The sequence below is a fragment of the Anser anser genome, assembly GCF_964211835.1.
Source record: "Anser anser genome assembly, chromosome: Z".
Classification (NCBI taxonomy): Eukaryota; Metazoa; Chordata; class Aves; order Anseriformes; family Anatidae; genus Anser; species Anser anser.
Window position 1 is genome coordinate 18,131,196 of NC_139723.1, and position 72,089 is coordinate 18,203,284.

General features: G+C 38.4%; 3 protein-coding genes across 4 annotated transcripts in view; 1 reads left to right on the forward strand and 2 right to left on the reverse strand.

The window, feature by feature from the left end:
* Window positions 1-1,696, reverse strand: part of CDO1 (cysteine dioxygenase type 1) — a 9,982-nt gene extending 8,286 nt beyond the window's left edge. The window contains exon 1 of the mRNA XM_083817285.1: window positions 1,343-1,696. Within this exon, the coding sequence (XP_083673411.1) occupies window positions 1,343-1,521 (179 nt within the window). The 5' untranslated portion in view covers window positions 1,522-1,696. The remainder of the gene's footprint in view (window positions 1-1,342) is intronic.
* An 8,102-nt stretch (window positions 1,697-9,798) lies between these two features.
* Window positions 9,799-15,210, reverse strand: ATG12 (autophagy related 12). The gene is made up of 4 exons (XM_083818239.1): window positions 14,965-15,210; window positions 14,653-14,789; window positions 13,085-13,147; window positions 9,799-12,733 (listed from the first exon to the last, which is right to left on the reverse strand). The coding sequence occupies exons 1-4, from the start codon at window positions 15,131-15,133 to the stop codon at window positions 12,674-12,676; spliced, it is 429 nt and encodes a 142-aa protein (XP_083674365.1). The 5' UTR covers window positions 15,134-15,210; the 3' UTR covers window positions 9,799-12,673.
* Window positions 15,211-15,223: 13 nt separating this feature from the next.
* Window positions 15,224-49,109, forward strand: AP3S1 (adaptor related protein complex 3 subunit sigma 1). 2 transcript variants are annotated; one of them, XM_083818230.1, is made up of 7 exons: window positions 15,226-15,385; window positions 18,405-18,496; window positions 20,273-20,384; window positions 27,981-28,052; window positions 38,254-38,361; window positions 41,496-41,537; window positions 47,825-49,109. In XM_083818230.1, exons 1-6 carry the CDS (start codon window positions 15,317-15,319, stop codon window positions 41,529-41,531), a joined length of 489 nt encoding a protein of 162 aa, XP_083674356.1. In that variant the 5' UTR covers window positions 15,226-15,316; the 3' UTR covers window positions 41,532-41,537; window positions 47,825-49,109. The 2 variants fall into 2 exon arrangements, with proteins under 2 accessions (XP_083674355.1, XP_083674356.1); XM_083818229.1 differs by lacking the exon at window positions 41,496-41,537 and having other exon boundaries at window positions 15,224-15,385.
* Window positions 49,110-72,089: the final 22,980 nt, after the last annotated feature.

Genomic DNA, 72,089 nt, shown 5'->3' on the forward strand with positions numbered 1-72,089 from the left:
CTATAGCTCTTTTTTGGATATTCTTGGCTTTCTTTGTGTAACACAGCACTCATTTGTACTAGGTCAAAAAAGAAAAGATGTCAGGCTTTCCATACATGGTACTCCTACTCTTTCCCTAAAAGTGCTACACCTTGTACTGTAGCCTTCTTGTGTGGATAAAATACCTGTGGTGAAATTTCTGCCAGCATCTGCTTCTAAACAAAGTGTATCATAGCAGGTTTTCTTAAAAAGATTACGCCTTCTAGAGGCTTTTCAGGCTTTGCTCCTGTGGCTCAAAAACATTTTGTGTTAACAGCCACCTCTTAGGTTTGGTTCCTTGTGCCCCCTGAAAGCCTCTCCTGATCTGTTGCTTGCCTCACTGTTGAGAAGCTCCCTGGAAAAGGGCCTGGGCTTTTGCTCTAAGCGTTGCTCTCCATACTGGGGCTGTAATAACAATGAATCACAGAGTCATTTTGGTTGGAAAAGACCTCTAAGTTCAACCTTTGACCTAGCACTGCCTACCAAACCGGGGCTTGGGCTTCTGGCTGCTATGGTGCAAATAACCCACCAGGACCTCCTGCTTTTGCTTTAGCTTTAGTCATGATTATTAGTGCTTACTTTGCCAAGCAAGTCAAATATTTAAGCCCATGCAGGACACCTCGTTCTTGTCTAAAAGATGCAAGCACAGGCACATAGAAAGTGCACTGATGCCAACTGATTTTTTTTGTTTTTAAATTAGTTTTCTCATAAGACTGTAATCAATAGGATGCTTGCAGCAAAGTAGGTTTGTACCTATACACTGCCTCTTGCTGCATCCACAGTCTGTCTGCAGATGTATTTCTTGCATGCTGTCAGAACATAAGCAATCAATGCTGGCACTTGACCCAACTTCTCAAACGCTGTTATTTCAGCACAGCTGGTCTGGCCGGCCAACACCAAGGCTGCCGTGCATACTTCCAATGTTACCACACATTTCCCCCCCTCCTCCTCTACTTCGTTTCCTACTCCCTGCCACAATTTCGCCATCGGATTCCAACGGAGTAAACCCAGCGAAGGGCGGCCAGGAGAGCCGAAGCAGAAGGATGATGCTCGTAGGATAGCGGGGTCGGAACAGGCTTCTCCTGCCCCGGAGGAGCCTGCCGGCCACCTCGCCTTAACACCGGGGCGCCGGGCTGGGGGCGCAGCGGGAGCGCCCCGGAGCCTCGGCGGGGAAGCGCCGCCAAGCTCCCGCCCGGGCTCCCCCGGCCGCGGCTCCGCTCGGGGCCGCCTCCCCCCGATCGCCACCGCCTCGTGGGGCCGGGGGCCGCCCCCCTCGGCTGCCCTGTGCCCGTGCCCGTGCCCGGGCGGCGGATCGGCTCCGTACCGGTACTGGTCGAACTTGGCGTACTGCAGCCACTCCTCGGGGTTGCTCTCGTACGACTCCATCAGCGCCTGCACCTCCTCCACGCTGACTTTGTCCTCGGCGAAAAGCCGGTGCAGGATGCGCACCAGCTCCTCCAGGCTCCGCGCCTTCCACATCTCCGTCTGCACCGGCTGCTCCATCGCCGGCTGCCACCCCACCACACCCCCGGCCGGCCCCCGCCGCCCGCCTTTATGCGCCGGGAGGCACGGCGGGAGCCACCACCGCCCTGCCGGGCGGGCGGGACCGCGGACGGCCGTGCCCAGCCCTCGGCGGGGACCGCGACCGACCGGACGGCCGCTGGGCCTCGCCGCCGGCCCGCCGGGGGCAGCGTGTGGTGCCGGGCAGCAGGCCGCGGCGGGATCCCCGGCTGGGCGGCGGGGGAGGCTGCCGTGAGGCGGCCTGGTCCTCACGGGCCCGCTGGGGGCGAGGTGGGGCGGGTCGGGAGGACAGCCAGCCCGGCGCCCCTGATCCCAACACCCGCTGTGGAGAGAGTGGCCTTCAGGCCAGGTGCCCTGGTCCCCCCGTCAGGATGTCGTTAGGGTCTCTCGTACTCACGAGTTTGGGCCACCGAATTCGCTGTATGCCGTAGAACTGGCTGTAAAACACCATTCTTTTCACTCAAAAAACACCCCAAACCCAACATTCTTTTTGCTCCCTTCTCCCTCCCAAAAAAAGACTTCAGCTACTCAGGCCTGCCTGATGGTTGTGAAGCCATAAGCAGGCAGATCAGCTTTGTGAACCTGCAGTAGCTTTAAAGGTGTTCACAGTACTTGCACATGTCCTTAGAATCACAGAATCATTAAGGTTGGAAAAGACCTCCAATAGCATCTGGTCCAACCATCCCCCAAACACCAGTATCACCCTGTAAACCATGTCCCTAAGCACCACATCCAACCTTCCCTTGAACACCCCCAGGGATGGTGACTCCACCACCTCCCTGGGCAACCCGTTCCAATGCCTATCTTAGAGGTAGTGCCATCAACGGATTTCCAGCATGCCTAGTTTCTCTCTTTCTGACCTGTGCATTCAGTAGCTGCAAGAAAAATAAGTCCCACTAACGTCATCGCTGCAACTTGAGAGTTTGGATGGATTTCTGCAGTTAGGAAGACATTGCCATAGCTTTAAATGGGGCAGAGATCTAGTGCATTGGAGTGAAATATGGCTGAATGTACTGAATTAGTACACCGTCACAGATCTGTCCCAAAGATCTGGCACACAAAAAGAAGACCTGACCTCATCGCTACTCTTTTAGCAAGTTGTGTTGGTAGGTATGTGGGAGAGAGAGAACAATGATTTCAAGCAGACTTTTAGAGATCTGAAAGAACCTAAGATCATCCTGAATCTATGCAATGCAACCAGGATACCCTGGAAACAATAACAGCAGACATCATACGGTTAAAAAACATCCAGTCTTTATGGGAGAGCAACATATAAAGAACAAAAACATCACTCCCTTGCTAACTTGTTCTACCCTAGTATTAAGAACAAGTGCCTCATTTCTTAATGGGATTTTAGTTATGTGTTGGCGTCAAAAGACTGTAAAGGCAAGTAAGTGGCACTTCTTTAGAGTACTTGCTCAAGTATCTCCACTTGGGCACCATCAGAACTGCTGTAAGTTGTAAAGAATTTGAAATAGTGTGAAACAGCCAGTGCCATTTATCTAAAAGGTAGAATTCATGTTACCTTAGTCAGAAACATTGCCCAGAGGAATAAAATACCTTACACAAATAAGCTGCTGTAGGGATCGCTGAAGCAGTGCTTCATTGGGTTGTGAAATGAACGATGAGATACATTTTCCACGCCCCCCTTCCCCCCTCCTAAAAAAACCACCCACCCACCAAATACGATTTATTCTGATATTCCCAAGATCTGATAAAAATTATTTTCCCGGAGTTACAGTATCTCTTTGCTTAGTTGCACATCTATATGTTTGGTGATGTTCTGTTGTTTAAATCCAGGAAAAAAATGTGCTTCTGTGCCAATGTCACAAACTTCAGAACTTTGATTCCTTTGCCACAATGGTGATGTGATCATTAGTGATGCCTTTAAATACTGCTACCAAAAGCAAAAGGGCACTTCATATATCCTGTGTTACAACTAATGGATCCATCTGGATCTACTTACTGCAGTTTCAAATGTGTACTGCTGTTGACTATAGCTTAGTTATAATACTGTACCTATGAATTTGTCAAAGTTTTTCCTTTAACTCAGTCACAAAGACTTAAACTTCTCTAGTAGTAATAGAAAGCCTTATACTTCTATTTGCTCCTGTTCAAAACTACTCACTCATATTTTCATTTTGTGTGAACAAAACGTTACATTCAACATTACATTTTGATCCTGAAAACTTCTGTAGGAGTTCATTATCTGTTTGCATGAAAATCATTAGGAACAGTATTTATGGCTCTCCAGCTTATGTTTTTACTAACACCCCATGGACAAATGGCACAAGGATCTGAGTGCATGTACAGCAGTTAACACATTCTAGCCTCAGTCACTGAGGGCATCTGTCAGTGAAAAATTAAAAAAAAGAAGAGAGCATTGTAATCCACACAGCACAGGAATTGTCTTCACATTCTCAGTTGTGCTTCTTATTAAGGAGTATACAGCATTTTACATGTTTCTTTTTATTTCTGGAAATCATGTGTTTATACCCTTGAAGAAATTAACTATTAAACATATTTCTCAACTATTCATTAGAATAACACTCAAGTCTGTAGGAGACTTTATTCCAACAAATGTAAGGGATGTTGTAGCTTTCAATTTTACAGCAAAAAGTTTAGGTCCATTTAAAGACTTGAAGCTTATTTGAAAAGTAAGTCCAAAGTTATGGAGGCAAACAGCACAGTGATTCACAGTGTAATGCCTTACTGTGCAGGATGGTAAGCTGCAGCCAGTGCTCAGGAACTGCACTGACATTTCCTCAAGAGCTGGACTTGCATACCAGCAGTGGTGTCAGGGATGGCCACGCATCAGTGAAGGTAAAAAAATTACAGAAACAATCCCTTCTGCTCTATCACTGTTGATCAGGTTTCTACTGTACCAACATGCCTCACAAATCAGATTCATCACCCTGTCTCTGAGTAGTGCCAGTGCTCAGTCTTTGTCATTCAAGATTAACAGGTATTTAGTACCATATTCCCATTAAATAACTCTGCAGAAACATTTGCTCGTTCATGTAACCAGATTCTTATATTTTGCTTCCCTGATAAATGAGCTATTTGCACTTTACTTAATGATGACACTCACTGGCGTTCCTCAGAGGAGACACATACATTTGGTACTGCTGAATCTGTACGATGCTATGGAACTCCTACGGTGACAACACATACATATGAAATGTATTCAAATACCACAGTGCCTGAAGTGGACATACATTCTTTGGGCTAGAGAGAGTGAGAGTAAGAGCAAGCATGTAGCTTGGGGAAGAAGCATAAAGTTTTAAGGATTTTTTTCTGTATTTCACATTAGGTAGCCCTTGTGAAAAGCACAGAAACTTGGAGGGTTCACACAGAAAGTGAATCATTCTTGCCTTCATTATGACATGACTTCACTGGGAGGCAGAGAGGAAACAAATAAACCATTCCTGTTGATATCCTGACAGTTAAAACCCTATCTTGGAAAATAGGAGTTTGAAATATAACCACAGAAATGTTTCTTCATGGACAAATGCCCAACCACTCAAATCCTATCCAAAAGTCAAGTGCAGGCACTTCAAGCAATCACTGGACATGATGCCTAACTGGAAGAGAGATTTACACCAGTTTAAGTTTCAAGCAGGTGCTGGCACCTCGTCTCCCATGGGGGTGCGGCTCACATGTTGTTTTTTTTTTCCTGACTCATTCAGGAAAATCTTCCATTAAGAATGATGGAACTGACTGAAGATTATATGGTGCATCTTGTTATTTCAAATGAAATTTGTGGTCAATCTGAAAAGAAAGGATCCAAGGTGCCTGAATTCTCAGATCATTGTGGCAAGCAACTATATTGTGCTTATTCCCTCTGGTCTGTTAGCCTGAAAAGATAATAGCACTTCAACCCAATAATGTGAGCTTACACACTTCCTCCACATGTTATAACTACAACCATTTATTCATTGCTATTAAGTCTCTGTTCCCCTAAGTGCCTTTGAATCTGAAGAGGGGGCTTCTGTAAGAGAATGTTTGGAGCTACTGCTGTTGTGCATGTGGATTGTGCCTTGCAAGTTTTGGGACTACATGACTCAATGACAGTACCCCTCTAAGAAGGGCTAAGAGAACAGGATATTTTGACACAAGGTGGTCATAGAGATAGGTTTAATAACCTGCTCCATGGAAATTCACCTTGCTGAAATATTTCGCTGCGCAGTCCCAAAGCTTTACAGTCCAGTTACTACCTTTTTCTTCAACCTTTGTATGATTTAAGAAGGACTGCAGCCTGCATCTGAAAACTCAAAGTGGCTCAGTTGGTGATACCTAGAGCTCTGCACCTTCTATTTCACATGAAGATCTTTGAACTTTTGGGTGGATGCCATTTGCACAGGAGAGACCTTCTGGGTTATAATCAGGAGGAAACGTAAGTAAACATTTGTTGCAAACGTCACTCAGATTGCTATTTGGAAATACACAGCAATGCACCACCTGAAGTAGCAGTTCCCAAACTCTGATCTGGAAGATCAAGCTAAACGATTAGGGGGCCCTACATCCAGACAGGCTGACTCATTCTGGGGCTGTGGAAAAGCACTTGCAGCCTCCTCTCCGCCATATAACCTCGTGAGATCCAACCTTCAGCACCCAACAGACCTCGCATGAGAATCTGCTGCTTGAACAACAATACAAAAAAAAAAAAAAAAACATACCAAAAAACAGCGAGAATAAATCGTATCAAACACAGATCATACAGTGAAACATAATCAGACTACAAAATACAGTGATGTGAGTGAAATGAGTGCAGTACATATCAAGTCACACCACACTTTAAAAACATTAACAACTACTAAGCAGTGTATGTACTGCTGAATGAAGCAAAGTGCACAAAGAGCTGGGTGGCATTAAACCACACAGCCTAGAAAAGACTCTTCAAATAATTTGATTCAGTTTTGCTGGAAGTTAGTACGCTGTGCAGAAAGTGCCTACGTTACAAATAAAATGTAAAATATTGACATCCATATGGTCTCTGTGAGAAAAATAAACTTTTTAAAATTATTATTTGCTGTATTTATTTGGGAAAGCTAAATAAAGTCCTGCCTAGACTTCTCTGCACTGACAATATTTGCTGTGTAGTTTTGTTTGGAGCCCTTCTCTTCTTTGAGGTTTCCTGTTTCAGAGTTGGAGAGCTCTTAATGCATTTTAATTCTGAAGAGTTGCCAAGGTTGTTAGTTCTGTTACCAAGCTGGGCTTGAGGGAAAGACATTTTCGTCTACATTAACTTCATATACTGATTTTTGCAACTGGAACATCTAACTATAGCCTCTAATATTTTTAATGCTAAAGCCCTCTAAAGAATGGTGTTTTAACACTTTGCACTCTGGTTGATATATACATATACATGAATAATATTCACGTGGAACAACTCCATGAGAAGATGTAGAGCAAGGACTTAGACTCCTGCAATTTTTCCTAAATTTTACTATTTAATATTCATCATGTACCTCTAAGAAGGAGAAGTATGAGAAAATTATGATTGTGTAAGTAGCATTTTTGCACCACCTATAACCTGCATCTTTAACAAAAAATGTTACAGCATCTAGCTGTCTGCAGACATTTAGCACAAATATCTGTTACATGGGGGAGCTGGAGAACCATTTGAAAAACTTGTGAGACTACTTCTCAAGTTCGAAGAGCAACTTTTTTTTTTTTTTTCCCTGAAGTTTAATTCTTCTCAATGTGGACACAAGGGATCAAATCTCACCTGAAATTGGGACTGTGTATCTACTAGCAAATAACCCAAGGACTGCCCTCCAGCACAGAGGCCAGCTATCAAAATGCAGCCTGCATCCATATTATTAACCTGTTAGCAACCAGAACAAGACAGTAACATACAAAGTACGTACCAGAAAAGGCATGTTGGTAACTCACTAATTGTGTGTATGCCAAAACCTATGCTAGCAACTGCTCTACCAATTAGCTGTACACATGACTGAGCAACAGTGCCCCAGAAAATTTCCTGGCAGTACTGACTCTAATAACATAGATGTAGTGTGACTGGCTTAACGTTAAGCTTCTAACTTATTTTGGCTTCTCATTGGTCAATAATGTGATTCGTTCAACCTTTTTTAACCATCTATTTTAGCATAAAACAACCTCTAAATGTATTCTCACCTCTAGATAGTTAGGCATCAAGTCAAAGTTTTCTTACAACTAAAAACTGGTGAGAAGTACCTGACACCTCATGGGCTTATGGTTATTGAAGCAAGAGCAAAGCAGGAGCAAGAAAAATACCTAGGATCTTATGATGTTTACTCTTGGGAGCCTATGAAGTATGATACTAGCAAAGCTGAAGTGTGATCTCAGAAAATCAGAATGAACATATTTAACTTGCTCTGTTATCAAATGTTTTTGTTCTCTTGATGATCCAATACAAAACAAAGCCAAAACTATTTTTAATGCATATGGCATTTTATGCAAAGTTGTAAGAGTCATAATCATCATGCAAAACCCAGAGTTAAAGGCATTTCCCCCCATTTCTTTGTCTCATCTCTACATATGGAGATGTCATAGTATGGCAATGCCTTGCATAGCCTTTGTACAATATTCCCCAAAGAGTAATGAAGACCTCACGATACTCAAGAACAGTGTAAGATAAAAGCTTGTGCAAGTAAAAACAGAGTTTGATCTGCAAAGTGACCACAAACTGCAGCAATTCATCAACAGAAGCTGTTTGGGAGCTAAGGATGAGTTTGCAGAATTAAAAAGTGAAAAGTCTTCCTTCATTTTACTGTAGATCAGTACATTCAAGATTATGTTGAGGGGATAATTAACACAGACATCTTTTCTGTTAATAAGTTAGCAGTAATTCTTCAAGATTTAAAAGTTGGCATTTGCTCAATATGGCCATAGGCAACATAATTATGTGATTATTTCACTCCTGAGGCAACTTCAGTTACACTTAGCTCCTTTGTTTTCCACATGCTTTTAAGATTAGTTAAAGCTACAGATTAGAATTTTATAATTAATCTCCAAACCATGATCAGAATAATAAATCATAAACAATGCCTCCTGGTTTAGAGGGTTTGAACTCTGTCACTGTTACCTTGGAAACAGGATAACAATTTTGCATAGCACTATTTAGTATAAGAACACTGTGAAGCACTAAACCTTTCATGAAAACAGTGTAATGATCTTCCTTTTAATATTTATCCTTACTTCTCAGTATTTAAAAATAGTTTACTGTTTTTTTTTCCAACTTGCATATTCTGTTCATTCAATTACATAAAATCAAGTAAATAAATTACATTGCAAATACTGTTAGCTCAGTCCTATATGGAATAGTTGTGCAGCATCTTTAGATGGAAGACAATACTCTTCTAAATAAGTCTACACTGTTGCTCAAGGTATACTGTGTACAGGGGAGATGATACATCATGTTCTACTTAAGCTTCTGATGCTTTCAGTTTAGTGGAAGTATTCTTTCTTAAAAAATAACTACAAACATGTTAAAGAATTTCAGGATCATCTATGATTTTAGATGCTACATCTTCACGTTTTAAAATATCAGATTTAACATGTCTTTTACAAGATTTGTCTTTTGCAAATTCTACAAGCCATGGACTGCTAATCTTTTGTCTGCTGTATTATGTATCTGACACATCTGCTTTCTAGTCTGTTACTTAAGAATACACAAAAGGAAACGCTCCTGCCACTTACAACAGGGATGACCATACCCTGACTCCAGAGAGAGGCTGTGGTCCCCAAAGGTACCAGACCGACAATAAATGACTAGCTCCCTGACATGAGACAGTAGAAAACTACAGGGAAAATTACAAAAAGGAGGATTCACATTACATGAAGTACGGAAGCTACGCTGGGGAATTAGCAGAATCAGAACTGGTAGTCATTAAAAAGAAAGGAACATAATAAAGGCAGCCACTCAGAGCACTCATTCACTCATCAGTCAGACAAGGCAATAGCTGGATCAGGTGAGCAGTCACTGTATATCGGTAAATTAGGAGCCAATAAATAATATAGTTATGGTTGGTAAAAAATAAAGAACAAAAACAGTTCTGTATCTTCCTTTCATTCCACAGAACACAGGGACTAATTACAAAAACAGATCTTTTCTAGCTGACACTTCAGCTAGGGTGCTATTACCTGCTTGGGCTATGGTACCTCAAGAAAGGTACGAAGGTCACAGAGGCATGACAAACAGAAATGATCATGTATCAGGAAAAACACTGCATGTAAAACAAAACAAAACAGCAAACAACAACACAATACTGATGTTGCAAGTCATACATATATATTGGCAGCAGCAAGGCAGTAGGAAAAAACCCTCAAAAGTAATATAGTAGTACTAATTAGAAGACAGCGCCCACAGACGTGGTGAGTATTCACTGTTACTGTTTTTCTAATCAAACACATATCAGGAACAATTAAATACTATTAGCCCTTCCTGTAGGTAGGGAGAGAACTCCTTTTAGCTTTCTTTCCTGATTCTGTTTTTGGCTGTTCACCATACACATTAGGCAGTCCTTGCTTTGTCCATCAGGAGTGTATGCATGCACATGTATATGCTTCCGCTGGACACACGCAAAACCCACATCAAGGGTTTTTTTTTATTTTTTATTTTTAAGTGTAACATTATACCTTATGGCTTATTGTAGACAAAATGAATTCTGCAAGTAGTGTACTATTTTGACATACAATCAATGTAGTCCTTCAACTGTTACAAGAAAGGGAGTTTAATGATTTCTGAGTCTTAGAATCTAACAAAAAATCAAAATAAACTGGAATTAAAGTCTCTGATAAAGTTTCTTAAATTAATGAAATGACTAAATACCTGCTAACTAGCATTAGAAATTGCATTAGAAAGAACAGTGTTGGAACAAGTAATGAGTATGGTACAAGGAACATGCTGAATCTTAAATAAATGCATAATTCAAACCTGTATGGTTAAGTTGTCCAAATTCAGAAATGAATGCGGTGAATAAAAGCAATACAAACCACTTCTGTGGGTTTTACTTTACTGGACTGTTACCTCTGAAGGAATCGAGGCAAACATTTTTTTTTTTTTAAAACTCAAACATAAAATTTATCTACAGATCCAACATGAAGGACAACCCTCTAACATTAGGTGGCACGATACAGTGACCTACAGTCCTCCTTCACTTTCAGATCCCAGTGGATTTTTATTTTATTAAAAAAAGAAAAAAAAACTAAACACACACAAAAAGTTCTTGCATCAATCCTACAGAGCACATTTGCACTGCATTGAATAGTTTCATTTGTTAAGATCAAATAAGGTAAAAGGCACCAACAGACCTGCCAGACTATTGGCTTATCTTAGGCAAACATACTGCCACACAGGAGAACAAACTGCTTACACATTTCTAAGGTAGGCAAGTGGACATATTATGAAAAAGATTGGAAAAAAATATCCAGTAAAAAATAAGCAAATATCTTTGTCCTTGTGTACCCTCTGGTGGCTGTACAAGGTTACACTGGCTTTACAGTAACCAGTCAGGCAATTTCTTCAGTAGGATGGAATCAGAGTGCTCACCTCTGCACTAGTTCTGTTAAATCAACAAAGATTCATGAGATCAGGGTTCTGAATGGGAAAAGCTACAAAATTCTGCACTGTTAGCTGAATCCAATGGATTCTTATGTAGGTTTTCCACCAAAAACGTCACTATTCTCATAGCAACTACTACACATCTGGGGCACGTGCCACATGCTTGGCTGCATGGAAATAGCAGTAGCACCCCTAAGTTAAACCAAGCATTAGTTCTCCATAATTCCTCTAAGGGTGGAAACAATTTGGCACAGTGGTTGCAGAGACCACATAAGAACCGCTCATGCTAGACACACAGGTTACATGAGACAGGAACAAATAGCTCAGGCTATTGGACAGGCCTGCTTTAAACATGCAGAGGCTGCTCTGCCCGCATGTGCTGAAGAAGTGGATTGCATCAGGGACCAAAACTGTCAGCGTAAGAACACTCTGCACGCAGACAGCTAACATTTAATTTAGTACAGATAAAATAAACATAGAAGATAGCACAACCAATTTAAAATAAATTCACAGAAATAACCCAAAACAAAAACAGCAAACGTAGAAGAAAAAAAAAAAACACCAAACCCACAATACACCACCACACCTCCCAAACCCTCCAATAAATAAAAGGAGAGGTTGGCACCCTAGTCAAAGTACCAAGTCCCCTCTAAGGTGAAAAAAAAGAAAGAATCCTCATTACATTATGGCTTAGCAGAAGGACATAAAGTGAATTCTATTTTGTTGATGGAATATGCAACTGGTGAAGCATAAAAACAGCAGCAGCCAAAAGGACTAAATATAAAGCAGGTTTTTAGCATCTCATGTCTATTCCTTCATTAACACAAAGACGCAACAAGTTTTGCTACTCATTAAACAGTGCCAGAAATAAAATATCCTGGCAACTGCTGAAGTGTTCAGCCTTGTACAAAGTTCTACGCGGTTTGGCAGAAGGACATATTTCTGAGGCATATTGTATCATTATGCTGTGCCATGTAAATAAGGTACTTAAGACTGCCAACCTGAAAAAGACATAGAGCAAGGTTATTTACCAGTACCTGCATACTAACTAAGAGAAGAAAAAAAAAAACAAAATAATTTCTTGAAGTGAATTGAGATAACGTACGTTCAAGGTGAAGAGTTCATAACATACAGAATGTAAACAACAGATGTACAACATGCGAGAAGCAAACAATATCAGGCTATATGTGCAATTCACATCCTTTTTTAATTAAAAGGAAACCTTATCTTCCATACACCATATACAGCGACAGTGCTGCCAAGTCCTGAAGACAACTTTGAAGAAGCTTCCCTTCATATACAGCAATTGGGAACTCAGAAGCTGGAGAGCTGGCTCCGTTCTACAGACAGCAGATGCAGACTTTTTTTCTGTACCCAAAATGTACATTGGAAAAACGCTACAAGACTGGATAACGTTGGTAGCTCTTCTTTCATGCTATTCAACTGTTGCCATTTTTATAAGTATACAGTCACAAGCATAAATCCAACCCCCTTTTTTTTCTGTGCATTTACAGGTGTGTTTAAGAAAGTTAGCTCCTCTTCCATTTTTGAAGATGACACCTATGCAACTGTATTGCTTGTCTTTCACCCCCATGCCTGGGTTTTGCAATAATGCAGCACCAGCTTGCCATCACTTCCAAAACACTGCAATAAAATAAAAACAAGAGCTGTTAGGTTATTCACAGACTAGCATATGCACAAAGCAAAACAAAAACAAGCCAGATGAATGCGTCATGAAATAGTGTTGTTCACAACAAAGGTCTCCATCACAACTGAAGGCATGACATACACAGGTGAAGGACTGCTCTTCCAGAGATTGTATGAAGTCATGTCTCTTCAAACCTTATTGATACAGATTTGTGAATGGCAACGCTATTACACTAAAGTCAAGGTATTACCAGCGTAGCTAGGAGCAATAACAGATTTAAAGTGCCAGAATCATACAACAGACTCTGGTAAGCACATTTGGAAAGAATATTTTAAAATGAAAGTCACCTCATAGAGGGTTCCAACTTCCTGGTCTGGAGATGGAGCAAAAGACTGGTTTACGTATATAAACTGCAAGAAAAGAAAACGGAAGATGGAGACTTGACAAGTAAGGTACCCAGAAGAAATGTTCTTCAGGCCGGGATAGGTAAATCTGTCCTCTGTTCATTACTTATTTAATAATCTTTACAGTCTGCACCAAACTACAACTAGTTAGCATCTTCACTGCAAGGTGGAGGGGCAGCATGACTTCCAAATGAGCCCCAGCAAGCTGCTGATTGCATTCTCCTGCAAGCTGACCCACTGCTCTCCCATACGGCAGCAGGAAGTGAACTCACTGGTTTAGTTCTTGATCTGATTTTGAGTATCCAAACCACTCCCACTAACCTAAATTTTCTCAATTAGAACAATGCTCACAGAAACAGATTATTTTTTTGTCACCATTCTCACTTCCTGCTCCAAATGTAAGTACACAGTATAGCTAGTCAACAGTGTCAAAGAGGCCCTTGGGATCTGCAGCGTAAGATGGCTGTATAGGTATCACGCAGTTTCCAAAGAAAGCCCATACAGTTCCTAGGGTTTTTTTCCTGAAGCTAAGCTTTAAGTTGAAACTATGCTGGAAGAGTCCATGCCCCTTTATTTTCTTGTTGAGACAATGAGTTAATGAATTAAACGGTTGATAATGAATTGATAATTCATAGTTAATGAATTAAACTGTTGATAATACCCACCAGCAGTAAAAACTGTAACTATTACTCTTCGAGACATTATTAGAGTTACCTTATCTGATACTTCAGTTGCAGATTTCAGTATTGTAATGAGTCTAGCTTTTATTTTATATCTAAAAAGAAAGCTTATATTAAAAAGTGTAGGATGTTGAAAGTAAACTGTTAATTTCAAAGTTAGAATAAACTTATTTCTGCATCAGTTCCAACTTCTACATTATCAGAAGGACTTTTAGGCTTCAAGGGGATTAAGGAACAACATTGACACTGTGCTGCCCACCTGTGAACATTCCCACACTAACCATTTTGAAAAAGGTATCAATCTTATGACAGTACTTTTAAACTGTCTGGAAGGGAAATTCTGAAGGAAACGAGTCACCAGTGTTCAGAAAATCAATCCCAAACGCTTCAGAGTTTTTCCTATACGCTCCTTCTGTACACCTGGTTTTTAGACCTGTGCTGCATGTATGAATCTCTCAATGAAGGGCACTTTTGCACAGCATGTGCAGAGCTGTGTGAGGTGCACACTGGGCTGTAGAATCATAGAGTCATTAGGATTGGAAAACTTTCAAGATCAGCTGGTCCAACCGTCACCCTGCTACCAATGTCACCCACTAAATCATGTCCCTAAGCACCACATCCAACCTTCCCTTGAACACCCCCAGGGGCGGTGACTCCACCACCTCCCTGGGCAACCCATCGCAATGCCTGACCACTCTTTCTGAGAAGAAACGTTTCCTCATTTCCAACCTGAACCTCCCCTGGCACAACTCGAAGCCACCCCCTCTAGCCCTACCACTGGTTACCTGAGAGCAGAGCCCACCCCCGGCCCCCACCGCCCCCCTCAGGTACCAGCTGCTCGGAGGCCATCAGTTTGAGGAACTTCTTGATGAAGTCGACGAGCCCCTGAATGGTGCGGGTGCGCTCCACGGCCCACTTCTTGGTCCTCATGATGGGGGTGTCGCCCACGGCCTTCAGCAGCACGTCAACTGCGGGGGGGGGGGGGGGGGGGCGCCATTAGCAATCGACCGCGGGATCCCGCCCCCGACGCGCCCTCATTGGCTACCGCCGCCCGCTCTCTCGGCCAATTGGCCCTCCCGGCCGCCCATCACCACCCCATTCCCCCCCCCCGCCGTCTCCACAGCGGCCTAGCCGCCACGTTACTTTTCTTCCTGGCGTCGCCGGCGGGTTCCTCGGTGCCCGGCGAGCCGGCCGCGGGAAGCACCGGTTCGGCAGAGCCCGCTGCTGCCGCCGCCGCAGCCCCGGTTTCCGCAGCCTCCTCCCCGGCTTCCCCTTGCGGTGACACCGCCGCCTGCTCCCCGTCCTCCGCCATGCTGCTGCGGGCCGGGCGGAAGCCACGCCCCGTCTTCGCAGCGCGGCGCCGCGAGGCGTTTTGTCCCTCGCGGGACGCCGTCGTTCCCGCTGCTCCGGTCAGGCGCTGGGGGCGGGGCGGGGCCGGTTGGGTCGGCTAACGGCTGCGGCTCGGTGGGGCCCGGCCGGCGGGGGCGGCCGCACCATGATCAAGGCCATCCTCATCTTCAACAACCACGGCAAGCCGCGCCTCTCCAAGTTCTACCAGCGATACGTACGGGACGGGAACGGGGACGGGGCTGGGCCGGGCCGGGCCGGGCCGATCCTGGGGGGCAACACTGAGGGGGGCTTGGGGGGGAAAAACGGGGTTTGAGCCGTGTGGGGGGGCACCACCGGGCCCCTGGGGGCCTCTCCAGCCGCTCCGTGCCTCACCCCAACGTTTCCAGGTTTCAACAACAAAAGCCGTTTTCCCACCAACTTCCTTATTTATTTGTATGTTTTTATTTAATAGCTTATTTCTCGGTGGTTCTAAAGACGAAGGGGAAAGCCCTGGTTCAAAGGCAGGCTGCATTCCCGCATATTTATTTATTTATTTATTTATTTATATATTGGGAACTTGCTCCCAATGCTGCAGTGCTTTTTTGGCCTCGCAGCGTTCCCTGATGTGGCGCTACTTGTCTCCGTGCGCCGTGGCAGAGGTGCTGGAATGAGGAGGGTGTTCCCGTGGTGAGTGTAACTAGTTAGCACTGCCTTTTCATTCGAAAGCTTTCAGAGTGTTAGAAAAATGCAGTTCATGCAGGAAAAAATAGAAATTACTTGCAAAAGTATGTTCTCTTACATGGGAGAGGGAAGGCTGAAGCAGCTCTGAAAATGCGGCATGAGGACTTGTCTGAACAGAGGGAAAGTGCAGTGGGAGGGATCCAAGAAACAATGTGACAATGCTTAATTCAAGGAGAAGAGATTTTAAGATGGCAACACTTGACTTAATTCAACGATAAGAGATTTTAAGATAACGCTTTAATCGGGTGTATGGCTTTTCCTAGCAAACAGGCTAAGCTCTGCTTGGGCTGACCTTGGACAATAAAATCCAAGAAAACAGCTGATGCTTCCCAGGATTATGTAAACAAATTATTCTTTTTAAGTAGTGTTATTATTTATCTGTATCTGTGGCCAGTTACTTAAAATTCTGGCCACTACGGAAGTCATATTTAGCTTTACTGGAAGGGATGTATCTTGCTTCGCACACCTCAGAGCAAGAATTATGACTGTGAGGCTTCGGTTTACACTGTAAGGCTTTTACTTAAAGGAGTGTAACTGATACAGGTCATTGTTGTGGGCAACTGAATTTGATCCTTTCTCATCAGAAATTCGATACTGAAAAACTCTAATATATGTCAGTTAATCCCTTTTTCATCTATCTCATCAATTCTTTGCTACCAAGCTGTTGTCTTTATTTCACTGTTCCTAGTTTAAAAATTCAAATGAAGTATTCTCACCTACCTATACTGATAAGTATTCCCCCTGTGTGCATCTGTTTCTTTTTGGATAACTTTCAGTGCAGAGCTTCAGTAACTTCTGAAAGATGTCTCTCCCTCATCCCTCCCTGATGGTGGGGATATAACAATTAAATAGGTAGATGAAATACTTTGGAAAGGCGTGCATCTCCATCGTCAGTGTGAAGCGCTTCAATTTCATTTTCATTTCCATTCAAATGTAGATATCTTTTTGTATCTTTTGATACTGTTGTGCATTTGCAAATTTCTGGGTGGGAAAAGGAGGAACAGCGGAAGGAGAAGTAAATAAGAAGAGGATAACAGATTTCTCTTAGGAATTCCACTCAGCCCCTGTTAAATGAACAGATCCTTAATGCATAAAGTAGGATAATATGCATATGTAAACATAACACTGCGTAGTGTTGAAAATGTAAATAGCGAATGAAAATATGATGTCATTATTATTATTTTTAGTTGCCTGTTGTTTGCAACCTTGTCTTGATCATCCATTTCTGTGTAGCTTTATGTTTCACAGTATAGACTTGCGGCCATAAATTCAAAGTTGAAAGTAAGCTTCAGAACAACTTTGAGAATAAGGGCAGATTCTGAAAATGAAAGTTATTTTAAGTAGTCAAAGTACTTATCTCAGTTTCTTGAAAAAGACACATCCTCTCTTTCCTGATAACCACAAAAAACACGTGAAGAAGCTGAGATTACTGCAGTGAAGGAAGGCAGGCACAATGTAAGAAACAGGCTATACAAGCAGAGGAACTTGCACTTGACTTGTTCTGTGTTTTATAGAGCAATTTGTCTGCTGAAGATTTTTGTTAATATCTCTGTTGGTTGTGGAGGTTATTTGTAAAGTAACGCACAAATTTAAGGTGAATGCAAACTGCACTGATGCCAGGATTTACTTGCTTAGCAATCATGAAGGGGACTGTACCCGTTGCTAGCTGAAGTCACTTTTAACATGCACCAGTATTTGTGGTGTAAAACGCTGACTTCCATCATTGTTCAGGGATTGGGGCTACCTCTGCTTGCTGACTTCAGGGTTCAGTGCTTAAAATCAAATGCAAGAGTAGAAGAATTATTTGTAAATTTTTTGACTGCTGAAGTATAGACTTGTGAGGAATGAGTCTGCCCTTACAGAAGGGTAGCAGAAGCAAATGTGCAGGAATGATGGACAGTTGCAGTGGGGACTCAAGAAGAATGCAGTGAACTCAAAGTTAGAAGCGATGTTTCTGATCAGTAAAAGACTGTCAGAAGGAACGTTAATAGCTTAAGGGAATGCATGGCTCATGAAGCCTTTGTATTTGAACCTACTTCTGAAAGAGTTATGTTTTGTGGGATTTTTTTTACACATCCTCACCACCCCCCTGTTAGATCTTTGAGACTGTGTTTTCTACCTGCTAATGGATGAAGGTAGTTACAAAGGATGTCTATAGCTGTTCAGGCTACAGTGGAGATGCAGCTCCTCCTGAATATTTCACAGTACTATTTATTGAATAAGCTAGTTTTAAATCATGGTACTTCTAGAATTTTCTTAAAAGCTGTCACATTTTTCACGTTTATTTCACAGTAACGTGTTCTTCTGCAACTTAACTTGTAAAAATGTCTTTTTTTTTAACACAAGTGTTAAAATGACAACAAATTGCATATTGGTTTTTGCAGATGTAAGGCATGAGAGGCAGATAGTTTGAGGATACTTGTATGCTTTGTGTTCTATTTAATTGCTGTGGGTGCTGTGCATTGTTAGTTAATCCATTTTAGCTTGATAGCAAAATATGTTTTCTTTTATAGAGTGAAGATACGCAGCAACAAATTATCAGAGAAACTTTCCATTTGGTATCCAAACGTGATGAAAACGTCTGTAATTTCCTGGAAGGAGGCTTGTAAGTATCAGGTTTAAAATAAACATTCGGTACTTGCAAATACTTCTGCTGATAGTAGCATACTTGTTTTTACAGTTCTAATGTAAGTGCCATGTCACTTGACCTATTTAATACACCAGTAATGATATCATGTTGATGCCACGTATACATATTCCTTACTAACTGGAATATATACTTACATATGTGTGTGTATGTATCAAAATTACTTAGGCACTAAACCGGATTTTTTTATAGTACTGTAATTGACACAGTGCTATATCTAGTCTTAAAAGTGATGCAGGCACAAAATGGGGAAGAAACAGGCAGATGATACCTAACCAGTTTCCCTGTAATCCAGGTAAAAATTTCTGGTCTTGTTTGGAGATGCACTGGCTTTTGCCATACCCATTGAGAAAATTAAGATATTTCATAGCTGTTGTTCAGGCTCAAGCTCCTAAAATTTGAGTGGACAGCTTCTGAGAGTAGGACTCCCCATACTTTTTGTCAGGGTTCAGACATGCTATATGAAGTAGGAAGAAAAAAATATTTAAAAAATACATTACAGCAGTTGTAACTAAGACTTTTTATTAACATAGGTAGAGTAGAGTAAGAGAAAAGCCAGGCTTGGGTCCTACATCTCTGGAAGACAGGTTAAAAATATTATTTCTTGAATCATGTCAGTTGTTTTTTTTGATGCACTCTTACTTTAAATGAAGAGAAGAAATTCTGACATGGAAAAGTGTTTTATTTTGAGATACTAGTCATCAAGATTGAATAGTTATGAAGGAAAGGAGTCATAGTCGATAGAGTAAGCTCATAATCTCCAGTATAAATGTAGATTGTCATAGTCTGCTAAACATTTTAATAATGGAAATTTTCTGATTGATGAAAGCTAGTATGTTAATGCCTTAACTTTTTGTGTGCAGAGTCATAGCTAAATATCTAGCTGTACCATGTCAGTTACGATGTCTTTTTCTTAGTCAAGGTGATCCCTTATATATATACATGTATATATATATTTAAAACAAAATGCTTCTCTATTAACTACTCAGCTTTTGGTCTTATCATTAGGTTCATGAAGATAGTTACAAGCTGGAAATATGCTGGCTTGAAATCTCTAAGATCAAGAACTCATTAGGAGCCTTAAAAAATTACAGGATACGACAGAAAAGCTAGACACAGAGGACGCAAGTCTGGCTTTCCTCTTACTGCTTGGTCTACAGTTGCCATTTCAATCTATATATTTTTTTCCAGGGCAGGTATCACTTTATAGTTTGCAATTTGGCCAAAGGCCTCAGGATTTTATGGATACTAGCTTAGTATACTGAAATATTTGGAAGAATTTGGGTAGTTCAGTTCTGGTATAGAGTTAAAGGAGAACTGAGATTTATAGCCATGTAGGTCCAGGCTAATTTTATCTGAGCAGACATCCTCTTGTCCAAAGTGAACGTTAATAATCTGCCAAACATCTCTCTTCTTGATTTATGTATCTTATTCAGGAAGGCTATAGCAGAAGAGAAATACCAATTTAAATATTTTCTCTCCGTGTTGAAATAATTAATATCCATATAGATAACAATAACTGTGCTTGTGTGTTAAATGTAATTTGTGCTGTCTTGGTGGTTTTTTTCTTCCATTGTAATTATATCACAAAATAAAAGTTGTAACATAGTTGGGTTTGGGAAAGCTCCAGCCAGCCATTAATAACAGGCCTCCTATTAACTGAAATAACTTTGGGGAGTTGTCCAGCATATCCTGAGATGCTAACTGAGCTTTCATGTTTTCTTTCCATTTTAGATTAATAGGTGGATCTGATAACAAACTTATTTACCGACACTATGCCACCTTGTATTTTGTGTTTTGTGTGGATTCCTCAGAAAGTGAGCTTGGCATTTTAGACCTAATACAAGTAAGTTAGTCTCATTGTTTTTTGTTTGTTTTTTAAGTGGAATTATAATTCTAAGTACCTTAGAAATTCAACTCAATATTTAGCCATGTCTTTCTCTGCAATACTCAGAAATGAAGCTAACTATGAATACACTCAAAGCGCAGAGTATTATTTTTGGGTCACCTGCAATTTTCTGGACTTTCTTTGAAAAAGTGAATTCCCAAGTTGATTGTAAAGAAGGGAACAGTTCATCTGGAGCAATCATCAGTTATTTTTAGTTGCAGCTTTGTAAGGCCCTGTTTGGGCTGCAGGTCAAAATGATGCAGTCCAACCATTTGCCAAGACGATTTTGGATGATAGAGCTTTGACACACAAAGCTGCTTGTGCATGTGTGCGTATATTTACTACAAACGTGACAGATTAAAGCATCCAGAACCTCTTTGGATGAGAAGGTCCTTGTGGTTTAGGAGCTTTTATTCATATATGCCTTAAAAGTTGTTGTTAGTGCTATTCTTTACTGGGGTGGGGAGAGGAAATGAGGACAGAGGGAGAGCTGGTACAGGTTTCTTTGGGTCTCCATAGGAAAGCATTGTCAACAAAGCAGCTTAATTAGATAACGGTTTAATAAAATAGAATAAGAAGAGGAATGCAGATGCTGAGTAAATCCTATGTTCATTCAGTTGCAATGCATATTGTGTTCATGCAGCATCAAATGGAGCCCAGGTGGATTTTCTCATAGCACATTGCACATGGATCCTGTCCATGGAGAGTTGTTCTCCCTTTTTTGGGAGCTATTTTCAGATAACAGATAATTTCCTCACAAGAAAACAACTCTGTTCCTAAAGGATGAGCTCATGAGAACTTCTTGCTGCAATTTTAGATAAAGACAACGCCATGCAGGTGGTGCAGTTGCCGCTATCAAGCGGGTGCTGCCTGCAAGCTTCTCTGCTATGATTAGCTGGCAGCATTTATCCTGTGGCCAAGATATTTGTGCAGCACGACACTGTTCTGAAAGCCACAGGGTTCGTGCAGTACGGCACAGGCCTGGGGCTGCTTACGTGAAGCGTTATGTGGATTGCTAATTCCTGTATGTTCAATGGTCTCTTGGTCCTTGATCAATACATTCCGCTCCTTGATCCACCTACAGTTTACCTTTCCCCACGTTGCTGTAAGTTATAGATTACATTAATAACATATGGGCTTCTCAAGTCCAAAGTACAAAGCCCAATAGAGCAGATGTGGCCTGTTCAAGATCACTAACTGTTTGAATACAATGTCTTCCACAGGGCTTCTAGCACAGCATGTATGATTTAAATTGCTAAATAGGTATTTATCAACTCAGCAAGAAAAATCATGGCTGGTAATACAAACACTTGTATGTTAAGAGAACTCTGACTACACCAGTGATTTTCAACTTAAAATTTGTGCACGAACAATTTCACTTATGATCGTTAGTGTAGTCAGACGTCTTAAACAAAAAATCGTTTCACACCCTGAAGTGATGTAGGTCATTACATAAAATTGGGTCTCAGCTCAGTGATTCACTTACGGTTAAGCATTTTAAAATTTGATTCAGTCCTAATAAATTTATTAATGTGCTTGAACTGTGTTTGCATTGTATACTTGTGTTAGGAATATTATTGCCCTTAAAAGCTTGTGTGTCGAGAAAATTGATTTTATTATGTGATCAGTGGTGTCCTGAGACGTGGGCCTGTATGTATTGACTATTGCATTGCAGAGAGCCCTGTGAGCCTTAAAAGCCTCATGGTTCTCTGCAGACCTTTCTTGGAGCTGAATAGCTTCTCATAGTTACCTACGAGTGTTCAGAACAGCTCTTAACGTGAAGTGCTCTTCTGGACCGTAGATCCAAATTATCTTTGCAGGTGGGTGTGTGGATAACAAGGAAGGAAACCATTTTTCTAGATTCTTGTATCATTTTTGCTCATACAAACATTGTGCAATACCTGAATAATGCAAGTTGCTGAGGGCAGTGTATAATGGCCTTGCGTGTTTTTTAGCATTTTGTTCTACATGGTTGCTTAGTTGCTTGTCGCTTAGTTAAGTCTTCTAAAGTACATTCAAACTGAGAAAAGAAGCATGTTAATGTTTCATGTGACTTAGAGATATTTTGCAGATAAAGTGGTTATTTATAATACTTCCTGTTTAATCAGATAGTAAGAATAGGAAAGACTATCTACGTCAGTGTCTGACCTGCTACATTTTACCAGGCTGTTATCCAGATTCAACTAGCTTTTTATTTGTAATGTTATATTAAAAATGACACACCAGTAGCTTACAATTATTTACAGTTACATAGTGTGAACTAATCTTACTTTGAGGTTTTGCAGCTTCCTACTACATACATAGGGCCATCAAATTCTCTGAATTAGGCAGAGCTTAATCTTTCCTCTAAATTGTGTTGCTTCTTGTGCCAAAAGTTCTTCGATTTCCGTCTCCAGTTCTATGTATTGCACATCTTTTCCATTAAGTCCTAGTGTTTATTTACATGCCATTGTAACTATTTGAAGGAAGCAGAAATAATAAAAATGCTATTTCTATTTATAGCAATACTTGATTTTTTTTTCTGAACCATATGATTTTGTTTATAAATAGTCTCACCACAGTACCTACAGCTGCTTAGTGTTCCTGTTTCTCTAGATCAGTGTAATTCTACCATATGATTATAGTAGAAACTATACAGAGATTAATTAAACATTTTTGATTTCCAGTATGGCTTCCAGAAGGATCTGTTTAATCCTCTTACTAATAGCAATCAGAGTTAAATGGATCTTACCCTGCAAAAACGCCCTTAGAATGTTTATTATTACATCTCAATCCCATGTGCAGTGCATACTAAGAGTATGTACATATACACATGCATATATACTCTAGTAAATAAGCTTAGTTTTTGTGTTCAGAAATGTTGAACTTTTGCATATGTCTTTGTTTACTATAGTTCAGAGACAACAAGCTAAGAGTAAACCATCTGGAGTTTGTTATGAATTGTACAGGTATTGAATTGTTTAAATAAGTAGTTATGTAGAAGGCCAGTTTATTATTTCATGAATATAAAGTGGTGAAATGAACCTAAACCTTTGTGTAGCACTTAAGACTTACTCTGTTTTGTAAACTGAAAACGCCATAGTAGATTAGATTGCACATAGTGGTCATCAGTTCTTTTCAGCACAACATTTTTGCTGTACCTAGTAATAGTTGAGATACTTCTGTGAAGGCCACTTAGGTCACCGTTAGGTCTGAGCTGTTCCATGGGTAAGTCTTCCTGGCTCTGGTTTAGTGGATGCACTGTATGTGTTAAAAGCCACAAGCTCTACCCCAGTATTTATACCGAGTACAAACTAGAGACGTTTGAACATAACAGTAGGAATTTGCTTGAGGTATTAATTTTGGTCTTGTTTAACATGGACACTAGCAAGATTTTTTTTGTTGATTATTGGATAGTAGGTCAGCATTTGTACCATGTTTTGCAGTCTCTTGGATTCAGTGTAAATTAGATGGTAAGTTATACTCTGATAGACTCTGATAGACTCTTCTTGTTGGTCTTTAAATGTAATGTTATAGCCCATAGAAATAAAGTACATAAAAATATAACAAGCTATGGACTGGCATGAGAGTACAATTAGTGACATTTGTAATGCAGCCTAACTATCCTAAGGACCTAAGTGTCTGTCAGCTGTAAGCATTTTTGAGGGTTGTAGCCCACTGCTACATTCCCAAAGCATGTTGTCTCAGTAAGTAGCTAAATCTGTGAGATTGTAATCTTGCATGAAAAGTCTTATATAACCTTGCATGATACAGTTGTTCAGTAAGATGTATATGGGAGATGTAGTGCAGTTCCTTTTGAGACACAGTTTTCTCAGTTCTTAAGGATAGATGGATCATCCAGACCAGAGATTCTTTTATGGTAATTAAATAAGAAAGGGAGAGACACATGACTGAGAAACGTGTTTTGGAAAAAAAAAAAGACCGACTAGTTCTCAGTTAGCACTATTAGTTTACTTTAGAGTTAGGTGGAAAATTGAGAGCAGGAACTAAGACCAAAAAGAACATTTTGTTTGACATTTCTACCTAAAACCCCTTATTGGTAATGCATTACGTTTATTGGCAGGTCTGCTTGAAAGCTAACGCACTTCTGTTTTGACTAATAGCAAGACTTCAACAGTCTTTCCCTTAGCTGTAATCTTGGTGTTCTCTGTAGATGCTGTGAGTAACTGTTACTTAATTTATTGAAAGAAGGATGGGATGTCAGTGCCAGTGTGGGTAGTGTAGTGGCTTCAGATGCTTGCAGTAGTATATGAATGATGACTTACTACAGGCCACCCTCAAAGCTAATAAGGTTTTCTTGGTAAAGGTGGTGTTCTATGTTTTGACATACTAATGATTATGGGGGGCTCCTGGATTCTGTTCTGTAAATATAAGCAGCAAATTGATACTATGATTCATATGTTTTACTCTTGAATTATGTACCTGGCTTTATTAAAGTGTACTTACTACAAAAGCGTTTTTTTTCCTATTTACCGTCATGGAGGTATGCATGCTTTTTTTTTTTTCTTTGAATTGTAAAAGGCTATAATTTCAAAATTGAAGCACAAGGGGGAGCTAGACAGTCATTGTGAATTCATTCTTAAATCCTTAATTTCCTGCTCTGTAGTTGACTCATTCATTTGTTTCTTTTCCCTTTTCTTTTCCAATAATATCACAAGGTAAATTTAAATTGGTGGATTTTGTTGTTTTGTTTTTTTTGCTTCGCTTTTTTTTTTCCCCATGAAACAATTGGTGTGTATTCTCTTCTGTTTATTTTGATCTGCAAGTCTGCAGTATCTGAGATATTTACTGAACATAAATTCTGGCACTGCTTGTTATTATGTGCAGTTCATTCAACTCTCAATTAAAAATTGCAATGAAAGCAAAGTGGCTCTAATTTTATCTGCAACATCAATTATTTGAAGATGTCTTAGATCAAGAAATGTTAATGTAAAAAAAATATCTAGTTTGCCATGTAGATCAGTGCTTTGATAGACCAGTAGTTTGTCATGGTTCTGTACCTTGTCAGTGCTGGCATTACTCTGAATGAACGTTTCATCATGAATGGAAAATTGAAGAAATTTCCAGGGCTTTCATCAGAAGTCATTAGTTGGTGAAAATACTCTCTGAAGAATACTCAGTTTCAGCTGATTTCTTCATAGAAAAAAAGATGTTTAGTATATCCCTGTGTTGTGGGCAGAGATTTATGAGTTCCTGCACAGCGTACTGTTGTCACTGTGCAATGGGTAGAGGTGTGAAAGCAACTACTGTAGATATGAATCAAGAGGGTACTTTTATGGGAGAAGCCCCAGTTACTGGAAGAAAAATAAAACTTCTATGTTTCTGATGTGTGGGCATACATACTGCTATTAAATAAACATCTTTGGGGTCTTCCGAGTTTTTTTTTTTTATGTGGAACATTGTTTCTCAAGTTACTAGATGGATGTCAAAGTCAGGATATATAAATTTATGTGTAAACTTGATGATGTATATGAGGAATATTTTCTTTCAAAAATGGTCTCAAACTGTGAACTCTTATAACTAAAACCTTTAGGTAAGGGTTACATTTACACTCTATTTTCAATCTTCTTCCTGCAGCTGATCTCAAACAGCACTGTCCTTGTATTCACATTCTCCTAAGGTACAAGGAAAGTAAGAGAACATCTGTGGTTATTTGTTTTGCTGCACATAGTTATGAGCTCTGTAGTTTGTTCTGCTTAATATATAATTTTATATTTGCTTGCCTCCCTTGTTTATAGAAGACTTTTATTATCACAACAAATTAACACCTACTTGAAGAAAAATTCTGCTTTGCTTAGTTTCAATAAAATTTAACATAAACTTGTTCATTTAGGTAGTTAACTTGTTAATGATCCTCATTGTCTTGAGTCTGCCTGTGAAAATGCTCTGCACTCCTTGTTTAAATTATTCACTGGTATTTTAGTATTTAAGAGTAATCCTTGTTTTAAATGCATGGTACATCAGTTAGATGTAGTTGGACTTGAAAATGGGAATTAAAAATAAGTTACTGCAACAGTGGTATGCAGTACTCTTCTATAGTATAAACAGGTTCTGAAATTGAGGGATTGGAAATAGTAGTAACCTGAGTTGTTATGCAGGGTAGGCAACAGGAAATGACTGACATCAAACGGACATAAATATGTATATGTAAAGGCAGGCCTTTTGTCCACTTTCTTTTTTTGTCGTTAGAAGGTGTCAGCAGAAATTTCAATTTCTGTGGGCCTAGGCATTTTGAAATCTGGTTTCTCTTGAAGACTAAGGTGGAATTAATAAACCACATTGAAAAGACAGAGAATCAAAAACAGGTGTTTCACTTCTTCCATATTCCTGCTTTTGGGTGTGAGTTTAGAGTTGGAAAAAATAATTTACATGCAGTGACAACTTAAGAAATAGTATTAAATGCATATTGTGACAAAATAGCCCTGAAATGTAGAAAAACAAATTTAAAATTTTCACTGGTTGCAGTTTATTTACTAGTAATTAACGGATGATCTGTAAATTCTCACAGAAGTTCTTTCTAATTTTGAAAACCCTAAGCTCTCAAACCCAAGCATATGTTTCACTTTGAGGTCTTGCCACATTTCATGTAAGTCAAACAGGAGTTATCCCTTGCATAAAGGAAATTCTGCTTATATTTCTGTAAGACCGGAGTCTTTGTCAGCACACACCACAAACAGATGGTGATTGACACTCAGGAGTACAAATGTAGTCATTTTTTCATTATGTGGCCTAAATGGGATCTTAGAGGCCTGGAACTGGCTAGTGTGCCTGCCAAGGGTTTTGTTTGGAAGTACCAGAGCAGGGTAACCTACAGCCCATAGCTGGCAGAGATCATCTGTGGTTGGAGTTGAATTGGATTTTTCTGCCCTGCGCCCTTATGTTCTAGATTCAAGGAGGGGTTTTCTGCCTGGGTAGAAGCTGCTGGACCTTTCTGAGTTTATGTGGTGGTATGCCTGAAAGGATTGACAGGTGCAACATTAAGGCAGATACCTTTTACGTTGGTCCTTTCTGAATTCAGCGGGTTTGAACCATGTGATAGCTGCTATGTTGTTCCCTGAACTGTTCCCAGAAGCCGTAACGCAGACATCTTGCTTTGGACGTGTGTCTCTGTGTAGGAGAGTTGATTGTAGACTGGTAACTGGGAGAGGCCTGCAGTGTAGTAATTGGTAAACATAACAATAATGGAAAAAAACAGCAGATTTTTGCTTAATAATTGCATTCAAAGGAAATGGGAAGGAAAGCTTGGAATGAAAGCTGAGAAAATTGTAGTGTAGATGGTGTTACTGTTTTTTCAAGATTCAACTATTTTCACAACTGTTTGTGATTTTTAGCAGTTACGACATAAAATGACTTCTGCATACAGTGTTTCCTCTACAAATAACATTCTATTAACATAATAATGATAACCACCTGATTTTTTGTGGATGCTTTTAATGTCTTAAAGTCTGCCCATTGTTTATTTTCTGTATTTGCTTTTGTTGAACCTCAGATATAATGGGTCTATTGAGTTTATGTTAAAGCTTGACCTTTGGTTTTTTTTTTTCCTCTCTGCAGGTATTTGTGGAAACATTAGACAAATGTTTCGAAAATGTCTGTGAACTGGATTTAATTTTCCATGTGGACAAGGTACTGTGAGGAGCTCCTGTACTATTTCTTGCCAATTGAAATGTTTGGTTCAGCTGATACTTGGTATTAAAATCTGCAGTGATTCTACTTCTATTGTCAGTGAAATCTAGACATATTCTATCAAGGTGTTATTTTTAAAACTTGAAACTACAGGGGAACCCACTTTTCTAAGAAAAAAAAATGTATTTGGGAGAAATTTTCAAGAAATAATTTGTTCTATTTTGTTTATGTTTAGGTGTTACATTACTGACAATTGGCAGACAATTGGCAATTTGGCAGTTTTCCTGTTAAGTCTGGCAGTTGCCTTTCAAATAAGATGTTTACGTAACTTAAATGCTGTGTGGATCTTTCCTAAATCTCAGACGTTATGTCTTTCTTCAAGAATTTAAAAACAATCTTCTTGAATATTCACAGCTATCAAGTATTTCATTTACTAATTTAGTTTTGGGAAAACCTACTGTTACAGTAATTTTTATTTAAGAAGACATTGCCACTTCTTGGTCTAAGTAATACCTAAATTGCTGAGAAATGAATATATAGAGATCATATTTATTCCTTCAGTTGCCGTTTCTGCCTGTGATTACTTTCTGTGCAACTGCCTTCCCCATCTGTGAACATCTTTTTGCATCAGCAGGAAAACACATGAAAATAAGATGAATATTACTAGAAGTCATTTCCAAATAGTTACAAATATCTGAAATAACCCTTTCAACTGACTAAATTTATTTCAAAATTAGGAAATTATTTGTGGAAGAAACAATTGTACCTTGACCAGACACTGAAATGCAAATGACCTTGAGTACGTGTTTGAACTGATAACATATTCGTGACAAGTCATTAGGATTTCCAGCCTGCCTGGAACACCTTGGCTGTTTCCAAAATGACAGGCTAAAGTTCAAAAACACTTATAAAATGAGTGGCTTATATATTAGCCTCTGAGCTTAAGGACCCCAAATCTTGCAATACTTTTGTGGCAAGGAGTTTGATCTTTAGCTTGGACTGCTGTGCAGTCCAAGCTTTAGCTCTGTAGCATGTTCCGTTCAGCGACATTCCTGAAACTATATTTTACTTTGTGTTGTGTAAGTTACTAGCTGCAGAAGTTACTAATGATGAGATTATATTTTCTTGGTGAAAAATAATTGTCAAAGGGAAGCTAAAAGTGAAGTATTTTAATTTGATTTAGTAAAAATAAAAGAAAATGCAGGAGAATCCTATTAAATGTTAAGGCTAGAATTTTAAATTGTGAGGAAAATGTGAACCCTCTATACCTAAGTAGATAATTTAGTAAGAGTAATCCATTTCAAAAATAAAAGATCAGTGGAACCTTGAGTTCAAAAGTTTTTGAAAATGGCATTTACCAGCACAGTGATTTTTAACCAGAGCACAAGTGTGTAAGAGAATACAATACAGAAAGTTGAACTGCAGGTAATGCAAGGCTATCACCAACAATACAGTAACATTAGTTGTACAGTTCTGTTTAATCTGATGTCATTTCCATTCTTTTTTTTTCAGTGTTACTGGTTTGTAAGATTTACTGAATACCATTATGTAGGATCAAAAAAAAAATGTTTCTGATACAGTTTAAGTTCATTAGTATTCTTGTAAATCTATATTAAAAAACAAAGGGGTAGATGAATCAGCAAGAGAATAACATTACAGATGAAATTTTTCTTTAGACTGCTGGTAAAGCCAGCTTGTCAAGAGACAAAATGCATTGAATCTTCTGAGTTATAACATGTTAACTTTTCTCTTGTCAGATATTTGCTCATAAGTTATATATAGCTTGCTCATAAATTTCAAGGGTGCAATGGGAAAAAAACAGCAACTGTTGGTGGATGTTGGTTATAAATGGAGTCTTAATTATTGTATGTATTTGTTATGTGTGGGAGCTGTTTGGGGTGAAACGTCAAATACTTGTTTTACATGGTCTGGTGTTAAGAACAGTGAGGGTTAACTAATTAGTTTGGGTAAAAGTCGATCTGTGTCTTCTGTGCTTGAGTTGTGGAAGGTGACTTCTTCCAATCTCTTTGCTAGAACTGCGTAAAAATACAAGATACAATACAAAATACTGCATAAAAATACAAGAACTACTTTTTATTGTAAGAAATGATGTAGCAAGTGAAAGACTTAAACCATGTAAACTCAGCAGCTTGACTGTTGCTTCTTTAGCAGCTGAACTTTTTAGGTGGCCTTTTTATAAGGATATCCGTTTTCAGTTTTCTTAAATACATATATATACATATATCCGTTTTCTAGAGCCAAGAGAAATGCTTATTCATGACAAGTATTGGTATAGTGCTAGAAATTCAGTCGGAGAATGGAATATAAGAGGGAATGAGTTTCCTTGTGTAACATAGATGACTTGAAGGGACTGGGGCAAATTAATTTCTGTAGAAGACAATTAGGCTTCTCTTTTTCATGTCAGCTGTATTAAAAAAAAAAAAAAGCTTGCTATAACTGCAGTGAAACTTTATACAGCAGTGGCAGTTTGTTTCAGTCCTGTACATACTGAGTCCAGGCGTGTAGCACTTTCTGATGGAAAAGACATCACAGAACACAGTCTTAAGCATTTTTTACAACTGAAATACTAGAATACATTCAGTTAGGGAAGTAAGGAAACACTTATATTTTTCCAGAAGTTTTCTAGCACCTCTTGAAAAGTCCTTGAGAATATCATGATCTCGTTTGAGAGTATAGTATCTAGCCGGAACAGTGAAACCTCCAGAATCTGATTGCAATTTGAAGGCAAGAAAATATGTGCCTGGGAGTACTGTTCTTTCTTGATGTTTTGCTTTTCCACACTTGTTAATGCACAAATTCATGATTTTAGACTGAGCCTGGAACAAAAGTGGGAAGTGCTCTTGATTTTTTTTGTAAAAACACCTGAAAATTTTTATTACAAAATAGCAATTTCAGATTTTGAAAAGTTAATGTTCTTAACAGTCTAACCTCTTTCAGAAATGTAAGATATGTATTCCACGTACCTTCAGTCTTTCATTTGAACAGGCAGTATTTTACACTTCATTGCCACTTAATGCTTTTTTAACTCAGAGCTTTTATATTTCTGTAGAAAAAAATAATTAAATTTGTAAGTAGAGTTGAGAAAAAAATTGTATTTGCTAACGTAAAGTGTATTTGTACGTTTGTACAAAAAAAGTAGTTAATACTAAAAATGTTAGTCTTGCTACTGCTTGAATCTGGACAAATTTTTGCTAGTATTCTTTTATTTGTGCAATGTATTTAAGAGAAGGGAAGTAAGTGGATTACAATATTTGCATAGTATTACTTGTTATCACCATATTTTACTTCCATTTCAGATCAACAACTAAAAACATCTGTATTCTGTTATTTAGAAAAGCATCCCTTTAAAATGGGGCAAGGAAAAAAAAGTCATTAATCACTGTGTCAATCCATGGTTTCTAAATGTTTTTAAATACTGCATATTAGAACTGCATATTGCATACTAAAAGTGGGAATAAAATTAGAGAGAAACATAGGAAGCATAATTAAAACTATGGAACTTCTTGTGAGAACTTCTTGAAGGAAGAGGTTAAATATTCAAGATACTGGAAGTAGAGAAGGAAAAACCATTAACAATAATAAAGTGTTGAAAGGTCTGAAGAAGATGAAAAACTGTCATTGGCAAAAAACAAAACAAAACAAAAAAAACAGAACAATGGCATATCAGTTAAAAATTTGCAGGAAATAAGTTTGAAACAAAATAATGTATTTTTTATTATTTATAATTAAATTACAGAACTCCCATAAAATTGTCCCATTTTATCAGATTTACCAATAATACTATAAATAGGTTCAAAAATGATAAGACATACTAACGAGAAAAATCTGACAAGGGCTGTAAAATACAATAATTCAGCAACAAACAACAAATAATCTGTGTTTCAGGAATCCTTACATAGGAGATATTTCGAAGGAGAGAGAATATATCAGGATAAAGAGTACTTTTAAGATTTCTTGCCTAATTTTCTTTAAGTGTCAATTGATGAATTTTTAGATCTAGATAAAGTGCTGGATGGATTTTGCATCTGATTAATGTATTTAAAGCATCCATGAGCATAAGTAGTAATTTTTGCTTTCCAATATGCAAATTGTTTTGAAAAATACGAAAGTTAAATGTTATGATACCGTATTCTGTAATGTGAAACGCCAAATGTGAAATACTGAATCATCTGTTCAGCAGTACTTCATGGTGCTTTAATCTGAACTGCGTATTCAATACTTTTTGAGATCATAATGATAATAGAGCAATCCTGTAAAGCACCAAAAGCTAGAATAAAGAAATAGTTTCTTTATGACTGTAAAGATTGAGGAGGGTATTTTCTTAATGTTTTGATGCATTGTAGAATACTGAGGTTTCATCTGTATATTAGTCTGTTTTAGAAAAGAAATGATATGCCTGTTTTTCTGCCTGTCTTTAATGCTAATTGTATATTCAGATTTACAAACATTACAGTTTCAATTATGAGCTTCTGTGTTTGTGAAGATGTTGTATTCATTCTTTTTCGCTGCATCCATCATAAGAAGGATAAGGGCAGTATCCACCAAAGGCTGGGTATTAACAACTGTCATACAAGTACATTGCTGTCCCTGCCCTATGCAGCCATACTGGTGTCCCACACAGTTACAGCATCAGTGCCATAACTGGTTAGATTCCTGAAGTTTGCCTTCTCTACCCTTTTCCATCTGCATGTAGTGCTACCTTTTCAATTATATCTTTATCTGTACCTTGCTTCCATGTTGTGGACTTCTTTCAAAACTTAAATAAAGGGCAATTGCACAGGGAATGCTTTGATGAGAGGCATTCGCCTAACCTTTTAAGTGAAATTCTTTCTCTGTGTCGTGCAGCAGTTGCCGTGGTTTGTTGTTGCAATTGGGCTGCATCTTTTTGTAAGTGGACTATGTGTTCAGGAAGTATTTTTTTTTTCTTTACAAGTTATAAAGTAGAAAAATGGCTCAGCTTCTTCATTCTTAGAATTACATAATAATAATAATAATAATTTGCTGAATTGACTCCAACTTAACTATGTCTTTCTTGCACTGGCTATTCCCTGAACTGGACACAGTATTCTAAATGTAGCCTAATGCATTGCTTATTTACCATGTCAGTGCTCTAGAAGAAAAAAATGATTTTATTATTACTGACAGGACTACAATTGCTTACCTTTGTATTTTAGGAGGCAAAAATAGTCACCAAAACTGGCATGATTGAATTAGACTTTTTTTTTTTTAAATATACTTTGTAATCTACTGCAGAGAAACCAGACCATTTGTGAAAGCAAGATCAGATACTCGCTGTCTTTGGTCATTTTGGAGATTTGATATGAAATTCAATCTGTTATCTCAGAGTTTGGCATCTCAGTATGTCATATCAGTAAGCTGTTTGAAACAAATTGTCTGAGAAAAGATATTTTTGTAGTAATATCATGATTCACTTTTATTTTTTTTTAAAAAACAGCAATGAAAAATCTGAAAAGACCAAAACCTGCTCGTTTGTGTTCTTGTTCTTTTCTGCTAGACTTCCATTGCTTGTTCTGTGAAGTTCTCTGCTGACTAGCAAAATAAGAGGTGTCATTTCTTCCCTTTTCTGTCAGAAATACATATAAGTTTTTCCCATGCTTTAGAAGAAAGGCCAAGTTCTAGAACTTACCAAAGATTTCAGGAATATTAAGAGGAAATTAAATTTCATTTCCTCACCAGGATGTAGGCTGGAATTTAATCTCTCATGTACTTACCAATGCAGTTTCAGGTGTCCACTACATTAAAATGTATTCTTCAATGATGAAAATATTGTTTTGCTTCCACCCTCCTTGGCTTTAAAGTGAATAGTGTCTGAATATTAGGGATATTAGTTTGGGCTAAAGTTACAGTGGAATTTCTTTCTTGACATCACCAGCTCTGCCGAAGAGAGCAAAATGTATGGTACTCCTCTAAAGTCTAAAGGTAGGGACTGTATTTGCTGTTTTAGAGCCAAGTACATTTTAAAAAAGAAAATACAATTCAGGTCTATAATATGCAATAGTAAGTGATGGTATTTACACTGTTATGCTGTATTTCTATTGAGAGAAGGAAAAGAACAATTTAATGTATGGTTAATGGTTAAATGGTTAATGTTGGGCTTAGGTAAGACTAACCTGAAAATTTTTCCCTGACTTGTGTAGGGAGAAATGAATTGTGTATTAGTCCTACGTAAGTCTGTACAATGCACATTCAGAAACTAGGAAAAAACCAACAACGTTATTTACATAACGTGAAAAATACTTGCTTAGTAAATGGTTGATGAAATGAAATATAACTAAATACATAGAATCATAGAATGGTTTGGGTTGGAAGGGACATTAAAGATCATCTAACTCCAACCCCCAGGCCTTCTTTTGGTCTCATTGGCAAACTTGCTGAGGGTGCACTAGATCCCACTGTCCCTGTCACCAGCAAAGATGTTAAACAGTACCAGTCCCGAGACCAACCCCAGAGGAACAGCACTTTTTACTGACTCCACTTGGACGTTGAGCCATTGACTGCAACTCTTTGGGTGCAACTATCCAGCCAACTCCTTACCCATTCAGTGGTCCATGTCCATGTCTTTCCAATTTCGAGATAAGGATGTCTTGGGGGATGTTGTGGGGGACAGTGCCAAACTGATTGACTTGATTTGTTGGTTGACTTAGAACTCTGATTCTGTATCATCTTTTGCTAGACCACTTTCAAGTGGGCAGGCTTTATGACCACCACCAGCGGCACAGATGGTTTTCTAAATGTGGTCTGTTACTTGTTGTTGTTAACTTGTTAAGAAAAAAAAAAAGCTCTATCTGTATCAATTTTAACATTATGTGTTTATAATGGTTTCCAAATTAATATCTTTGATATTTTGTTTTTCGTACCAATAATATCTTAAGTCAGTATTTTGCATCATCAACTTGTATTATCAAGCTTATTATCAATCCTTCTGTATGAGTAAAATTGAGAATTGACTGAAAGAGCAGTTTCCTTTTCAGTTGATTCTGTTGAATGCACTGTATCTTCCATCAGTTGTCTATGAAATCATTCTTTGCAAATTTGTAGCCAAATGCAACTTCACATAAGTGTTTAGTATTGCAGGTAGCCCATGCAATGTGCATGCTAACTCCTGTTTGTTTAGGGCTGTAAACTCTTTTTATACAATAAGTAAAAATGAGTCTTCAATAAAAGGAAGTAAATATTGATGGCATTTTTCAATGCATTTGGATTGTCAATGCAGAATATATTAATGCTAGATTACCATGTTTGTATCTTTTCTGATTGTGATGCTAGAAAACCTTTAAATTCACCTCATTGCAAACCAGAAGAATGGATTATTTAGCATCACTTTTGTATTATACTTACCATTTTGGTATTTTGGGAGGAATATATACATACTAGGAGTGAAGCTAGTGCTTTATTAAGGATTTTTAATCTTTCTAATAAATATTTGATTCTTAAAGCTTTACTCAGCAGCAATAGAAAGAAGAGTGCTGCTTCCTTCTGAAATATATTGATGATTTGTTTTTGAGGTATGGCACAAAAGCAGGAAGTGTGGTAGTTTTTAATATATTACCCTCAACTCGCCTTTACATCTTTGATTTAGAGATTTACCTCTAATTCACAGGGAAACTTCATGCATATCCAAAATAATAGCACAGTTACGCTTTGGAGTATCAGGTACAATGTGTTTATCTCAGAAAAGTGATCATATGTTCCAGGTCTTCAGAAACACAGAATTATAGAATCATAGAATATCCTGAGCTGGAAGGGAGCCACAAGGATCATTGAGTCCAACTCCTGGCTCTGCAGAGCCCCACGCAAAAATCAGACGCTGCGTCTGAGAGTGTTGTCCGAACGCTTCTTGAACTCTGGCAGGCTTACTCAAAACACGTTCTAGTCCTACATTTGAGTCATTTGTGAAAACATTAAAGAGAACTGTCCCTAAAATGGAGCCCTAAGGAGCCACACTAGTGACTGGCTGCCAGCCTCATGTAACCCCATTTACCATAACCCTTTGAGCCAAACCTGTCAGCTAATTGATCATCCATCATATATTATGTTTTTATCTAAATGTATGCTGGACGTTTTGTGCTGAAGGATACTGTGAGAAACAGTATCTAAAGTTTTGCTGAAATCCAAAAAGGTGACATCTGCTGGCTTCTCTTAATCAACTAGATGGTGACCTTTTCATAAAGGAAGTTAAGGCTGTTAAGCAGAAACTTCTCCTCATGAACCCATGTTGGCTGTGGACAATGACCACATTGTCTTTCAGGTGTTTTTCAGTAAGTCCCAAAATAATTTTCCCCATAATTTTACCAAGCACTGAAGTGAGACTTACAGGCCTGTAATTACCAGGATCTTTCTTGCCCTTCTTGAAAATTGGAAGAGTATTTGCCAGCCTCCAGTTGACCAGGACCTTTCCAGATTCCCAAGATCATTGAAAAATAGTGGAGAGAGGTGTTGCAATATCATCAGCTAGTTCTCTGAGTACCCTGGGAGGAATCCCATCAGTCCCCATAGACTTAAATGCATCCAGCAGGAGCAGCAAGTCCCACACAAGTTTGGGCTTGGCTGTGAGTTTGTTGTTGCTGCAGTCATGGTCCTCCAGCTCAGGGCACTTGGGATCCCAGAGCCCGTCACACTGGTGTTGAAGACAGAGGTGAAGAAGGCGTTAAATGTTTGAGCTTTGTCTACATCTCTATTTGTGAGGTGACAGTCCTCGTCAAGTAATGGAGCAATGTTTTCTCTGGTTCTCCTTTTGCCGTTAACATATTAAAAAAAAAAAAAAAGCAAAAAGCTTTTTATTGTTCCCCACAGTACTGGCCAGTTTCAACTCTAGTTGAGCCTTGGCCACATAAATTTTCTTCATTCAAAGGCAACAGCATCTTACTAGTCCTCCCATGTCGCCTGACCTCGCTTCCAGTGGCTGTACACTTCCTTCTTGTACCTAAGCTCTAGAAGATTCTTGCTCAGCCTGGCCAACTGTGCCTGCTTGATATCTGACAATTTGAAATTGCCTGTTCCTATGCACTTACTTAAAAATTGACCAGTATTAATGGACCCCAGTGCCTTCAAAAGCAGTTTCCAAAGGGACCTTATTAACTAGTTCTCTGAGCAGCCTGAAGTCTGCTCTCCCTATATCCAAGGTTGAAGTTTTGGTGACAATTTAGGTGAAGTTTTTGGGATTGCAATATTTTACATTATATATTCGCTCTCTGTAGGTACCTTAAAGGAGGCTGTAGCAAGGTGGGGATTGGTCTATTCTCCCACATGCCTGGTGACAGGACGAGGGGGAATGGGCTAAAGTTGCACCAGGGGAGGTTTAGGTTGGATATTAGGAAGAACTTCTTTACCAAAAGGGTTGTTAGGCATTGGAATGGGCTGCCCAGGGAAGTGCTTGAGTCACCATCCCTGGAGGTCTTTAAAAGATGTTTAGATGTAGAGCTTAGTGATATGGTGTAGTGGAGGACTTGTTAGTGTTAGGTCAGAGGTTGGACTAGGTGATCTTGGAGGTCTCTTCCAACCTAGATGATACTGTGATTCTGTGATATGAACTCGAGTTTCAGTAGAAAGTATGCAAAAGCAAAGAAATTCAGAAATCAGGATTACAGGGAAGAGGAATTTTAGACATACCAATTTCATTAATGTCACCGATTGGCTTATTCAGTCTTTCAGTTTGAGTCCATGCTGTCAATCCCCATCCTAGATGCCGACATCTCCATGTTTGTGGTGTTCAGTTGTGTTACAGCCATACCTGAACCTAGTCTTGGTAGCCATGGGTGAACATCACTCAGTCTCTTGTCCTTCATACGTGTAGCCCAAAGTAGTTTTTACACAACTGTGAACAATTTGTTAATATTGTAGAACTTATGCTGCTAATTAGAACTCTTGTTCGTAGTCCTTGGACAGAAGACACATACTGAAAGAAAGATGAATGACAGTTTCTTCTCCTAGCATTGATAAGCAAAGTGGCGTAGATGATGAGATTGTAGAAGAACTACGAGCAAAGAGGATGTTGCAGAAACAAACAGCAGGTTATGAGGTTTTTATCCCAAATTGTTTTAAAGAAATTGATTATGTTAATTTACTTACAGAATATATGTGTTCCTGGATTGATAAATTTAGGCATCATCTGTCCAGATATGTATTGGACATTTAAATTTTTTCTTATGTTCTTTTGTAGGTCCATAATATATTGGCTGAAATGGTCATGGGTGGAATGGTTCTGGAGACCAACATGAATGAAATTGTCACTCAGATTGATGCTCAAAATAAACTGGAGAAATCTGAGGTAAGAATCAAGCAGCACTGTGTAGTGTCTAAACTAAAAACGTGATTGCAGTGAATGCATGTTATATAATGCTGCTTATTCTTCAGTAGCAAACTATATACAGCTGCTTGCTTATAATGCTAAAAATTCAGTGTAGCACTAAGTATATTGTACCTTTCATTATAAGTAATAATTACTTAGAAGAGTAGCTGTTTAGTTTTTGCTATTTGTATCTAACAGCAGTGCCTGTCATTGCTATTGGGATACATCTGTAGTTCTATAAGTTTCTCCTGCAGAAAGCATTTTATTTCCAGTATATTTATTTTGTTGGAAACCACTAACGACTATAACAGCTGAAATTAGAAGAACCAAAGTATGTAGACAACATATTCCTGTCTGCTGGTATGCTTCTGGCAGCTGAAATAAATGGAAGTATACTTAGTGTCACAAAAACACTGTAACATGAAATAATAAATTGGAGTTAAATGGACTTGATAGAAAGTAAAGCCCAGTTTTAGGCCCTTTGAAGTTAATATGAATTCTGTTATATTGGTAATCTGAACATTTGGTCATTGGTTGAGTAGATTCCAGTGAGAAGATGGAATTCTCTGCATACCCATATTAGTCTGAGCAAGGGATACTTGCATAACTTGTGGAAATCTCTTTTCCACTTGTCAAGTGGAAAAGATATACACTTGTGGAAGAGTGACAAGACATACCTGTAATTCCACGTCCAGCTTTGGAGTGTGCAAATCTGGATATTAAAATGCTTGTCTTTAATACTGTTGAATGTTTAGGAGAGAAGTTTAGAAAGAGAAGGGAATTTAGAATTATTTTAGCCATGAGACAGAATTCTACTTTTTTAAACATCACCAGACTTGTCATGTAAGCTAAAATGCTAGTAGTAAGTCTATAATTCTTACTGATAAGAGAGAGGACATATCAGAAGAGCATATAATCTGATTTTCAAAGCTTTTTCAAATTTGTAAACAAACTTCTGCTTGAATTGGAGACTCTTTCTAAAGCTGAGGTCAGCTGAGTGGATTGAAATGTTACAGGTGGCATAAATATGAACTAAATGACATTTGTGGGGAAGACACAGAGAACTTCCTAGTTTTAAATCGAGTACATCTTGCAAACCAGAGAGAAATTAATTATTCAGCTTTTTTGTGGTAAATGTATACTGTTCTCCTAATTCTGCAATCTCACACTGCATCATCTTGAGTGTTGTGATACATTTAATTGTCTGTTTTACACAACTTGCAAACTGTTCTCAAGAACAGGACAACACTATGTGAAAAGCAGGAAAAAGCAGTTTGATAGGATATTGTGCATGGCAATACACATCCAGAAAGATTGTATTACAGATTATGAAGATGTTCAGTACATTCATTTTAACACTTTTTCAAACACTGAATGAGTTGTTGTTCATAGAGATGAATACTTGGATTTATTCTCATGAATTACTGCTATATTTGAATAATTTCTGTATACATATATTTTTCATATATTGATGGAAGAGTAGTGTAGTGTCCCAAAAGCTGAATTTACTAAGCAAGCGTGTTCTACTGTGTGTTATGCACAAAATCAGTTTCACCTAAAAGCATTTATTGAAGGAGTTTTTTCTTAATTATATTTGTTCTGTTACCAAATCCACTATAAACCAGTCTTTCACTAGGCATCCAAAACACATAAATTCAGTGCAGCCAGCTGCAATTTTTGCTGTTTTCCATTATCCATCAGTAAGTCATTCTTTCTGTTAAGGTACTTTTAGAAGAAAATCAGATGGTAGAAGATAAAAAAACAAAACAAAACAAAACAAAAAAAACACATGGAGAACTCAGAGCATAAGCAGGGAAAAAGCAGATAGCAATTTATTCTTTTGCATTCGGCAATGAATTATGGAAGGTAAAGAAGTAGCAGTAATAAATTGAAACGCTTGGTGACTGGGATGGAGTAAAACATTTCACAGTCTGCTCACCACAAATTAATTTTTTTTTTTTAGTTCAGTGACTGTCTCTTCTCAAATATAACAATTACTGAGATAGTTCACAATACCTGATAAATATTTCTGTAGATCATTAATTGGTTGTTTCATGTATATCCTCAGAAGATTCCTGATTGCTATTTCTTTTCCTTTTGTCTTTTTGATCAGGATTGTAAATCTTTCAATATGTCTTTCCTAAACATGTATTTAGATAGAAGATAGAAGAAAATCCAGTTTGTGTAAATCAAAAATAGTAATACAATAATATTTTTATTGCTGGTCACTAAGAAATCAAAACTAGTGGATCCTCTTAGTTTTGTTTCATCAGAAAGAAAATTTATTTTAAAAACAAATTATTATTATATCAGCTGTAGTTCATAGGACTGCCACCTATGTCACAGCACTCAAGCTTTAGTCTGTTCCACTTCTTCAGCCTCAGTCATGGTTGTGGCATCTATAGCTTAGCTGTGTTGAGGTTGAATTGCCTTTTGAATTTTGAATTGCCTTTTTGAATTGCCTGCTGAAATGATGAATCTAATGAAATTGTAACTGAGCTCCATTTACAGAAGCATTCTAAATTCTGCAGTGTGCCACCCAACTTTCCCTTACTACACAAAATCCAGCCATTTGATGTTGAGCATTTGATTAGTTTTATATTAGGTTTCTAAACAGGCTTTCAGTTGGAATTTAGCAAATGAGAAAAAAATGTGTTTAATTCACAAATATTATAACAATGTTATCAGTTCAAAGCATTAATTAATCCTTTCAACAGAAGTTACTTATTTATATCACCGTGATTGAGTCCCTAGCTTTGATTTCTGATTCAGCTCTTAAGTTGCGTGGATGAGCTAAGAAGGAAATTGTATTTGTACCCTGCAAAATGTTGTCTATACTGTATCTCCCGACCTTAAAATTTAGTGTTTATCTGTGAATGGATTTCTGGTCAACCTTTCTAAAGCCAAAGAATCATTGTGATTAAGGGAGGGAATTTATGGGAGAGGGGTCACTGGGATTTTATCCAGAGCTTCTGGAAGTATTGTAGGTAAACCTGGGCTACCTTTTCTCTATTTGGAGTGTTCAGCTGCCTGTGATTTAGACTTTTAAGTTGGACCTCATTTTTTCCGAACCTCCTGATCTTTTCTAGCTCTTTCATTCTTCTCTCTTACAGACCTTTATCTTTCAGTCTCCCAGACAGGACAGGTAGACAAAGGTATTGCTGACTTTGAGAAAAAAATGTACTTTTAACAACAAGGGAAAGCAAAATGATGTCAAAGGCAATAAATTATGTAGGCCAGACTCAAAAATTATGTGTAAAAATACCCATACTAGTCCTTGTAGCCTACTTTTTGTGCTAGTTTCTTCTTGTAGCTCCCTCATCTTTTTATTGGCTATAGTGTATTTTACTAGCTTTCCATTGACATCATATTTTTTATTTTATTTCTCTTCCTGCATTTTAGAATTTAACTTTTCTTTGTATCATTGTTTAAGAAACAAAGAAATATGAACTTGTATGATTTTTTTTTTAAAGTTGCAAAACTAATCTGAATAGAAATTGAACACACAGCTAACAAAATAGAATGTGATGATATAGTCAATATAGCTTCCTGATTGGAAAAATCTAAAATAGGTAAGAAATGTCTTGCTTAGTACCACTTAGTGCTTCCAGATGAAAACAAACAATTTACCTGCTTGCAAAGAGAAGTGAAGTTTCAGAGTAAGTTTCTGGTAAACAGAACTTAAAAAAGAAAACAAACAAATCCAAACAGTTTTATACATGTGAAATAAAATTTTCTGTATAGTTTATAAAGGTGATGTAGAAATACCAAAATTGTTCTTTCAATTACTAAGTGTATCAAACATAAAATGAAAAGGGCAGTAAGCTTGTACTAAACTTTAGCTGTACGTTTGCTGCCCTTGCCATGAATCACTGGATTTTGCTTTAAGATACCTTGGTAACCCCAGTCACTGAATATGAATATTAACGAGAGTTGAAAAAGGAGGAGGAAAATATATGTTTGAAGTTCAGTTTATGGTAATTGTCCCCCTGTCATTTGCTATTTGAAACACTTAGTTGAATTCAGCCGTTTGAATGTCAGGCAATGTTAATTACACTATTTCAAAATTCATTTCCATTCATTTTAAGTATCTGTGTGTTTGAACTGTAGGTAGTTTAAATAGCTAGACTCTTAAGGAGATGAAGTTTATTTAATTTATAAATAGCTTTGCTCTTGGCTTTTTACATGATTTTTCCAGGAAAAAATAATATAATATCTTACTTTAAAACTTAGAAAATACAGTTCTGTAGTTGGTTTTACTAGCAGTAAGTTTTAAAGCATTAGCTGAAAATATTTTTGGGTAGTATGAAATATTTTACCTAAATTTGGAGTTGTTATGGCACATGAAGAAAATCAAGGAAATGACCTTCCTCTGCCTAATATGTCAACACTTGTAACATATAATCCGTATTTCATTGTAACAGTAGGGAGCTTGATTTCAGTTTTTTTTGAATTTGTGCAAAGCTACTTTTTTTTTTTTTCTCTGTTCTGCTCACCCATGTTCTGTTTTTATTTTTGGGTCTGGCAATGAAAAACAAACAAACAAATAATTAATCATTCCCATCCATTACTCTTTGTGATTCAAGTGCTTAAAATTTCTAAGAGTACGTCTTAAGTCTTCCTATCTGTTTGGCCTCATTTTGATATACTTGCAGACTTCATTTTGTTTTTTCTCTAATTATGTTCATTTATTTAACCTCATAAGCAGGGGACATGATCATTCCTTTATATTATGTATTGCATCTTTTCATTCTTTCATAACCCTGCTGCTTTGAAGTCATACTTGTTCTGGAAAGAAGCATTAGTATGAAACACCAGCAGCAGAGAGGTCCTTGTACCTCCAGTGTATCTGGAAAAGGGTGGCTTCTTTTGCAAAGCTTTAGCCTGAATTATTTTGTTTTCCAGTAGGCTGTATATTTTTACATGTTTGTTTTAGTGGTAGCTAGCTCTGTATAGAGTTGCTTGGGATGGCAGTTTGAATCATTTTTTTTTTCTTTTTGGTATATGCATATTAACTAAATTTGTGATATGTAATTTTCTAATCTTCTTTCCAAAGGATATGAATTTCTTTTTTTTTTTTTTTTTTTTGAATAAAACAATGTTTTTGGGATTGCTTTCATGTAATGTTGCCACTGGTGTATTATAAGAAACGATGATGATAACAACGAAGGAAATTGATTCGTACAGTAATAAAAAATGACCTAAGTAAACTAACAACAGTTCATATTTCTCACTTGATAGACTAGGACCATTAGAATAAGTTTTGTTATTAAATGCATCTATTTCAATCTTTAATATAGCATCGTTGTTTTGCATTTATAGAATTGCTTTTTCACTCTAAAAGAGTATGAACATGTTTGCAATAATGTTTTGCAGTAACTGAACCTAAAATGATAATACAGAGTGTTTCAAGATTCAAGTACAACTTTGATAAGAAATGAAATTGAGCATACAAAGCAGCTGTGGCAAAAAATAATCTGGTGTATTGGCTCTTTGTAATACCAGCTGTATGCAATTCGTACTGTATTTCTGAAAATTCATTAATGTGTCTTAAGAAGTATCATTTTCACTTGCTTAAGTCATTTGCTGGCTGTGACAGACAATTCATCATTCACTGCATGTTTAAAGCTTGCGTGTTTTTATTTTTTTTCAACTGAAACAGTTTTTTCTTTGCACCTCACCAAGTTACTTGCTGAATTATTTTATAATAAAGGCAGTTGAAACATGTCCAATGCAGTGTTACAATGATGGCTCTTTTAATCAGGTACCTCTATAAAACTGCTTAAAGCACACTGGTCTGGAAGTATTTCATGTACAACTGTTGTTTGTAAATATAGTTCACTTTCTCTAAAAGATGATAAATGGCAGGCTACATACTAATTCACTGTTTGACATGCTAAAAAGGAATGCAATCACATTTGAAATAATTTATTAGCTCTCCAGTTTTGAAGTTTAAGTACTTTTCAGTCATTTTATTAGATATTTTTTACAAACTGTTTGCTCTGACTTCAAAATACAGTATGACTCTCATGCTTTATATGATCAACATTAGTTTTAATAAACAGCATTCTGCTGTGCATATATATATACATTGAATTACAAAACCACTTAATATAGAGAATCATGGGAGAAGAGATTGTAATAGTTTGAAATTCTCTGCTCCAGTATGTGGTAGTGAAAGACAATCTTGCTGGCAAAAAAAAAAAAAAAGAGGTAAATTGAAATTCCTAGTACTTTTGTTAGGGATCTTTGTTGATCCTGATCCAAATGATCCTAATGAAATGTGACTGTTGGAAGTCGTGACTATATAGGGGGTGGAAGGGAAATGGTCATGTCAATTGTGGTATTTTGAATAATTCTCAATTGTGTCTCCATTGTGTCCTATGCCATTGGGGCGGGAGGCAGGGACTATAAGTCTGTGTAAAGAGGATAGCTGCAGGTAGGTAAAAATAATGACGAGTTATACTAAAACTTCTATTTGTCCATTAAGAATAATTAACTTTCATTAAAATAGGGTAAGAAATCTCCATCCTAGTCACCTAGAAGGCATCTCTCTTTTGAATTGCCAGCCATGCCTGTTTGTGTGGACCATGTCCATCATTTATGGTATTTTTCTGGTTTCCCATTTTTTCAGTTACAAATTGTATATAATTCATTGCTTTTGTTACTACTTTATTAGTATTTTCATCTTCTGTATGGAAAACAGTTTACATTGCCCCATTTTTGTTTTTTCTTCAAGATTTTTTCTTCGGTTACTGAATATAGAATTTAAAAGATAGAACCAAATAAAAAGGAAATGCATTTATTGGTTTATCTGGTAAAAATTCACTGGTACTTACTCTTCATTTAAAATGAATAACTCCAAGTTCTCAAACAGAAAAAAATAGTGACAAACATCAACATATCTTCTCCACCGTTTTTGAACATGTTAAATAACAAGAAATTGCAGTGTCTAATGCTGCATCTTTAAGATATTGCAGATTAAGGGTTGTGCATTATGGACACTTACTTTTCTTAATACTACTAGTATTAGGTCCATACATTCCCCTTCAAGAAGGGATTGGAATTGAAACGGCCTCCGAAGTGCACGACACTTGGTGACGTGAAGGGAAACCAAGGAAAAAGAGGCTTTAAAATGGCTTTTTTCCACCTTTTTAGTTGTAGTTAGCCATACAGCTGAGAAGTGATAATTTGGATTATATGAGGGGCGAAAGCGAGAGCAAATTACTTGGTTGCATTAAGAGACGGAAGATTTCTGGAGCTTTCTCCTCTACCCCCACCTGCCTTTCAAAACTTTGGCATGTATCACATTGGAGTCTTTGGCAGGGGAGATTTTGTAACAGATGACTTACAGCTTTCTGGTCTCTGTTCCTGGTACTGGGAATCCTCCTGTGGCTAACATCTAGGGATTTATGATGCTTAAGCCTTTCCACATAAGTGGGTTAGCTCAAAGTCAGAAACTTTAACAGGTTTTATTTTGACTATAAGTTATCTTTTTGGAGGGGAGAAAAGACTATATACATATCTACAGCAGAATTGTAGGTAGGATTTAAGGTGGAAACCTTATGTTAATTTGACCGTACATTTGTTTCTTTATTAAGAGAGCAGTAAAAGGGAAAAGTAGTTTTGCATAGCCTTCAAAAAGTAGAGTTGTTCTCTGAGGAGTGTATGAGGTGTCTACCTCCTTTTGTGCATTAGTGCAGGTGGACACGTCAGAATTAAAATATTCTCCTCTGTCTAAATGTACCCTGTAATTACAACGAATTTCAGCAAAAATTGAGAATATGAAAATGTTATACTAAAGTAGTAATCTAATTAACACTAATTAATAATCAGATATGATATAAACTTTTTCCAGAAGTTTTCTCCTTTTGAAATGCTGTATTTCTTGCTCAGAATTATCTTATGCACAAGTGCACTGATTTCTTCAGTCTTTGACTCCCTTAAGTAAAATCATTCTTAATGAAAGACCTTCAATTTCTACAAGTTTAGTTTTTTTTTTTTTTTAAAAAAAAAAAACAGTTCTTAGCATGTTGCTTTGTTTCTTATAGATCTCCTCTTTTTTACTGGGCCCGTAAGATGCCACAGTGTAAAACCATAGTAGTTTTGAAGATCACTTCATTGTGTTTTTTATCTTTTGCAAATATTTTTAAGCCTACTTTTAAAACAAAAGGTCCTTTTTTTCCCCTACCTATTCACAGAATTTCTTCAACTAATTGCTTTGTTTTAAAAATCTTACAGGCTTTAACATTTTATTTTATTTTATTTTATTTTATTTTATTTTATTTTATTTTATTTTATTTATCTAGCAAGAACAAAAAAGACTTTTGCACTTCAGTGGCAAGTCTGAAATAAAGCCACACAGCTAATTCTAAATATACTTAGTGAATTTGGATTTATAGGAGAAACAATTCCATATTTATAATGAGTGCTACCTTTTCTACACAGTATCAAATACAATAACAGTTATTGGTCTTTAACAGTCCTTAAACTAAGGACGTTTTGAAAGCTGTTCTTCAGAAGCAGTTGGGAATGATCATGTTCTGTATGTCTTCAGGCTTACAAGTTGCAAATCATCTTTCTTAGTACTTCAGTAATAAGCTCTAGTGTGTAAACTGCACAGTTATTTTATCTAAAAGGCAGAACTGAATGGAAGCCAGTAATAAACTTACTTCTATATTGCTAAATTTTTATATTTATACAGTAGAACTATTGCTTTAAATGGAGAAACTGCAGTAGAGGAATTTATTACAAAGTAGCTAGTACAGTATTTAATTTGGCATAATCAGATTATATAATGTTGCCATGTGCCTAAAGGCTGCAGATATGTTAGCAAATAATTAGATACTAGGGGTAACAGATTGAATCATTTGGTCTGTAGAAATAATCTTTCTACATGCTCTTTATCACTCACAAATGCAAGGTTTTCACCCTTTTCATTTCAGGCTAAGCCACCTTGAATTACCTCATATTTATTTGCATTTTGATATGTAATATGGTTCAACTGGCTTTCAGTAACTTGCTACTTTGAGGTTACATATTCTGAACCTGTAACCAACATTGGTCAACTCTGAACCACGTGAACTCTTAGAATAGGCGAGAGACAAAGACAGCACGTTGAACTTAAGTAGCTCGACATTGTCTCTTCAATAACCTGCATATTACACACATGTGGATGAGCCTCTTATTCCTCTCTGCATACTTTTCCATCAAGTTGACATTACATGTTTTACCATATAAAAAGGAACGTGTGAACTGTTTTCTCTTTCTGGTTTAATATTTCCAAATAACCCATTTCATTCCAAACACAATTACCATCTGGTCTTTCTAATTGTGTAAAACCATGGAAATACTGGGAAAGTTAGTTGTCTGTGTATACTGCTGTTAAATCCTTTTGTAACCAACTTTGCCTGACTTACATTTTTCCTCGCTTTGTACACAGGCTGGTTTAGCAGGAGCTCCAGCCCGGGCTGTTTCAGCTGTAAAGAATATGAATCTGCCAGAGATCCCAAGAAATATTAATATTGGCGACATCAGTATAAAAGTGCCAAACCTGCCCACTTTTAAATAACATGGCTACTCCAGGTAAAACCAAGCAAAAATGTAATAGAGGTTTACCACATAATTGTTTACTAAATAAACAACATGTCTAACTTTTACTATTTGGATAAAACTCAAGGTACTGTATAGACATTATTTGAAAAATCATTGTGTGGAGTTGAATGTTGCTTTTGTCCTGTTTGTGAAATTAAAGGAAATGGGTAGTTCCCGTGTGATTTCTAAATTACATTCCTATGCCCTTGTAAGGCATATCACTGTGTCTCGGCTGCTGCAGTATTTTGGGAAAGTATTTAAGATGTTCTTTACTTTGTATAATCTATAATGCTGAGTTTTTTGTATGTTCACTAAGGTCTATAATTAGTGCATTCCTTAACTACTTCTGGTCTTTGTCATGATTATTTAAGTGCAAATATTGCATGAAAACATTAAACCTTTGTTTTGTTTAAATAAAATCATAACAAACTGGACTTCTAAATACCTATTTGTCTGATATCTACTCATTGCAATAAATCACTTTTATTTCCTATTCATTGAGCCTATTGACTACACGTAAATACTGTTGCAGCAAGCATTGATGTTGTATTTTAATCTCTGAAGGTATTACACTGGAGTGTTGTATTGAACATACTGGCTCTTAACATTTCTCACAAAAGCTGTTCATTGTTGTCCTGAAGGAAAAACTGCCTTTACTGAAGGTCTGATGACTTCTGTTTACATATAGATGTTGAGAAGATACTTACACAATCTGATAGACTTTTCCTGATGGTCTGACAGAAGGGTCTCTGCAGTTGCCTGTGTGTGTTGTGGCAAGTACAGAACGGGCTGAAATGATTGGGTAGCTTAGAACTGTAAATGTAAGTGTATCAAGTAATGTGAGAAGGAAAAGGACTCTGCAAAGATACTTACAAGGATACTTTAGTAGGGCCTCTGTGTCTTGTGGAATTTGCAGTTCTGTACTTGGAGATTTATGAGATACTTAGTATTGTCAAGACCTCAGAAAATCTAAGTACTATCACGGCTGTGTAAGTTGCTCAGCTCTTCAGCTTTTCTGTGATTTAAAAAAAATAAAGGAGGATAGTGATTAATTTTTATAGTCATGCTCTTAAGGTCTGTGTGATGTACAAAACTCTTCAAATGAATAATAAAATCATCATTCGCATATTTAAGAATGCCTGTAAAGTTTTCTTCTCCAAAAACATGTATGCAATTGTAAATATATATGAAAATACAATAATATTGCATCAAGGACAACACATTTCAGGGCTAGTCTGACTGCGTTACTTTAGAAAGTTGCATTTTATGTAAGTGAAGCATTCCTTTGAGTTGGATGTTAGACATAGCCTGTAGGATAAATGTGGAATCACATCGCGTTCTCAGCTTGATCATTTGTAATTACCATTGGTACTTTTTGAGAGTGTATGTGAGCGGGGAAAAAGAGAGACATTAATTTTGAAGTATAAAATCTGATACAATCTGAGGAATTTAGATGTGTTTTTTAAGAAAATAAAGGAACTTAATTTGTATTGTTCTTATGACATTTAATAAGCATCAAGGAACACTTACTATTTCGTAAGTGCATTTGAAAGAAGAAATGCCCTCTCCATCTTTCTTGAATGTTTATTCTTCCAAGTTAACTTTCTTAGTTTTGAGTTCTCAGGAAATATTGGGGGGGGGGGGGCAGGGTTAAGTAGAAAACGGACACTTTGTCATTTCCACTTTAAAAAAAAAGAGAATGAAGCACGCAGCATTTTTTCATATGATGTAGAGTATCTTTAGTATTCCCAAGTTACACAGCTTAGCTAAAACAAATCTGGAACTGTTAGAGCTTCACCTGCTTTTGCCAACTTTTGCTTTTCTGCTTAATGCATAGACCATGTGACATTCAAAGTAAAGATGTTGAAAATTTTCCACATTGTTCCCTTCTGAGGGATTAGTCTGTGCTGCTGCTGCAGAATAAATAGGAAACTTTGAAACATTTGGTACTCTGACCTAGAGATAGTTCTTCTTGCTATTTGTGAAAGAGTTCATAATTTCAGGAATTCTTTTAAGACCTCCATTTCTTGTCTGACTTTTCTCCTTCAAGCTCATTTTCAGACTTATAAGTTCACATAGTTTAAAAAAAAAAACCATTCCCTACAGTGAAGTGTTTTCAGGTTGTGTTTGAATCAAACATTTTTCTGAATTTTCAGGGAAAATATGTCTGAGATGCATCTTGACGTGAAGCATATTTCAGTTGAATTTCTCAACTCTCAAGGAAGCCTAGCTATTAACAAATTATTTTAGTGAACTAGAACATAGCTAACATAGCAATTACGTGGCTGTCTTTTTTAAAGCTTTTTTTTAGCTTGAGTATTGTTATTTTTACCACCTCCATCCTACCTGAAAATGTGGCTTCTGCAGGAAGGTATTCTTCTCTAGACAGATTTTCTATAGACATCAGACTTTTCAAGAAACTTCTCTGCTTGTGACTGGCTAGCAAATACTTAATGCAAGGATGCGGCTAAAAGCCACAACTGGAGCTCCGGAAATCCTTGGATGGGAAGAAATTCTTGATTTTTGACATTAGAATTGCATTCCTTTCAAAGAGAATTTCTCTTTCTCATGCACAAAAGAGGTACACTGCAGGAAGCCTGAATGGTAATAATTTTGTCTTCACAGATGACATAACATGGATTTCGTCAGCACAGCTGAAGCTAGTTGCCACTCCTCTGCCAGAGGAGTGTCATTAGTTTGCCAGGGGGGATGTTACCGTCCTACCATGTCACTTGACTCTGCCAGGCATTAAAATAAAACCAGTCATGGGAAGATGGGATACTTGATTTACAGGAATGATGAGAATTTCATCATTGTTCTTGATCTTCTAGGTCTTGCCTTGTGTTGCAGGTAATCAATGGATTTCTGTGATGGTGACCTTTCTGCATTCATTGCCTTCATGAGAATGATGTGCCTTTTGAATTCTTTTTCCTAGTGTGTCCTCTTATTTGCTGCTTAGGATTTAAAATGGAAGTAAGCTGGCAAAGTAAATGCGCTCTAAATATAAATTAAAAAAAAATAAATTCTTTTGTAACTACAAAAAGGAAGGGGAAGGAAAGGGAAGGAAAGCGAAGGGAAGGAAAAGGAAAGGAAAGGAAAGGAAAAGGAATCTTAGTAAGTTTAAAATCAGTCTTTTGCACTAGCTTTTGTTTAGAAAGAGAAGAGGTCATCTTGAGTCATCCCTTAGCTGCTGAAGCCAGGTGACTAACTGGCAATACTCCACTCCAGAGGACTGCCTTTTAAGTAAAGTTCATTGGGGTGCCAGCATGTTTAAATTAATACTCAAAAGCCATTTATTCTAAATGGGCATGGTGAATGGTGAAACGTTATTAAACAGTAGGTGAGACTGTTTGCTACTAGTGTTATCTGAGACAACACCTCGTGTTGATTTCCTAATTTAGATTTTCCTTCGTACTCAGTTGTGTTTTACTCTGCTACTGAAAATTTTAATTCAAGTGATGGGTTTGGGGGAGAAGCTTTTTCATATGATTGTAGCAATTGAACTGTAGTAAGTATTATTTGTGCTACTTTTTGGTAGCCGTTGGTAAGTCATGCACAGAGATAATTTTAAGAAGATTGTAACATTAATAATACAAATGAATAATCAGGCATTCAGGGTGCCTTAACTAATCCGTTTTCCTGCCTTTCCCCACACCTCCTCTTTTTTTTTTTTTTTAATGCAAAATTCCCTGTATCACAGGCCTCAGTATTCTACAAGGTAAGCATGTTCCACATCTGTGTTCTGGGGATGCAAGGGGAAGTGCCTTAAGCAAGTTTGAAGCTGCTCAGGTTGCTTGTCTACAAACCATGGTTGATCATTCTTTTGTTACATGTTCAGAGATATTTATTGTAAAACATAGTAATTGGAAGGAGATTAAACCTGACTAGATGGCAAGAGTAAGTGCTAGCTGTGACAAGTGATTTTTTTTGGCTTGTTTGTTTTTGTCTTTGGGAGGGAAAATTCCTTTGTGTGCTAGAGTCACAGAGCCATAGAATGGCTTCGGTTGGAAGGGACCTCAAGGACCACCACCCAGTTTCAGCCTCCTGCCATGGGCAGGGACACCTCCCACCAGACCAGGTTGCTCAAAGCCCCATGCAGCCTGGCCTTGAACACTTCCAGGGATGGGGCATCCACAGCTCCTCTGGGCAGCCTGTGCCAGTGCCTCACCACCCTCTGAGTGAAGAATATTCTCCTAAAATGTGCAGACTACATCTCAAGTATTGAGAGGAAAGGATATTGAAGCATTTTCCTTTCAAAAGCCAAAGACTTTGTGTTAAGGCCCCTGTGGAGCAGAGAGATTATTTTTCTTTGTTCTTGCAAGATGGATCCTTCTAAATAAATGGAGAAAGAGCAGAGAGGTTACAAGTACCATCAAGAAAGTGGGTGTTCCCAGTAAACTTGAAACAGTGAAACTAGTTTTCCCAGTGAGGCAGGGACATTAAGTACTGCTGGAAAACCTGTTGACTTTTTTCCCCAGAGGAGGAGCATTATGTTGGAATCAGCTGAGAATGCTGCCTGCAGTAGCACAGATGGTACAGGTACTGTGTTAAATGTACGTCCCTCTTCTCCCTGAAGTCACTGTCTTGAGTATGTTTTGGGAAGAGGGAATATTTTGCAACATTGAAAGTGTATAGAAAATTCCTCCTCTTAAGCAGATGTTGCTTCTCTGATTTATTCTTCCTGACAAGAATGGGTGGAGAAAAGGGTCACTCGTGTAAAAGGGAGAAACAGGTTCAAGCTGGAAACTTGAGTTCGCTCTGCCTTCCTGTGAGCACATTTGGCCTTCTTTTTCTAGTAGCATATTCAAAAAAATGCTGAAATTAATCCTGAGCTTTATTTGTGCCTACTCTGACAGCTGAATGGGAGCTTGTTCTAAGAGTTACCTAATAAAAAAGCTCATTGATACTGTATTCTAGCGTATGCAGGACATAAAATACTGAAGGAACTGGAAATTAAAATGTCAGAAATCAAATAATTGTCTGTCTGTAGTTTTTAGAGAAAAACAGCCTAAATCTTGCACACAATGTATTTCTCAACTTCTGCACAGAGCACTTAGAATTGTACCAAGAACAAGGAAAGCACCCAAGTACTGCCAAAAGCAACAAATGGTGAATAGTTAATTTCATAAAAGATACTATCTTTTTTTACTTATAATTGTCATAATAGAAATTGTAAATCCCTCTTCATCTCATCATTTAAGGGAATGATCTATCCTGTTCATGAATACTTGAGTACTCTGCAATTTTTGGCATTTATTGTTTAACCCCAAATGCTCATCAAGTGAAAGCTAATGACCACCTTCCATTCCATGGGTAGAAATGTGAAGGCAGGCACTTGGCTGTCACATTGGCTATCAGTTTTCTTGTCTGCATACATTTGGGCCTTGTGGTGCATCAGGAGTGTTGTGACCCTGTGGCCCAGCTCAGGAGGAACCTCTGCCTATGCCTGGAGTGCTCTATCTGAGCAGGACTATACAAAATTGCATCACCGGAGCTGGAGCTAAAAGCAGGCCTGTGGTGATGACTGTGAGCTGCTTAGGTGGACTGGTGCATAGTCTCCCTGTTTCCTTTTGGCTTTCACAGGCCAATCCACCAACTGTTCTGGTATGATTTTCAGTGTTCAGCCAGTAGAGTTGCTGCTCTGAGTGCTGAATTTCAGAGTAAATTTCACAGCTTCAGCTGTTTGTAGGGTACCTGCATGAGCAGTACTCAGTGTGTGCACCAGAAAATTCTGCTTTCCTTGTAGCCCTGCTATGGCACCCACATCTCTCTACCTTCTCCACCTAAAACCCATCCCAACAAATTTGAGCAAACTGTCTGAAAGGGTGCATACAGAGAAGCAAAACTGGAGTGAACTCTACACAAAATAGTCTTTAGATAATTTGTTATGCTGATATGTGCAAAGACAGCAAAATCTTTCAAGACTCAAGCAATGATCCCATTCACAAGTGAGGTGCTGTTTTTCGTGACAGGTCAAAAATTGGGTCACCCCAGGACAGAATTCATGGTTCTGTTCCTTCCTGAGACTCCCTGAAATCTCATGTGTCATGGTCTAGCCTGTCTGTGCAAAGTCTGCTTCCCAGGAAGGGCTGGCTACCTGTCATTCCGTGTCTCTTCAGGACAGATGCCATCACTGTACACAGAAGTATCTGGACTGCCATCTCTCTGCGAGGTGTTGTGCACTCAGGCAATGTGCGACTGCCCTAGGAATACAGAGTATGTCACTACAGAAATAACTTAATATAGATGTATGCACCCTGGTTTAGGTTTCCCCAGCTTGCTTTGCACCATGGGCAGATAAACACTGGGTAGGGGCAAGCCCATGTATAGACTTGGAAGCTGGAGTTGTGATACAGACAAAGCAGGGGTAAAGTAAGTAAGAGAACCTCTTGACAGAGGGTAGTGTAAACTTGTAGTATAGGACTGGTTGTCTGAGGAAGCCCCATGAGGTGTTAGAGCTCTTTTAGGTGATGCGAGGCCATCAGAATGGCCTGAACTGCAGCTCTCCAGCATGCGCTGCTGTCTCTGAGATAATCTTCAGGACCAAGACAAGACAGCAGGTAGGAATAGCCTTTCACAGTTTGGAGTTACCCAGGAAGTTTGTAGCAAGGGAAATGGTTAGTGCTCTTCGTTTTCCTCCTGGCATCAGTGCAACGAACATCAGAAGTGTGTAAGTATCACCCCATTATGTGAGGCTCCTTGTCCCTGAAAGTTTCAGTTTGTAGGAATCGTTTATTGTATATTTTAGTAGCTTAATTCCCCTGTATTATTATTTTTAATTAGTTGGGTTACAATTTACTAAAATACTTTTATCTAAGAGTGTAAGGAGACTGCTAGGATGAAAGAAGAGAAGGTATTAGGGTTGTAACTGAAAGGAGCTGTGCATGATGCATAAGTTATTATTTTAAATCTATTCTTTCATAAGCATGTGTGATGAAGGGCTTCCTGCTACATCTCAGTTAGGTTTCCCAGCAGGAAAATATCCAGGAGAGAGCTGGGGTGAAAAGAAACTGGTAGTTTGAAAAGCAGCTTAGGAATAATGCTGCCTAGAAAAAGAAAAGCTAGAAGGGAGATGAAGGGTAAGGAAGGTTGTAAAAGAAGCAGCAGCTAAACAGGTTATTTTATAGTCTATGGATGAAAGCATGACAGAGCTGTGAAGTAATTTATTAGATTCACTGATATATGTATATCTATAGGTAGAACTCTATAAATGGACAGACCCATGAAAACCAGATCTTTTTCAGGTAAGGACAAAAGCAGCAAGCTTTAAACTGCTTCTAAATGTGTATGTTTTTTTCTGACTGTTGGTCAGAAAGCTGTTGGTTGGTCTATTTTTACCTTTCTGACAAACATTTCCTTTGTCTAAAGTTGGCATGAGTGATGAGGAAGCAGAGAAAGACAGAAGAAGAAAGCAAATGGATTTGCATACAAGAGAAATCTTGCTGTTTCTTAGCAAGTGCTATGCAATATTTAAAGTGTTCCCAAACATAAGAAAATACACCATGGTTGTGTGTAATTTGACAAAAACCAGCTGGTGGGGTGGATATTCCAGGTTCATAGTAGTAACAGGTGAATTCCTTAGCCTTTCCCTTTCCCTAGCCCCCTCGTAGCAGTACAGCCTGTTAAGGAAATGGCAGGCTGAAAGGAGAGGAGGATTGCATACTTCAGCAAGTGTGTTAATTTCAGTGCCAGGAGTCCGAGATGCCCAAGTGATATTTACTTTGTAAGTAAATTTCTCTCCTGTCCACCAGAAGTATGAACAGTATTCCAAAGTCAGTAAGCGTGTTTTATATCTATTTTTTAAGGTTTTAGACATTAATCAGATTTCTAAGAACTGAAATATAAAAGCATACAAGCAACACAAAGTCTCTTGGTTGAAAACAAAAGTAAAAAAAATATATATTTTTAAAATACTTTAGAGATGTATTTAGCAATTCCCACTGGCCTTTCCCAACATACTGCTCTTAGCAATGGATTCAAAGTATCAATTATGTGTTAGCAGAAATAAAGGCACAGAGGGGCTGATCTTCAAGAAGAGTGGCAGCTGGGAAGTGTTTGAAATATCGAGACAGAAATTGAATATCAAATGGACCAGAAGAGCTAAGGAGGTGTCAGGAAGATTGAGCTGTTGATAGGCAAGATTTTACTGTAAATATGACAAAACCAAACATGCAGTCAGCAGGGTATATCGGGAAGACTGCTCCATTTGAAAGGCCTACAGTCAATCAGGGAGATGAGAATGGCTATAACAGTTTTGAAAAGGATAAGATGCATGCCTCCTCCTGGGATGATTCTGTGTTTTTTTTTCTCTGTTAGCTGGAGTTGGCACCATTAGGCCCAAACACAGATGTATTAGAAGGACTAAGGTGACTGTAGCCTCCAACAAGCTCAGCAATGTGCAGCACGTATGTGTCTTTCTTACGCTTTGGTCATGCAATTACCCTTCCTTCCCCTTTCCTTCCAGTTTGGATGGGGGCCGTGTGCAGTCCCACAGCACTGATGGCCATACAGGGTGGAGGCTTCGGGCTGCAGAGCCGCCCCGCTGTGGATGACAAAGACAGAGCTGTCCCCAAACAGCAGTGGGAGGCTGAATGTGGCATGTTTCAAGCTAGGGAAAACAGCAGAACAGCAAAGAAAAGAAAGACAGTCCATCACCAGAAGATGTGCTTGCCAGTGGCTTTCCACTTGGTCTTTTTATTACACTTAAACATCGTGCCAAAGGTTTGGGAGCTTCGCTGGCTCATGACCAAACAGTAAGGCTTGTTTAGCACACACAATTTCAGCATGAAACCAGTGCAAAAAGGGAATGGTGGTAGGAAGAGAGAAGAAAGTATGAGAGCTGTTCTGAGAAAGAAGATGGATTTGGGTGTAGCCACACAGAGTAGGCAAGAGTCCATTTTTGACAAATTCCGTAAGATTAATGGATTCGAATGAAAGAAATAGAAAACTTTGGGAGGGGAGTGGAAACTGAAAAGTGGAGTTTCCTGGAAAGGAGAGAATGGGAGTTGAGGAGAGTTTGGGAAAAGCAGAATCTGAGAGAGGGAGGTGGTGGATGAAGTCATGAGAAGGACAAGCACGCAAAAGGCATATGAAGAAACACCTGAAGAAAAACCGGAAAGGTGTCTCATGAATATGGGAAGGGAGGGTGAGAATCAGTATTCTGCTGGGAGGCTCGTCCACACAGGGTGAAGTTTGCCGCAGGACTTCCAGATGAGAAAATTGGGAAGGGCTGTGACTTCGCTGGAGCTGTTTGACTGGACAAACAATATGGGTCCTATCAAGCCACAGGGGAAGACTATGGGGGAAATTTCCAGACTGCTCCGGAATATCTTCTCCAGGTGGAGAGAATTTTCCACCATAAATGAAATCTTAATCACAGAACCACACTTATTCTATTTTGTGAACACAGTAATTGTTCCGGAATAAAATCAGTTTTATTCATGCTAGAGAATTTGCATGACTTATGCTAGTGCTTTTGCCAAAGTACACAGGTCCAAATGAAGGCTATAAAACATTTTGGGTCTTGGACTGAATACACTGAAGTTGTGTTGTTTTTATTAGCATATTGTTTTGGTACAATCTTACAGTTAAATGGTATTGCATGTTATGCTAGAGGGATGTGCCTTTCTGATTATGGACTTGTTTGGGTGGAGGGACTAGCAGAGTGAGGAATGTGACTCAAGGAAGGGATCTGGGGGTTACTGCTGATGCCTGCAGGAGAAAGTGGGATCAGAGATCTCCTGGAAATTTGTTAACTTGTGTGATGTCTTAGCTACTAAGCAGGAATGGGCTCAGGAGACAGATGAAAATGTAAAAAACTTTTCTCCTGCTATTACTCTAAACTCTTCTACTAACCACGTAAATGTACTTTGTCCAAGATGGATAAACCACAGCCTTACTTACAGGGTACTTTTGCCAAGATGACTGTCACACATGGTCTTTCCTTACACGGCAATTGACGAATAGTCACAACTTTAATAATTAAACTTCAGTTATCCTGGTGTCTCTGTAGTTTAAAACACAAAATCAAAAAAATACCAAGATACCCCCATGCAACTTCTGATTTATGTAATTTCTGTTTTCTTTCCTGTGTTTTCTTAATGAGCAGAATCTTTCAGAAGTTAAGGACTTGGGAATTCGCAGTTACAATACAGTAATTCTTTAAAATGCACTTCTAATATGAAAAATTATACACCCATAACCAAGAAGTAATAGCAGTAATATTCTGCAAGTCATTGATTCATAAGACTGTAATCCTTGTTTTGATGCTTGGGTTTTTGTTTGAATGTGTTCACTTTTCTACCCCGTTTGTTATGAGGATAGCCCCGAAAATCAGAATTTTCAGGTGCTTTTGAACTTCAGGAAGTCTGAGTAGCTGTGACTGGGAAGTGTTCATATCTGAAGACGTAGCAGTACACTTTTTAAGCTGCAGCACACAGCATTTGTACCACTTGGCACAAGCAGCAAAGAGGCTGCCATCCCCACATCTGCAGGCAGCGTTACTTCTTGTGTGGAGTGTACGTGGTCACAGTGTAAATGTCCCTGTATAAAGGACATTAGGGATTGTGATCTGAGCAGTCCTGGGTGTGAAAAGGGACAAATGCTCCTTAAGGATTGATTGTGCATGGGGAAAGGGATGGGGATGAGCACAAAGCTTTTCTGGAGCTTTCACACCGTGTAGAAGTCCTGCTCAGCGTCTATGTGAGGTTGGCTCTGTCACTTCACTGCTTTCAAATAAAGAAGCTGACAGACTTCAGGCACACAGAAGTATGATATTAATTTGTACTCTACTGTGACTCACTGATATAATTAGAAACACACTGTGTTTATTTGTCTCCCTAAAACTAATGAGCTTAACTTACTCCTCCTTTAGGAATATTGAGGTGCATCCTGTGTTTCCATGGATCACAAGCAGAGGCTAGCATTTTCACACTCACCTTCATTGTTTACTTAAAAAATTCGTAATTCCCTACCACACATTAATTCCCAAATGCAACCACTCATAAATCAATACAGAGCAGCTTGTTTATCTTGGGAGTGAGGCATCAATTCAGCAGGTTAGGAATTTTGTAGCAAAAGCATTTTGGACAACGGTGATTAGCTGCAATCACAGCTGCTAATGAGCGACTCAGAGTTGACAGGAATTTTACTGAGGGTGCTCACTGCATGCAATTTTTGCTTAAAACCAAAGAAGCTCCCAAAGCAGCACCCCTACAAGGAGTGCTGATGCCCTGCAGTGAAATAGTTGTTCCATGTCGGACTGAGGAGGGACTTCATCGAGTTTCTTACATCTCAGAAGTGCTGTAGTGTGCCTGTCATGAGCAATGTCGGGGCTGTTCTATGCACTATGTTGAAATTGCTGGGAAAATGAGAACGTTTGATACCTGAGACCATAGGAATGGATGATTTTGTGGGTTGCATGTGAATAGTCTGGTTATTTGCTCCAGCTGATGCTTGGATAGCTGTACAGGCTGTGCTGGGTCGAGCAAGAGTCAGACAGAAAGAGCCATGTTATGGTGTCCATATCCTCATGAAAATGACATTCAGCTGGCTTGGGGCAGACCCAGGAACCAAAATCCTGCCCTGTCAGAGGAGCCTTCCACATGGGTAATGTGATTGTCTGCTCTGAGTCTCTTGTCCTCAGTTTCTTTGCAGGAAGTCTTGAAGGATTTGGTTTTCTCCCTATGTGGAGCAGGAATAATTTTCAAAGTTAGAACACTTTCCAGGCATTCCTACTAACCTTTTCTGAATAGTAATTGTCCTAATGTACAATATTTTTTAATTTTACTAGTAAAACTTATGAAATACCTGCCCAGTCATATTCAATAAGGGTAATGTACAATCTTTATTTTTATGGTATATTCAGTTACTGTAACAAAGGTATAGGAATTAAAGTAAAATAATGCATCACGAGGATCTGGATCGTGAGGAGGCTAGTAGGGTGTAGCAGGATGGGGTATTTAAATGTAGCCATTTCGAATAACCAGTCCACATCACAGTTGTATTAGAAAGTCAGATTTTCACTATTAGATCCTAGTGAGATGAAGGTTCACATCAGCATTCAGTGCAGGTTTTTCTCCTTCTTTGTATGTTATCATTTAGAAAACAAAAATGCCTTTTTTTTTTCCTTCATCTTTTCACTTTTCAGAGTTGTTTCCAATTTTTATGATTAAGATTGATTATGTTGGATGTCAGTACATTCCCTATTTTTATAATAATGTGATTTTGAAATGCAATACATTACAGTGCTTGGTTTAGCGTAATATGACTACACCATCATAAAAACAGTTTGTTCCCCCAAAATCCAAACAAACAAAACATGTTCTGTATTTACTTGATGGGTTCAACCACAAGAAATTTGACCTTTACTGAATTTGCATGCTATTTCTGCAGTTGAAAATGTACAACATCCAACACATTCATCTAATCTTGTATTAAAACTACTGTAAGAGATTATTGTTTCAATATGTAACATCTCAAAATAATACAAGTGGAGCATTTTTTATTTGCCATACAATGCAAGAGAAAACATTTAATACTTTAAAAAGACAAAGACTCTTAATTTCAGGTGGCAGTTAATATAATAGAGGGAGAAAGCTGCCTGTGTTTGTGGATACCATTATTTGTTTATGTAAGACTTTATATCTTTATATCTTTCTCTTTATCCCTCTGACCTCATCTAGTTTATGAAGGTTGTAGGGAGGGGTTGTAAATGAGACTTATTGACTTTGCTGGTTTATGCCATCTGCAGATTTGTCTTCCTTTGTCTTTGGTAACCAGAAGTTACGGGATCAGGAAACTTGGAGACCAGAGCACTGACGGTGGAGAACATGGGTTCCAAAAAAAATCGGACTAGTTTTTATAAAATACAGAGCTGAACTTCCCAGCAGTGCCAACCATCTGGGACTCCATGCAGAATCAGCAGAAGCCATCAGCCAGTGTAGCGGTACATTTGGAAAGAGGACAACAACCCTGCAATTTGTGTTTCTGGGTGTTAGAGAAGAACTGATCAAACCAGTTCCCTTGGAGCCCTTGCACTTCAGTGCATAGTGTTGAGATGGAATAAGGGAAACTGGAAGCTGGTCTCCCTGTGAAGCTAAAGTAGCTTTATTTAACTGTGTTAATGTTTAGTTAACAGGGCCAAGGGGTTATGCATGTTTCATAAAAAGTCTTGAAAGTAGGATGAGGGACTGGATGATGTGACCAAATGTGCCAGTGTTGCTCCATGCATTTTTGTACTCTTTTGTATTCTTTTGGGACCTCTGCAATTCTGGAAGCATCTTGGATGTTACAGTCTGCATAAACTCCTCCAAAGTGTGCGAAGATTAGCTAAGACTGGCAAAGAGTGATCTAAACAAATCTGTTTCTCCAGGGTTACCTCAATAACAACAAGCTCAGCATCATTTTGAAACCACAGGCCATATCAAACCACAAATCATAACATTCCTAAGTGGTTCAAAATATGGCTGTGTGTGCAAAGACAAGAAGGTCACATTTAAGAAAGCTGTGTTTAAGAAGCATTTGAACACCTAACTACTGTAGGCATAAGCCTAGGTTCATAAAGTAGCTCTGTGACTCTGATTTTTTTTTCCTTTAGATATCAGTTTCTGTCTCCAAACAGTAAAGCCCTTAAAGAACCAGTCTAAATAAAAGTTCCCTCTTCACACAGAAGGAATCCCTGCCTAGAACAGAGACAAAACCACTGTCAGCCCCACTGCAGATGAATGTACTAATGAGAGGCTCTGCCTTACCACAAGGAGTTGCAGGGCTCTGTGTACCTATTTACTGAAGCTGGTTTCTGGAGCTTAGGAACAAAGAACACGTCAAACAAGATATAAAATAAGAAAAAAAAAAAGGATTGGAGCACCTTCCTGTTGCCTGGATTTCACTGCCCAGCCTCTAATCCAGTGGGTTTTTAAGAGCTAGGCCTCTGAGTAAATCCACCAAAGGGCAATGCATGGGAAAATAATTGCTAGAGGAAAGAAACGATGGCAAAGTATTAAAGAAAGCCCAAAAGCCTATGCCTTTCTGAGTATATTGTGTTGTGACCGGGTGTACCTCTATTAACCACTCAGTGCAAGATGCTGGCATACGTGACACCAAAATATGTGATTCCAGAAAGTGCTGCATACCCTGGAGCTCCCACTGACCTGGGGCTTCTCAGGGTTCGCCAAGCACCAGAGCATCCTGGTTTGGTCCATGGCCAAGCTGATTGATGAGCAGTTTGAAGGCAAGCAAAACATAGGTTGGTTATTTGTTAGATTTTTGGAAGGAAAAAGTTGTACTAATATTTCTAGTCCTGAATTTATCTTAATAGATCTAAGCCAATCCACTGAAGCTGTAAGGAAAATGCAGACAGCTGCATGATATTCTCAGATGTCCCGTTAAGTAGAGGTAAATTAATGACAGCAAAAGGGAGAATTTTTATGTTTGGGTTTTTTTGAGGGTGGGGAGGTAATGAAATGTTGCAACACACATTTTTCCAGTTGAAGCCTTATCTGGAATTTGTAAACGCATTTGTCTCCTCCTTTCCACACAGCTGGACATACAGGTTGTGTCCTGGAGCTGGAATGATCACCCCTTCTTATCCAGGCAGTGTTAGCCAAGCACTGCTTTTGAGTAGCAGCAACTCATGACACCTCCATCTAATGCATAACAACTAGAAAAAGAGAAACCGTGTTTGAAGAGAGTTCTTAGATATTTACTCAATTCAGAAGATGCTATTAAAATACTTCTATTCCATATGCTTGCTGAAACATAAGTAAACCAGAAGGGAGGAAAGGTTATTCCATGAGCAGTGGAACTAATGTAGCCTGATTTCCTCCAAATTTGTATGCTGCCACTCAATACTTCTTCCTGCAATAGGCCAGTTTCCGTTCCAGTCTCCCATGAGATCTGCATGTCAGTAACTTGAGATCTTCCTGTGCTGGCAGTATTTCCAGTCCAGCACTTGCCTCTATGATCCTGTTTATTTTTTTTTCCCTGTGTTTCTGAGGTGAGAAACACAAACTAGAACTAGGAATGAGCTGATGAGCCAGGCAGCAACATGTGCTGAGGGATCAGCCAATATACGTGTACTGAATAGCCTGCCACATGATGCTAAAGGGAACTGGAAATAGCTTGTTCTCCAGATTTGACCTCTATAAGAATATATATATATGTTTGTTTTTTTTTTTTTTTTTTTTTTTAATAAATAAAAAAACAAACAACCAGAAATGCAGAACCATAGGGGTTCTATGGGCTGGAAGGGACCTTAAAGATCATCTAGTTCCAATCCCCCTGACATAGGCAGGGATGCCACAAATCCTCCTGTAGATATTTAACAACTCAGTCATTAACTATGTTTGAGATGTCTAGTTGAGTCGCACAAGCTGAAATGGCTCATCAAGTTCAAAAGTGAGAAGGAGAGACTGAAAAAGCTTCCTTCCCTGGACAGGTATGCTGAAAATATGTAAACTAGTAAGAATATCTGCCATTTAGGATTAATAGACATAGTGTAAGCTATCTGAGACATTTTGAATGCATGTAATGATTATCATATAAAAATTCAGATAAATAAAAAAATGGATAATTTATTAATTGGGTAATTCAAAGTGTATAAAGTTTGGCATAAAAGCCAAAAGGCTGCCCTCTTGTGCCATTGAGCTGGAGGTGTCATTTGTAAATTAGTAAATGGGCTCAGTGCCTGCTCTTAATTCTTTAGCCTTAATTATCTAGTTTATGAAGAACAGAATTTGTACTGTACATATCCTTTTCTTGAAGTGCCATCCTCTTTAAAAGAAGAACCAAAAGTATCTCTGACTTCATAGATTACTTATTGATTAAGATTGGATAAACATATTTAGGCTTTTGAAATTTTGTTTTCCATCACTCAGCTATGCCAGCTTTAGTCTACTAACTAAACATTGGTATATGCAGCCATCCAAAAAAATCTAATGAACTGAGTTTATGAGAACTGTGATGCCATATCCACATTGCATATATTATTTTCAAGATATCTTCACTTACTGAGTGCTTTAACCCTTACATGCACACAAATCCTATCCTTCTTGTATTAATCTATTTTCTCATCATTTTTGCTGTCTCTATAGATCTTCACATAAGAATATGGTTTATTTGAAGTTCTTTCTACTTTTCTAACATTTGGAAATAGCATATTTGAAGTTCTTTCTCCTATTTTGTACTAGCATTTAAAATTTGATTTCTGTGTTTTATATAATCCATACCACTGTATATGGTGTAACTTGATTACTTCCAAGAGATTTCTAGTGTTGGTCACACTGGGAGAGCTTTCTGCACGTGGCTCTAGCACTTACATTCAAGTCTCAAGAAATGAGACTGTATGCTTAAACTATATTCTTCCCTTCTCTTTCTTTATGGACCAGGTGGTATCTTTTTGGCAAGGTGACGGATCACCCACATCCATCATGCCTCTTGGGCAGCCTTTAGTAATTGCTGCCCCTGCTCATTACTACCTCAAGTAAGCGGCCTGGAGAGGGGTGGCTGCTTGCTCTGCCACATAAGATGCCCTTCAGAACTGGAGAGACTTTACTGTAGGACATTACATTAATTTTTCAGAAGGGCTCCTCCTGTATTTTGTCAGATGTTCACTCCAGGTTGCTTATTCTTCTGAGGACCTGAGCTACCTAGTAGTCTCAGTGTTTCTCCTGCCTCCTTCCTCCAGTCTTCATAAGATTCAGCTGTAATAATCTGTTAAAGAGTGCAAGGGTAAGGCAGATATGCTTCAAGGAATAGTGGAATTGAAAAAGGGCTCATGAGAAGAGGTGCAGAGAAAGGTGAAGTATAGAAAGCAAGAAAGGGTACTTCAAAAACCTTGAGCTGCTTCTAGGTGTTTGTATGAGATCTGGACCTTGCCAATGCATCCTCAAAGAGTACCTCTGCTTTTCCATGATCTCAGAGTATGAAAAAGTCTCTGTCCTGTGAAATATAGTGTGCCCTATAACTGTATAGCTTAGTTATGTTTCGTGGGTTTTGGCTTAGTTGGTTTCTGAGTAACAATAACAGAATGTAAATCTTAGCCTAAGCTTTCTCACCAAGACTCTCTCTTCTGATCATTTCCTGTCTGGAAAACCTCTTGCTGCCTTCTACCAGAGCCTTACTCTCATCTATCAAAACCAGATGAATTAACCATAGACTCCTTGAACCCAAAGGGACCTCTTGTCTTGACTGGTTTTACAACTGAACAAATCCGATGATTATCTCTGACTGAGCAATTTATTTATTTATTTTTGAATCTTCACATCTTTCCCGTGACCTCCATTTTGACCTCTATTTTAAGCAAGATTAATTTTATATGTAGAGAACCAATTGGTGAAACTTGTTGCACTGCTCCAGTGGCAGTATATGCTGCATAACCTTTCTTGATAATTTGAAAGTACTGCTGGTTTATCTAAGTATATCTGAGAGCAGGATAATGCTCTCTATCTTAAATGGGCTAAGATGTTAAATGCTGAAGTAGTAAAATGCTGAAGTGAATAGGACTGGGACCAGGTGTCTCCAAACACATGGTGAAGTCAGACTTGTGGCTCTCCACTATCTGATGTAGTTTTTTTTAACCGTGTGTTGGAAAACAGTTCATGGTCATGTCAGCATATTCTGTCTCTTGATCAAAAGCTTGCTTTGGCCTACACTTTGTCTCAAAGTCCTCCCAACCATTTCATAAATCCTTTACATTTTCTCATAGGCAGATGGTTTACATTTTCCATTCTCTGTTAAAGCTGTTTTGGGATAAGTCTTTTATCTTCCAATGACTTGAATCGAGAAATAAACACCCATCCATTATGTTAATTTTCTTCAGCTGAGAAAGATTCTGCAAAATGCTCTTTAAGATTATTACCTTTGCATTAGAAGTCTTAGGACTATATAAAGGTGTTTTATTTGAAATACTTACTGTAGGGTTTATAACAATAAGTTACAAATCAGTCTTAATTTATGTTGAATTCATATAGTGCTTTCCAGACAAAGACCTCAAAGTATTTTATAGGAAAACCCTAACTAAGCTCTAAAGCTGTTTCTGAGGCAGTGAAAAATGGATGAGAATGCCTAAAGCAGAAATATGGAGATGCTAAGTAGCCTGTGGTGATGCCGCTGCAGAAAGGAGACAGAACTAACCGAGGTCCCAAGTTTCTAGGCTCCATCCAGTGCTTAGTCATGGGACGGTGCTTTTCTGCCTATCGGTCGAGGACAGTATTTTTTCCTGTCTCTTCTGGGCTCTAGAGAAATAGCAGTATTGACCTGGTTCCTTTCTCATCTGCTCCTCTGAGAATGCGTTTTTTGTTTTAATGTATTTTACCTGGAAACTGTGTTCTTCAACCAGTGCTGCCTAGAAGTGGGTGTAGCCTCCATGCAAGGCATTCGTTCACAAATTCCACAGTCCAAACACAAAGTTTAGAGGAAGCAAAGTCGTATCACTTGCAGTAAATTGGCTTTATCTAATATCCTTAATAAGAATCCAACTGTGTTATGCTAACCATGAATTAGCTCTAGCTTCTCAGCCTTCAGACACCTAGATTTTAGTTGGGAATAGCCGCATGACATATGGTCACCCAGTGAGCGATACTTTACGTGCATTTATGGTATTTACCTGGACCTTAGAGATACAAAAATTCGTTAAATATGAGTGGAAAGGGACAATCAACGCTTCACCATTTCTGTATTCCCTTCTTCTTCTCTCTATTTTTTTCTTTTTAGAAGGATGGGGTGGTGGGGGGTGGTGGATAGAGGGGGGATTCACATTCTTTCCCATTGCTCTCACAGACAGTAAGACAGCTCAGCACAGAAGGGGTGAATGGCTGCACAGGGCAGGAATAGAAAGTCAAGAGTGAAGGAGGATGGGAAAAAACAGTGTTGCCACTAGACATATTGTGTAGTGAAACTGCACCCTCTTTGATACCACAGAGTCAAGATTTGGTAATATACCAAAGAGTCATGTGGTAATATTCTTGTCTGTATGTATTGCATCACCTGAAGGCAGAGTTAGCTGAAGCAACGAATCCAGTTCTTGAAAAATTCCTGCATTTCTACGTTTTTCTTTTCACCTTAGTTGAAGTTTTTTTTTTTAATTTAAATGCTTCATTTTGAACTTAGATCCTTGTAGATATGTTGCTATTCCTTATTTTTATAGTTACCAGTTGATCATATATCTGTTCATAATTACTTTTTTTGCTAGAATTGTAATTAGTATTTTGATAAGTATATCAAATGGTAATTGCTGCCATTAGTAAATGATATTCAGATATTTAACTGTTCACTGTTCGTAACTGATTTTAAAAAAAGACGACACAATGTATAAAAATTAAATAAAATGAACAAAGGTAATGAAAATAATTGTGAAAAAATCCAATCCAATCCAATCCAATCCAATCCAATCCAATCCAATCCAATCCAATCCAATCCAATCCATCCAATGTTTTATTTCATTGTACTTTTATTTTTGTGTCATTTTCACATTTTTCACCAAAATTAATGCTTCCTGTTTGCTGTGAAAGATATCTACATATCTATATCTATATCTGCATCTATATCATTTATATCTATGCCATCTATATCATCTGTATCTATGTTGTCGATACATCCTACCACTGCTGTACAGGAATATTTGTTTTAGCTAACACATGTACATACAACCTTTTTCTGTCCATTGTTGGCAAAAGAAAAGCTAAGGATTGAGTCTTGAATGTGATATCTCAGGTTTCTAAGGCTTTTGAAGGGTAAGCAAGAAACAGTAGAAGAAATGCAAATTAAAAAAAAAAAAAGAAACAAAATCTGCAATACAAGAATAACAAATGCAACCCACTAGTATTATTTCACTACTTAAAGCCTGTATTGCTAAGCTATTTTATTATGCTCCTTATCTGTTTTGCTAGAACCTAACATTCTCTCCTAACAATAGCTTCTCTTCATTTCACAAGCTGGTCCCAGTGGATTGAATATTCAAGATATGATTCCTGAAGCTATTGGAAAGGCTGGTCCTCTCCATGTGATTAGATAGTTCATGAGTTCTGTGTGTGCATTTTTTGATACTTCAGCCATTTTGTCGTGGTAATCATTTTTATGCAAAAGAGAAAAGATAAGAGAGCTTTGGAAACAACCATAAGGACTTTTAGGTATTTGAGAAAGGAGTGTGTTTGCATGAAGTTTTTAGCATATGAAGTGTAACATTAGATCTTTACTATTTTTTGTTTGTTTGTTTGTTTTGCAACAACAGTCTTTCACACCACTTTGCTTGAGCCCCCCTGACCATCATGGGTCTTCCCCATAGGTCAGACCAGACGGCCTCCAGAGGTCTCTGCCAACCTCAACCGTTCTGTGATTCTGTGTTACACATATTAAAACAAACAATGTAGTAAATAAGCAGATATTCAGAATTTCCCCTCACAGTCTCTCTCTCTCTCTCTCTCTCTCTCTGTCTGTTCAAAACCTATTATTCCAGGTCTATGATTGTTTGGACCCACTCCTGGAATTCTTATTTTTAACTTAAATATTCCAGAAATGTTGTCTTGCTGTTTGTCTGCCTCATTCTTTTCCAATTGGAAACAAAACTGTTTTGCTGACAGTACTTACAATACAAAATAACAGAATCTTTAAATGTCTGTAATTCAGTTGTACATGTTCACACAAAATATTATAACAGAACCATAAAATGGTTTGATTTGGTTTGGTTTGGTTTGGTTTGGTTTGGTTTGGTTTGGTTTGGTTTGGTTTGGTTTGGTTTGGTTTGGTTTGGTTTGGTTTGAAGGAACCTTAAAGACCACCCAGTTCCAACCCCCCTGCCATGGGCAGGGACACCTCCCACCAGACCAGGTTGCCCAAAGCCCCATCCAACCTGACCTTGGACACTTCCAGGGATGGGGCATCCACAGCTTCTCTGGGCAACCAGTACCAGTGCCTCACCACCCTCTGAGTGAAGGATTTCTTCCTTATATCTAATGTAAACCTACATTCTTTTGGTTTAAAACCACTGCTCTTTGTCCTGTCACTACACTCCCTGACAGAGAGTTCCTCCCCAGCTTTTCTGTAGGCTCCCTTTAGGTACTGGAAGGCTGCTAGAAGGTCTCCCCAAAGTCTTCTCTTCTCCAGGCTGAACAACCCCAGCTCCCTCAGCCTGTCTTCACAGGAGAGGTGCTCCAGACCTCTGATCATCCCCATGACCCTCCTCTGGACTCGTTTAAATAATTCCATGTTCTTCTTTTCGTGGGGGCCCAAGAGCTGAATGCCGCACTCCAGGTGGGGTCTCACAAAAGCAGAGCAGAGCAGAGCAGAATCACCTCACTCAACCTGCTGGCCACGCTTCTTTTGATGCAGCCCAGTATGCGGTTGGCTTTCTTATCAGCCAACACACCCAAGTCCTTCTCTTCAGAGCTGCTCTCAGTCATTCTCTGCCCAGCCTGTATTTGTTGTTGTGATTGCCCTTACTCAGATGCAGGATCTTGCACTTGGCCTTGTAAAACTTCATGAGGTTCACACAGGCCCACCTCTCAAGCCTGTCCAGGTCCCTCTGGATGGCATCACTTCCCTCCAGTGTGTCGACTGCACCACACAGCTTAGTGTCATCAGCAAACCTGCTGAGGGTGCACTAGATCCCACTGTCCATGTCATCAACAAAGATGTTAAACAGTCCCAATAACAACCCCTGAAGAACACCACTCATTGCTGGTCTCTACTTGAACATTGAGCCATTGACCACAACTCTTTGTGTGACCATCAAGCCAATTCCTTACCCACCAAGCAGTCCATCCGTCAAGTCAATTTATATTCATTTTGGAGACAAGAGTGCTGTGGGGGACAGTGTCAAATGCTTTGCACAAGTCCAGGCAGATTATGTCACTTGCTCTTCCCTTATCCACCAATGCTGTAATCCCACCGTAGAAGGCCACCAAATTTATCAGACTTGATTAACCCTTAGTGAAGGCATGCTTTCTGTCACCAATCACCTCCCTATTTTCCATGTGCCTTAGCATAGTTTCTAGGAGGATCTGCTCCATCATCTTGCCAGGCAAAGAGGTGAGACTGACTGGCCTGTAGTTCCCCAGGTCTTCCTTTTTTCCCTTTTTAAAAATGGGGGCTATTTTCCCCCTCTGGGGACTATTTTCCCCCCTTTTCCTTCTGAAGTCAGTGGGAACTTCATCAGACTGCCACAGCTGCTCAAATGTGACACTTAGCAACTTCATTGGCCAATTCCCTCAGGACCCTTGAATATATCTCATCTGGTCCCATGGACTTGTGTACCTTCAAATTCCTCAGATGGTCTTGAACTTGATCTCCCACAATGGGCAGTACATCATTCTCCCAGTCCCTGCATTTGGATTCTGTGAATTAGGCAGTGATAGTAGTAAGGGAAAAAGCATGGCAGCAGAGGTGGCAATAACAATAAACACAGTCGGTGGACAAGTCAGCTTAGTCCCAGTTTCAGAGGGACAGACATAATGTTAAAATGAAATCACCATTCCCCATTGTGAAGTCTTTAGTTCTTGCCTATTATAATCACACCACTTTTTTTTTTTTTTTTTTTTTTTTTTTTTTATGGATGACACAATGAATTTGGGGAGAGTACTGAGATAATCTTTGGGATGTACTCCAATCATCATTGTTTCTGCTACATGCTGCACACAAAAAGGAACCATTAAGATATTTTGTCTGATCCCAGATTGTCATTTTATGATACAATAAAATATGTTTATGTAACTGAAGTATCTATTATGTGAGTGAAGGAGAAAATGATTAAGTAGTAAAAGTAGCATGGTGGCAGAAATTTAGTTTTTTTTTTTTTTTAAAATACAACAATTGTGTTAACTAGATTTTGAAAATAATCCCAGTTTGAAAAATAAAAGTAATCACAGTGAATAAGTTCTGTTGTTCTATTCAGAGATAAAATTCTGTATTGCTGCATTTGGTCCAACAAGTTTGTTTGGGATATTTCCCCTAAAATTTTTAAAAGAAAGTACTCATTGTCTGAGCAAATTCTCCAGCAATAGGATTGATTCCATAATTTAAAGAATGAAAATAGAAGGAAGTAATGAAACTGAGAGTGGGGTAAAACAATGTAACTTGGTGTGCTTTAACACTGGTATAGAGTTATTTAAGGGTGACTTAATTACCAAGGGACAGTAGAGTGATGTATGTCTGGAAAGGTAGCTCCTGAAGGTGTAATAGAATGGGCAGATGTGTCTTTAGATGAGGGCAGATATATCTTCAGAAAGTATATCATACACTGTGCTCAGAGTTTTTTTTTTTTTTTTTTTTTTCATTTAACAACGTCTTTCTGGCCCAGACAAGCAGCAGTTAAATACCGTACGCCAAATAATGCCATATTAATGGCACTGCTGTGCTATATATATATATAAAATATATATATATTATATATCCTGTGCTATACTCATTTCCTGAATAGGCTGCACCTACCCTGTATCTTATTACAGCATTGGCCAACAATTACAATCCAGAGACTTGTGGAAAGAGCTCAGCTGCTGTGAAGTCTGTGTTTTGTCCTCTGTGCTTCCCAAATCAAAATGGAGAGACGATGTTAGAGTTCAACACTTGAGATTTCCAGGTCTTTTGAAATGAGATTTGAAAGAGTAATGTGAAGTGCTGGGGTTTAATGTACTGTTGTTTCTATACCAATGTTAAGAAAGAAAATACTCACAGCCCTAAGAGCAAAAATATGAAAAGGGGAATAAGGATGAAGGAGATCAGAGTCAGATTTGGCAGAAGGGTCAAAGGCTGCACTCGGGGTTATTAGTGTTTTGCAAAGTCAGCCGTCTTGGGAGTTGAAACATCTGTAATGGCAATCCCACATCAAATAAATGTGATGCCAGTAAACAAACCCAAGGAAAAGAAACTGGAGGTTCTCAGGTCATGACTCTGCATGTTAAACACGATTCTTCAGGTCCACCTACGAATTTTGTGAATCTGAAAGACCTCCATGCACAAACATGGAGTTAATGATGCCTCTGAAGAAATCACAACCAGCTGTCTGCCTAAACAAGTTCTCAGGACCCAACCCCAGGGCTAGCAAGATGCTAAATTGTGCAGAGAAAGATGATCGGTGGACAAAAAGAATGAAAAGAATTACAAGTGATCATTTTTTAGCAGTG

Excerpts from the sequence above, each read along its gene's own strand:
- ATG12 (XM_083818239.1), bottom strand. The coding sequence starts at position 15,133 with ATGGCGGAGGACGGGGAGCAGGCGGCGGTGTCACCGCAAGGGGAAGCC. Across the intron at positions 14,790-14,964 it reads CGGCGACGCCAGGAAGAAAA|TTGACGTGCTGCTGAAGGCC; the intron begins GTAACGTGGCGG and ends CCCCCCCCGCAG. Across the intron at positions 12,734-13,084 it reads AAGTTGGAACCCTCTATGAG|TGTTTTGGAAGTGATGGCAA; the intron begins GTGACTTTCATT and ends ATTTTATTGCAG.
- AP3S1 (XM_083818229.1), top strand. The coding sequence starts at position 15,317 with ATGATCAAGGCCATCCTCATCTTCAACAACCACGGCAAGCCGCGCCTC. Across the intron at positions 20,385-27,980 it reads GCATTTTAGACCTAATACAA|GTATTTGTGGAAACATTAGA; the intron begins GTAAGTTAGTCT and ends TCCTCTCTGCAG. Across the intron at positions 38,362-47,824 it reads ATAAACTGGAGAAATCTGAG|GCTGGTTTAGCAGGAGCTCC; the intron begins GTAAGAATCAAG and ends CTTTGTACACAG.